The 72089-nt window shown below is 40.4% G+C and overlaps 1 pseudogene; it reads left to right on the top strand.

Annotated features, from left to right (window-relative positions):
- The first annotated feature begins 54349 nt into the window (after positions 1-54349).
- On the top strand, positions 54350-63449 carry LOC104215614 (stachyose synthase-like; annotated as a pseudogene).
- The last annotated feature ends 8640 nt before the right edge of the window (positions 63450-72089 follow it).

Below are 72089 nucleotides of genomic sequence, written 5' to 3'. Positions count from 1 at the left end.
TACCTCAATCACAACTCCCTTAGTGCTAGGGAGTTTCCTCTTCTTCCTCGGCCTCTGCTCCTCCTTCTATACCTGTGCTACTGCTGGCTCTACAGCCGGATCCCCAAATAGTAGGTTAAGTGGAAACTGATCTGCTATGAGCTTGTCCACCTCCACTCTCAACTGTGTCACTGACTCCTTGGAAGCCTTCTGCTTCCTCAGCTTCTTGTGCTCCCGAGCCAATTTCTCCAACGCTTTGCCATGTGTACCAACCACCTTAGTCAAGGCATCCTGCGTCGCCATCATCTTTTCCTAGTTGGCCAGGATCTTATTCAGTGCATCCTCAATGGAGGAAGGAATCTCAACAGTAACTGGTGCTCCCTGTGCCTGTACAACAGTGGTCAAAGTAGACAACTTGGATGTCGTAGCTGACATCCAGTTGTTCAAACTGGCAAGGGAGTGGGTGAGCTGGTTTGCGGTGAACCGGTAAGTCTTTGATGAAGGGACTACCGGGTCATCTGCAATAGAAGGACCAGCTGCTGACAACGGACCTGAAGGCAATGCCTCATCAGTAGCAGGAATGGTGGAAGGCTCACTGGGCTGCTCAATGACCGCTGGCTCCTCAGACTGGCCAGGTGCAGTGGAAGTGGATGCCACATTCTTTTTGCCCCTTTTCGGGTTGTCTAGACCCAACAGACTATACCATGAGTACGGGGCCACCAGAGGTACCTTGACATCATATTTCTTTTTCTTCACTTTCAATTCTCTGAAGTACAAAGAGAGTGTGTTTGGGAAGGGGTAGTTTGTTTGGGTCTCATTACCAACTGTAGAAATCACTCTCGACATAATATTACCCACATTCAGAGGGAAACCCGCCATGATAGATGCTACCAAGATAGCACTAGGAAGGGGAATGAAGTGATCATGTGTAGACGGGTCAAGTCGACTACACACGAAAGTCAACCACCCTTTGGCTTCAAAGTTCAGGGTGTTCCTAAAGATCTTTTCTTGTGCTTTCAACCAGACTGGGACTGTACCCGGGGTTGCCAAGTGCTCGGCCAACCAAGGACGAACCTCCTCTTTCATTGCTAGCTTTTCTAAATATTGTGATTCATCATCTTCTTCGAACCCCAGGAATTCATTCAACGATTTGCCATCAAACACAACTGTCTTGTCCCTCACTTTAGTTGCCTTTGAGTCCCGAACTACATGGTGAACATTGCTGTAGAAATCCTTCACCATATTCTCATTCGCCATCTCAACACATTCTTTGAAGAAGCCCCAACCCTCTCTAGTGCGGAATTGTGCTTGTACATGAGGGTTGAGAGGGACAAGATCGACATTTATGAACTTTCTCTCCAGAATCAGTTTCCTTTTGGGCCATCACTTCCGGAATCTGTGGAAAGCAATCTCACTAACAAACCTGTCTGCCCATGCCTCCAGTTTTCTAGTACGCTCTATCCCCCCGACCTGTGGCTCACCTCCCTTAGCATACCCTCCACTCTCCCTTGATAATGAAGCTGTGGGAGATGTGGAGTATTGCACTTCTTCTCTTGCTATGGACTCATCAGACGAGTCCGAGATGACATTAACCGGCTTCTTGGAGGAGGCTACATTACCATGATCCGGGGAAAGGGAATCATGGAGTTGAAATGAAGTGGACATGTGGGTGGGGGCAGACTCCGAGGTAATGCTCTGTGAAGGTGCATACTCACTCTCCGTGGAATGAGATGCAGCTCTATCAGCTTCCCGGATTATCTTCCGGGTTTTCTTTATCAATTCCCTGGTTTTTGGAGTGAGTTTCACAATCCGCTTGCTTTTCCCCCCTCGGGAGGAACCACCTCTCCCGGGTTGTTTTTCTTTGCCCGCTCGTTTTTGAACCATTGTCTGCAAGGAATACATGTCTAACATTGTTAGTAGAAGCACATAAGGTGGAGTAGACAGTTCAGTTGAATGCAAAGAGTGCAGACACAGTGACACAGACAGAGGGGCGCGGACCGCACCAAAAGGCACGCGGTCCGCATAGTATACTGACACCCACACATACCTTTCTGAATAAACCGATGCGGTCCACACTTAATTGGACCGTGGCCGCGTTGGTTCAGCGCGGACCGCACAGAAATGGTATGCGGTCCGCGCAGGTGAAATACCCAAATATTGACCTCTCTGAACTCTTCACACGCGATCCGCACTTTTTTGGACCGTGACCGCGCTGGGCTCACGCGAACCGCACATAAATGGCACGCGGACCGCGCAGAGAGGTTCATCATCTCTTAACCAGAGTCACACGGACCGCGCACAAATGCTGCGCGGCCGCGTAGGGCTAATTTAACTGAGCCGGGTGTTTGTTCAATTAAATCCAATTTTTGTTCACCTTTTTGGGGTCCTAAGTGTCCCTACTCAGTTATTTAACAAGATTCCATGCCCATGATTAAACAAAAACACACAAAAATCGAATCTAATAGTTAAACTAAGAAGAAAAAGACGAAAGTAAGAAGTTACACTAGTAGAAAGCAATTAAACGAAACAAAAATTAGACTATTATTGAAATAAATGAGAGTTGTTACCAGGGATTAATGAGATTTCAACTATGTGCACAATTAGTCTTGATGAACAGTGAAAACTATAGCTCAGGTGCAAATTTGGCGAAAAGGTTAAAATGAGGCCCAAGGCCTCTATTTATAGAAAAATCCTGGGACCCAGCACCTACCTACCAGCGCGGCCGCACAAAAAGGGATGCGGACCGCGCTGGATTTTGCATCCTACACATTAGCTGTTCAATCCACGCGGACCGCACTGTTTTGGTGCGCGGCCGCGTGGGACTTTGTCAGAGACTTGGTACTTTCAGCCATCCCAGCGCGGACCGCACTGCTTTGGTGCACGGCCGCGTGGGACTTTGTCAGAGAGCATGTAATTCTGGGTCCTACAGCGCGGACCGCACAGAAATGTCACACGGCCGCGCTGGGTCTTCTGGGCCTTAACCCTTCAGCAGCTTAGACCTACGCGAACCGCACTATTTTGCTGCGGCCGCGTAGGCAATATTCATAGACTGACCATTTTGCACTTTTGCCCTGCACTGGTTCAACATTATCCCTACAACACTTCACAAACTATCAGCTCAAAAATCCTACTCTACAACAGAAAAACAAAGAAAAAGAAAAAGACATGGGTTGCCTCCCAAGAAGCGGCTGATTTAACGTCGCGGCACGACGCATGTTACCATCACCGTCATTTCAAATGAATGAGTGCCACCACGTGGCTGTCATCAATCTTGCCCAAATAATGCTTGACACGATGCTCATTGACCCGGAAAACTTCACCATTCTTATTTTTGAGATCAATGGCACCAAAAGGAGTTACACCAACCACTTCAAATGGGCCGCTCCACTTAGACTTCAGCTTGCCCGGAAATAACCTCAACCGGGAGTTGAAAAGAAGAACCATGTCACCAACTTTGAATTCCTTCCCTCGGGCATACTTGTCGTGAAGGTACTTCATCTTGTCCTTATACAAGGACGAGCTGGAGTAAGCATGAAACCTAAACTCATCAAGTTCATTCAATTGCTCAACCCGAAGATTTGCAGCGACATCCCATTCTAAGTTCAACTTTTTCAGGGCCCACATAGCCTTATGTTCCAATTCTACCGGAAGATGACAAGCCTTCCCAAACACCAACCAATACGGCGACATACCAATTGGAGTCTTGAAAGCTGTACGATAAGCCCAAAGAGCATCATCCAATTTCTTCGACTAGTCGGTCCTATTTGCATTGACAGTCTTGGACAAAATACTCTTGATCTCACGGTTGGACACCTCAACTTGGACACTCGCTTGAGGATGATAAGGAGTGGTCACCTTGTGATTTACCCCATACTTGGCTATCAAAGAGTCAAAAGCCCGGTTGCAAAAATGAGAACCCCCGTCACTGATGATAGCACGTGGAGTGCCAAACCTCGTGAAGATACTCTTTTTCAAGAACGCCACCACAGTTCGAGCTTCATTATTTGGCAAAGCTATGGCCTCAACCCATTTCGACACATAATCAACCGCTACCAAGATGTAGGTGTTGCCACAAGAACTTACAAATGGTCCCATAAAGTCTATCCCTCAAACATAAAAAATGTCAACCTCTAGAATCGTGTTAAGGGGCATCTCATCTTTCTTCGAAATCCCTCCGGCACGTTGGCATTCATCACATCTTTTCACGAAGTCACCGGAATCCTTGAATAAAGAAGGCCAATAGAAACCACAACTCAACACTTTAGACGCTGTCCTCGCCCAACCATGATGGCCACTATAGGGCGAAGAGTGACAAGCTTCCACAATACTCAATTGCTCTTCTTCGGGAACACACCGGCGAATTAAACCATCGGTGAAAATTTTGAAAATATACGGCTCATCCCAATAGTAGTCCAAACAATCCCGCTTGAGCTTCTTCCTTTGGTTAGAAGAGAGCTCATACGGAACCACACCGGTAACAAGATAATTGGCAATGTCGGCAAACCATGGCATGTCTAGCATTGAAACCAAGAGGAGTTGTTCATCCAAAAAAGCATCATTTATCTCAAGGCCGTCCAAAGGCCTCCCTTCCTCCTCTAATCGAGACAAGTGGTCCGCCACTTGATTTTCACTACCCTTTCTATCAACAATCTCCAAATCAAATTCTTGAAGAAGAAGCACCCATCTCATTAACCTCGCTTTTGAATCTTTCTTCGTCATCAAGTACCTAAGGGCGGCGTGATCAATATGAATAATCACTTTGGCCCCCATAAGGTATGGGCGAAACTTCTCCATGGCAAAAACAATGGCAAGCAATTCCTTCTCGGTGACCGTGTAGTTCCTTTGAGCTTCATTCATTGTCTTACTTGAGTAGTACACCGGATGGAACATTTTGTTGATTCTTTGGCCCAAGACCGCCCCCACCGCAACATCACTAGCATCGCACATGAGCTCAAAGGGCAAGCTCCAATTTGGTGCGGTAATGATGGGGGTAGTCGTCAAATTTTGCTTTAGAAGCTCGAAAGCCTCCATACATCTCTCATCGAACACATATTTGGCATCTTTCTCTAGCAATTTACATAACGGGTTAACTACCTTAGAAAAGTCTTTGATGAATCTTCGGTAAAAACCCGCGTGTCCAAGAAAACTCCTCACCCCTTTGACAGAAGTAGGAGGAGGGAGCCTTGAGATTACCTCAATTTTCGCCTTATAAATCTCAATCCCTCTTTTTGAAATTTTGTGACCCAACACAATTCCTTCTTCTACCATAAAATGACATTTCTCCCAATTGAGAACCAAGTTTGTGTCTTCGCATCGGGCCAACACACGATCCAAGTTTTGCAAGCATTCACCAAATGAGTCCCCAACCATACTAAAATCATCCATGAAGACCTTTAATATGTCCTCCACCATGTCGGTGAAGATTGCCATCATAAATCGTTGGAAGGTCGCCTGTGCATTACATAATCCAAATGGCATTCGAGAGAAGGCGAATGTTCCATAAGGACAAGTGAAGGTTGTCTTTTCTTGGTCTTCTGGGGCAATGAGAATTTGGTTATAGCCTGAATACCCATCCAGAAAACAATAGAAAGCCCGGCCCGCAAGACGATCGAGCATTTGGTCCAAGAACGACAATGGGAAATGATCATTTCTAGTCACCTTGTTCAACTTCCGGTAGTCCATGCATACCCTCCAACCCGTCACAGTACGAGTCGAAATTAGTTCATTGTTGTCATTGGTCACCACCGTCATTCCTCCTTTCTTTGGCACACATTGTACCGGAGAAGTCCACGAACTCTCAGAAATTGGATACACCACACCGGCGTCAAGCCACTTGATGACTTCCTTTTTGACCACCTCTTACATGACCTCATTGAGTCTCCTCTGATGTTCAAGAGGCGGCCTAGCATCCTCCTTCAATATTATCTTGTGCATGCAAAACGCGGGGCTAATACCTCGAATATCCGCCAAGGTCCATCCAATCGCCCGCTTGCGCTTTTGAAGAACCGCCAAAGTGGCGTCAACCTGCACGTTAGTCAAGCAAGAAGAAAGAATAACCGGCAAAGTGAAATTAGGACCAAGAAATTCATACCTGAGGTGAGGAGGAAGTGGTTTCAACTCCAACACCGGTGGCTCCTCAATAGATGGCTTGGTGGGTGGAGTTTTGCGATTTTCAAGATCAAGAGATAACTTCCTCGGTTCATAAGAATATGAGCCCATGCCATGTAATGCGTTCACACACTCCACCCTTCTAGCATCATCATCAACATCCATGTTCAATAGCACGGCCTCAAGTGGGTCCTCAACATTTGCCATTGCGCTTGTGTCATCCACTATCACCGTCGTGACAATGTCAACAAACGAACATACCTCGGTGCTATCCGGTTGCCTCATTGATTTGCACACGTGGAACACCACCTTTTCATCTCCAACATGGAAGGTCAATTCTCCCGCTTCCACATCAACCAAGGCCTTCCCCGTAGCTAGGAAGGGCCTTCCAAGAATGATAGGCACCTCGAAATCCACTTCGCAATCCAAGATCACGAAATCGGCCGGCAATATGAACTTATCAACACAAACAAGGACATCATCAATAATCCCTAAAGGCCGCTTCATTGACCGGTCCACCATTTGAAGCCTCATAGAAGTTGGACGAGGTTGTCCGATACCCAAGGTCTTGAAGACCGAATATGGCATGAGATTGATACTTGCCCCCAAGTCACATAGGGCTTTTGCGAAATCGGCACTTCCAATGGTACATGGTGTAAGCACGTGATTTTTGACCCTCCCCGAGAATTTTCACATTTTTATCGTGAATATGTGAAATTGGGTCTAGTATAGCTATTTTAACTATTTTTACTTTATTTCGTTGCAAAAAGAAAAAATTTCAAAAAATATATATATAAATTTTAGTTTATGTATCTCTCATAAACTTGAAAAATACAAAAATTGCACTTTATTTTTGTACTTTATATAATTTCGAAAATTACAAAAAAAAATAGTTTTATTAATACAAAAAAATAAATAAAATATAGTTCTATTAAGGTTTTATAGTCATTTTAACTTTGAAAAATACAAAAATATTACCTCATATTTTATCTTAATATTTAAAACGAAAATTACAAAAAATAGTTTCATTAATATTTTGTAGCTATTTTAAATCTTGAAAAAATATTTAAAAAGATATAGTTTTGTTTAAATACTAGTCTTATTTTTGGTAGTTATTTTGCTTACATAGGACTAGTTAAGCAACGTGTTCCTATTTCTCGGGTCCGGGCAAAAGAATAATATTCGGGTTCAAACTACCCGGTTTTAGGCCTAATTTTCGGACCTAGCCCATAATAAACCGTGTCCAGGACACGTGGGGAACCCCACCACGCGTGGGGGACATATGCCTTGAACCCCACCACGCGTGGGCTCATTTTTCTGGGCAAACCCATGCTAAATACACGGACAAAAACATTTTGAAGGAGGACTTTGGAATTTTTTTGGGAGGATGCACTGTTCACGTTCTTCTTCCTAAAGAAGAAGAACAAAAACCCTAGAAAGAGCTCCCCCCATCCTCACGTCCAAACCCTACTGTCAAGCCCAAACTCCACCTCCATCAACAAACCTTCAACTCCCTCACCTTCCCCGACGCCGGAAACCGACCCCAAGTCACCTTCCCCATCACCCACCCGGCCATAACCATGTCCGAAAACCACCCTCAACCCTAACCCAAAACCACCGTGAAACCTACCATTACTGTCGCGTCCCCAACAGTGAATCAAACCACCTCCCTCCGTCGACCTCTGCCCAACACCACCACCCAAACACCAGCCACCCGTCGTCCAGTCCTCGACCCTACTGTCCAAACCACCTACTGCCTGCATATCCAGCCATGGACGACCACTCCTCCTCCTCCTAGCTCCAACAAACCAGTCCGTCAGCTTCCTCCACCGTGTCCAGCCTCCGTCGAGCAGCGACTGCTGTTACTTTTCCCGGTGTCGCGCTGCCCAGTCGACCCACTGCCACCAACCGGCAGCCATCCTCACGTCCAAACGATCCCTTCTGCCCATCTCCTCGTGTCAGTCGAACTCGTCGAAAAATACAGCAACAACCAACAATCTCTGGTCGTTGATAGCTTTGGGTCCGAGCTTTCTGTTCGTCGAGGTCCGGTACGTCGAGGTCCGGTACGTCGAGGTGTTTGTCCGAGGTTTCGTCGTTGTTCCTCGTCCAGTGAGGTCCGTCTTGAGTTCCGTCGGGGTCGTGTTTGTCGTCCTGAGTTTGCTGAGGTTCAAAGGTTAGTAAACCTCAAGTATTAGATAAGGAAATGTTACGTTAAATGTTCGAAGATGCAATATAGAAATTGGTATGATAATTTTCTGCTTATGTTTTCATCGTATGCATTTTTGCTCATTTTGCGTTATGTGATTCTTGTTTATTTGATGTCATTTAATTAGGTTTGACTAGTTGTTCTATGACACAAGTTTGACGTTAATTTGTTCGTCCTTTCCTTCGCTTAGTTCATTCAAAAAAAAAATTATTATTAGTACATGTTATTACTACTCCCGAAATACTCATTCGCTAAAACTCTTTTTATTAAACTTCTAACAAGTTATGAGATTTTAGTTGTAAAGAAGCTGTAAGGTTTAGTATGGTTAAAAGCGTAAAAATGGCATCCCTTTAAAAATATAAAAAAAATAAATAATAAATAATAATAATAAAAAATAAAATGAGACGAGCCTCGCCAAATAAAAGGGACAAATTGCGGGGCCCTCACAAAATATATGTATTAAATACTTAGATTCCGGGATGGGTCGTTTAGCAAATTTCACGGCCCTACCCAAAATAATAATGCGCTAGTTGCTTTAGGCGCGCCTTTAATAATGTTATCTCCCTAAACTCGGGTGCACATTTATGTGACCCAAATCCAAATCTCAACGGAGTCGAAATATGTCTCTAGTCACGGGCGCATTGATTGTGGCGTGGCCCGAGATGCATTTCCATGACGTTGCAAATTCTTTAAAAAATAAGAATGAGATGAGCCTCGCCAAACAAAAATGTAGAAGCTGCGGGGCCCTCTAAATATATATATATTAAAAATACTTAGAATTCGGGACATGCCGTTTAGCAAATTTTGCGGTCTTCTCCAAAATAACAATACGTTAGTTGCTTTAGGTGCGTCTTAATAACGTATTTTTCTTAATTCGGGTGCACATTTATGTGACCCAAATCCAAATCTCAACCGAGTCGAGATATGTCAATAACCACGGGTGCATTGATGTAACGTGGTTTGAGATATATTTTCACGACGTTGCAATTCTCGTAAAAAATAATAATAATAAAAGCGGTCAAGAGTTTAAAACTCGCACATAGGTTTTAACATGTATAAAATCAGATAATCAAGCCAAATATAACAGTTGAGCGACCGTGCTAGAACCACGGAACTCGGGAATGCCTAACACCTTCTCCCGGGTTAACAGAATTCCTTATCCGGATTTTTGGTACGCAGACCATAATATAAAGTCATTCTTTTCCTCGATTCGGGATTAAAATTGGTGACTTGGGACACCCTAAATCTCCCAAGTGGCGACTCTAAAATAAATAAACCAATCCCGTCTCGACTGTCCTTTAATTGGAAAAAACTCCCTTGCGCCCCCTCGGGTGCGGAAAAAGGAGGTGTGACAGCTCTGGCGACTCTGCTGGGGATTTAACCCAGAACCACTGGTTCAGGGTTAAGAATTCGAGCTTGAAATAATTGTTATTATTTGGCTTTATTTATTATTTGATTTTTTACGTGTTTTAGCCTAATGTGCTAAATGCTGCTTTTACTGCTTTGATATTATTTGAACTGTACATATAAACTGTGCCGAAACCCCTCTCTTCTCTCTATTGAGGAGTGCAAGCTGGTCGTGGCTTCTTTCTGTTAGTGTCATATACCAAAATAGAACGAGGATTCGGAGGAGTTGCAAAATCGGATGGCCCTTTGGTTACCGGTACACAGCTCCCATCCTTGGCTCGAGTTGTCCGCTCGGGTAAGCCAGGTCTAGAACAAATACCCAGGTTATGAACTTAGAATAACTCAGCTTCATGCCGGATCCCTAGTAGGAGCGTTTATTTGCATCATGTGCATTTGACTTAGGGGACTCAACACAGGGGTTGGGTCCGTCTAGGACAAGCAACCCGAAAATAATAGACCATCTTTGGCATCCTATGTGCTACATGTTGTATTTATTCAAGGGTGAATGGGTCATTTGGCGGACCAATGATATTTGCGGACAAATGACACTCCTTATCATGCTGATCACGTTAAATAAGAAAGTTGCACTATTTTTGATAAGCATGCTAGTAGGTTAATTGAGCACATGGGGAACATTGTGGAATTCAAGAAGCCTTGGTATTCCACATGTCCCCCACGCTTCATTTTTGGGAAAAAGCACATAGGGAACATTTGTGGAATCCAAGAAGTCTTGGAATTCCCTATGTCCCCCACGCTTTCAGTTTTGGGGAAAAGCACAAAGGGAACATCTGTGGAATCCAAGAAGTCTTGGAATTCTCTATGTCCCCCATGCTTCATATTTTGAAAAAAGCGCATGAGGAACATTCGCGATTTCCAAGATGTCTTGGAAATCCTTATGTCTCCCATGCCACATTTTTGAAAATAATAATAAATTAAATATATATATATATATATATATATATATATATATATATATATATATATATATATATACATATAAAATGAAAAAATGAAAATTCAAAAGATTTGGTATGTTGTCATATTAGTTTGTTATATTAAAAATAAATGTCTTATTAGTTTGTTATGTTAAAAGCAAAGGAAAAATAGAGGAAAAATCATCATTGTTCTGTCTTGTTTTTTTTCAAAAAATATAGAAAAGAAAATAGTTTGTTTTGCCATTAAATGAAAATGAAAAAGAATCTGGTTTTTAAAAAATATTTTTTTTCTGTCTTATTTTGTTTGTCTATGAAAATGCCAAAAAAAAATAAAAAGAATCGGGCATTGAGCGTGATTTTATTATCTGTTCCAAAATAAATATATATATAATCCAAAAAAAAAAGTTCAAAAGAAAATTCAAAAATATTTTGATTCTTCTTTAAAAATTCAAAATTCAAAAAATATTTTTTAAGCATTTCTCTTATTAAAGGTAAAAATTCCAAAAAAAAAAAATGTTTTCTTTAGAATAAGAAAACAAATGAAAAAAAGGAATGTTTTATGTTTTACGTTAGTTAGTTTGTTTGTTATGAATGAAAAATAATAGTTTGTTTGTTTGCTATATAAAAAAAAGAATAGAAAATGGAAAAGGGTCTTCTCAAAAATAGTTGATCACCCGAACTACGCGGGTTTGATTCTCACCGGATGTGAGATACGTAGGCAACCCTCATCGGGTCCAACCCCACCTTTTACTAAGAAAGCCAAACAAATAATAATAAAAAAAAATATGTCAAATTTTAATTTTTGTCATAAAAAAGTTAGGTGATGTTGTTTTGTCATAAATAGCCGAATGTTCCCGAAAGGGACGCCGGAAGGCTGACTTTGCATAAACAGCCACCTTTGGGTTATTTTTTTTAAGGTTTGGTCCAGTTGACCCACACAGCCTTAAAAATCTTCGTCCTCGAGACGTTGAAAGGCCGTGTTTGCAATATTGAGTTTTTTTTTTTAATTTGAAAATGATAAAAAGAGTCGTAAATAAGTCAGGTGATGCTGTTTTGTCATAAATTGCCGAATGTTCCTGAAAGGGACGCCGGAAGGTTGACTTTGCAAAAACAGCCACCTTTTGGGTCATTGTTTTAGATTTGGTCCAGTTGACCCACACAACCTTAAAAATCTTCGTCCCCGAGGCACTGAAGGGCCGTGTTTGCAACACCAGATTTTTTTGTAATTTGAAAAGAAAAAAAAAACAAAGAGTCAGCGGTCAAGTGAATACTGTTTGAATTTTAGTCAAAAGAAGCCGAGCCAGCTTCGGCCGCGTCTTAAAACCGTTCTTGCCGAAATAGCCTTAGAGTATCTTTCAGTTGTCGAAAGGTTATTTTCGTAAAAGAACGGACAAGTTTGTAAAAGTGTCATAAAATAATCCTCCTCGGCCTCAAATTCATGTGGAATTTGGAAGGGGCCACGTTTGCAAAAATAACCGTTCGGTTGCATTTGTCAAACGGAGAAATGAAGCTGGTCATTTGCTTTGGAGTTTGTAAATCTTTTTATTAGAATATGTGAGTTGTTTGATTTTCGAGTTCGTAGGTCATCTTCAAACCTTTGAAACCCAATTTGTTTTAATATGGAAATTGTAAAAAAAAAATGTTTATTATTGTTTATCTTTTATTGGCAGAACTACGCCTGGTCTGATTCACGCGGGGACGTGATACGTAGGCAATCCCCATAAGATTCGACCGCTTTTAATAAATAAAGAAAAGAAAATACAAATAAAATAAAACACAGGGTTTCCCAAAATACTTTAAAGGGACGAATGAGCAAACCGAGATGACGCATGTTGTTTGAAGCAAAGCATGTAGAAACGGTTAACTGCCCAGGTGCATTGCATCCTCTATGTGTTATGATCAAATCTGTTAAACTCTAACGCTAACAAAGTTTGTTGTTGTCTGATCCAGACAGTTAGTTGTTAGAGAATTCTGGCAACACACCCTTACCAAACTAGATCCAAAGGACCGATAACAACAAGCAAGACTACTTCAGAGAATAGTACCGAGGAAGAAAGGCCGATGAGCCAGTTGTTAAAGGAAGCGATGGGAAAGATAGAAAGGATGAGACTAGAGATGAATGCAATGCAGCTAGCTCTAGCCAAAGCACAAAAGAGCCCTGAGCCATTGGGGCACGTGCCGGAATACCCTCACTCCGGCCCTTCAACAAGCCTCCCAAATCCCCGTTACCATCAAGAAAGAAGCCCTCATGATTCCCAGGCTCCACCACCCCATCAACCTCTCCCCACACCCGATATTCCCACTTTTGTGGGACCCACACCAGCCCCCTTGCACAGAACGACCAGTGAGCCATTGTTTCAGGCTCACGATACGCAATACTATCCCCCTGAGCCTACATTCCATGCCCTCGAACCACATGCTTACAATCCACACTTGGAGGTACCGGCAGAGATCGAAAAGCCGGTTAAAGCCCCTGAACAGGATGAGGTGTTGAGAAAGTTCAAAAGCCTGGAGCAGTCCTTCAGGAACCTGCACGGTTTGGGCAACCAGGTCAGCGTAGCATACAAAGATCTATGCCCTTTCCCAGACGTCCAACTCCCGGCTGGGTTCAAGATGCCTAAGTTTGATTTATATGAAGGGCACGGTGATCCCATGGCACATTTGCGGGGATTCTGTAGCAAAATGAGAGGGGCAGGCGGCAAGGATGAGCTGCTAATAGCTTATTTCGGCCAGAGTCTGAGCGGATCTGCACTAGAATGGTATACCAGGCAGGATTCCAGTAGGTGGTATACTTGGGATGATCTGGCGCAGGCTTTCGCAGGTCATTTCCAGTACAATCTCGAGATAGTCCCTGACCGTCTCACATTGCTGAGGACTGGAAAGAAGCCTGGGGAAAGTTTTCGTGAGTTTGGTTTCCGCTGGAGAGAACAAGCGGCCAGAGTTGATCCTCCCATGAAAGAGGGAGAAATGGTGGACTACTTCTTGCAAACACTTGATCCAACTTACTTTGGTCACTTGGTGACAACGGTTGGGAAATCCTTCAATGAAGTGGTAAAGATAGGGGTCATGATAGAGGAAGGCCTAAGGTCTGACAAAATCCTAAATTACTCAGCGCTCAAGGCGACGACCCAGGCTATTCAGAGCGGCGCGGGAGGTGCGCTCGAGGTCGCATCAGTCGAAGCAGGTACTGGGTCCAAATTCAGAGGTCCTTCCCCTCACTACCAGCTCAGGCCCAGTCATCCAAATTATCCACACACTCCATACAACCTTCCACAACCCTACTACCCACCATCGGATCCACTCTTTTCAGACCATCATGCCCAAGCCTGCCCCCGAGCTCCATATAATCCACCTCAGTATTATCCTTCGAACAAGGTCCGGTCGCAGGGTCAACCATCAGATCACCCCCGCTGGCGAGAGCCAACACCACGTAATGCATTCTTGCCTTCAAATCATTTCCAAGCACCCAACGACCCTGGAAAACAGGGGCATGGGGGAAAACAAAGGCAAGGAAACAATTTCACGCCAATTAGGGAGTCCTACGCAAGTTTGTTTGGAAAGCTAAAGCTTTCAGGACTGATTGAGCCGCTCCTTGGCTATACTCCAGATCCATATGCAAAAGGGTTCAATCCTGTTGTACGATGCATGTACCACTCTAATGTCCAAGGACATAGCATTGAAGATTGTCGTTCTTTGAAAAAGGAAATCGAAAGAATGATTCAGGAAGGGGCAATTGTGATCGACGACAGTGACAGGGAGCAGGCGAATCATCTTGAGAACTTGTTGATTGATGTTGATAATACTGAAGTTGGGGATGGTCTTGGCAATGTTGATATAGAGCTCAATGGCTAAAATGTCATGCTTTGCAGTTGGAAGATACTCCATTTTGGGTCAGCCGGAGATGCCGTGCTTGGATAGTTGGAAAGACACTCCATTTTGGGTCAACCGGAGAGGATCTTTGATGGTCTATTTTGTTGTCATTTCCGTTGTTCGGATTATTAGGATTGTAATTCGGATTTGTTTTGTGTCAATATCTTTCCGCTTATCTTTCCGTTTTGTCATAGCGGTTTGTTTAAGTTTTGTCCAAGTTGTTTAGGATTTTATTCCGGTTTGCTTTGTTTTTAAAACCATTTGTTCAGTCCAATGCAAAAAATTCAGTCTTTGATTATTCCCAGTCATCTTTCTGTTTAGTCATTATGTCATTTTTATTCAGCACCGATTCTAGTGACATGACATGCGCACACACTTTGGGCCTAGTCTTTAAAGTTAATCATAAAACCCTGTAAAGGCGATCCGACCATTTAAAGAAAATAAGGACGGTTTGAGGTTATTCAGAGCCCGAGTCATGTGGAACTAGGGGCAAGTGAAACACAAAGAAAAACCGTTAAAAGCAAGATTCGCCAAATTGGCGTGAGGGCCGTTCAATATAATGAGGGTGTCGCCCAACGGTGCTTTAGAAATGACAAAGGAAAAATAAAAGGTTTAACATAATTGTCAAGTCCAGCATCATCGGAAGAGACTATAAATCTATGTTCAATTGTGTTGTTTGCACTTGGCATGTTTTGAAGACTGGAATGACGAAGGCATTTTGTTCTGCTACCCAAACACTTTATCCTTCGTTAACCCCTTTTGAGCCTTATTTATTTTCTTTCATACCCCTCGTTCGGAATCAGTAGCAACGAAAAAAAAAAGAAAAAAAAAGAAAAAGAGAAAGAAAGAAAACAACAAAACGAAAAAGAGAAAAAAGAATGAAAAAAAAGGAAAGTCAAATGAAAAAGAGGAATTGGGAACTACGTTTGACATGATTCCTCAAAGAGGATATGTAGGCGCTTCACGGCTCGGTCATAGTTTTGAAAAATGAAAAAAAATCAATTAAAATATCCCCAAGCAAGAAACTGGGGCAAAGGTTGCATTTGTTGTAAATAAATCTAATTCCGAAGGTTGTAACTAATAACCCAAAATTAATGTATTCTTTGAGCCTTTTATACCCTTTCTTTCTAGCCTATCCAAAACCCACATTACGGTCCCAAGAAAGACCTTCTGATCAGTCTCCAAAAGATGCCAAGTCAGACAAATGAAGAGTCTTACCGGCGAACATAACATTCTGTTCCACAGTAGAAAGGACTCTAATCTCCAACAGAAAGAGTCATACCGGCAACACTCCAAATCCCCAGCTGGAAAGTGATACAAATGAGAGAGTCTTATCGGTGAAAACCTTCACAGGCACCATAAGGCGATGAAAGCTGAGAGAAGAACCAAAAATGAGAGAGACTTGCTAGTGAAAACCCTGCGGGCACTACAAGTTGAATAAGATTGAGAATCAGATGGGGAATTGCCAATTGAAGATCTGGAAAGACGATTAACGGCGGAGGATAGGCCACATATGCATGTCATGACCATTAGAGTCGGTATCTGCGTTTGATAGATTTTTATTTATAGTTTCTTTTGCAAAAGAGTCATCGTTTCCTTTGTCTTTTATTTTGTCCCTTTTATCTTTTTCCTTTCATAGAAAATCCCCAATAGAGTCTGTCTGGTCAGAACAAGTGTGAATTGACTTCAGAATATGCCATCAGCTTTTCAACTATGCAAGATAAGATCTGACTATTGCATCCAAGTGGTATAGTCAGCAAGGAACGAGCGCGAGGCCAGTATCAATAAAGATATCCCCAGCAAAATTGACAAAAAGATTGACAAATGTCAAGAGGGATACCCTTGCCAAAGTCAAGGGTTATAAATCCCGAGGCCAAGGCCCATAAACAAAGCAAGGAGAGCAGTGAGCATATTTGGGAAATTCATGCTAGACTAAAAGGTCGGGGAAATACCAGTTTCCGAGCTATGTCACAAAAGAAGAGGGATATCCCCAGCAGGAAGGGATTATCCCCAGCAAATAATATCATCCCCAACAAGTTGTGGAGCGCAGAGCAAGGAAGGAGAAAGGGAAAGCCCTCCCAGTAGGAGTATCACAACCAACCACCATGTTTTAAACTAACAAATTTTGTTTGATTTGAAACAGGTAAAGGAAATGGCATTGATGCAGAAACGCATGCCACAAGGGATATTATCAAACTGGGGCAGAAAATTTTCCTTCCATTTAGAAAATTTTCTGGAAGTCGGGTACCCCCAGCTGATAACATTTTACCCCCCAACAGGTAAGTAAATAATCCCCACCAAGTTTTCCAGATAAGACATTTTCAAGTCTTAAGGATATGTCGGGTTCATCCGCCCTCAAATAGGATATGTCGGGTTCATCCGCCCTCAAATAGGATATGTCGGGTTCATCCGCCCTCAAATAGGATATGTTGGGTTCATCCGCCCTCAAATAGGATATGTCGGGTTCATCCGCCCTCAAATAGGATATGTTGGGTTCATCCGCCCTCAAATAGGATATGTCGGGTTCATCCGCCCTCAAATAGGATATGTTGGGTTCATCCGCCCTCAAATAGGATATGTTGGGTTCATCCGCCCTCAAATAGGATATGTTGGGTTCATCCGCCCTCAAATAGGATATGTCGGGTTCATCCGCCCTCAAATAGGATATGTCGGGTTCATCCGCCCTCAAATAGGATATGTTGGGTTCATCCGCCCTCAAATAGGATATGTTGGGTTCATCCGCCCTCAAATAGGATATGTCGGGTTCATCCGCCCTCAAATAGGATATGTTGGGTTCATCCGCCCTCAAATAGGATATGTCGGGTTCATCCGCCCTCAAATAGGATATGTTGGGTTAATCCGCCCTCAAATAGGATATGTTGGGTTAATCCGCCCTCAAATAGGATATGTTGGGTTAATCCGCCCTCAAATAGGATATGTTGGGTTCAGTCTTTAATTTCAAGTGTTGAAATTGGGAGCCCGCCCAGATAACAGAGGCATACATTCAGTCTTTTTATTTCAAGTGTTGAAACCAGGCGCCCACCTGAATAACGAGAGGAATACTTTTATGTTTTAGTTTGGACAGGCGCCCACCTGAATAACGAGAGGAATACATTTCAGTCTTTATATTTCCAGAGTTGAAGTTGGGAGCCCGCCCAGATAATAGAGGCATACATTCAGTCTTTACTTTCAAGTGTTGAAGTTGGGAGCCCGCCCATAATAACAGAGGAATACATTCAGTCTTTACTTTTAAGTGTTGAAATTGGGAGCCCGCCCAGATAACAGAGGCATATATTCAGTTTTTACGTTTCAAGTATTGAAGTTGGGAACCCGCCCAGATAACAGAGGCATACATTCCACGTCTTTACCCATAGGAGATGCATTTCCTCCTAAGTTTATTGCACCCAATAGGAGACGCACTTCCTAAGCAAGTTTTTACCAGTAGGAAACGCACTTCCTAAGAATAGTTCACCAATAGGAGACGCACTTCCTAAAATTCAGTTTTACCATAGGAGACGCACTTCCTAAGTTCAGTTCTACCGATAGGAGACGCACTTCCTAAGTTTAGTTTCACCAGTAGGAGACGCACTTCCTAAGTTTATTGCACCCAATAGGAGACGCACTTCCTAAGCAAGTTTTTACTAGTAGGAGACGCACTTCCTAAGAATAGTTCACCAATAGGAGACACACTTCCTAAAATTCAGTTTTACCATAGGAGACACACTTCCTAAGTTCAGTTCTACCGATAGGAGACGCACTTCCTAAGTTTAGTTTCACTAGTAGGAGACGCACTTCCTAAGTTTATTGCACCCAATAGGAGACGCACTTCCTAAGCAAGTTTTACCAGTAGGAGACGCACTTCCTAAGAATAGTTCACCAATAGGATACGCACTTCCTAAAGTTTAGTTTCACCAGTAGGAGACGCACTTCCTAAGTCAGTTTCACCAACAGGAGACGCACTTCCTAAGGAGACGCACATCCTAAGATAAGATTCACCAAGAGGAGACGCACATCCTAAGTTTAGTTTCACCAATAGGAGACGCACTTCCTAAGGAGACGCACATCCTAAGTTAAATTTCACCAATAGGAGACGCACTTCCTAAGTAAGTTTTACCGATAGGAGACGCACTTCCTAAGTTGATTTCACCAATAGGAGACGCACTTCCTAAGCTAAGTTTTACCAATAGGAGACGCACTTCCTAGATCCATTGTACCAATAGGAGACGCACTTCCTAAGAATAGTTTCACCCAGTAGGAGACGCACTTCCTAAGAACAGTTATCCCCAATAGGAGACGCACTTCCTAAGTTTATTGTACCCATAGGAAACGCACTTCCTAAGTTTATTGTACCCATAGGAGACGCACTTCCTAAGTTTATTGTACCCATAGGAGACGCATTTCCTAAGTTTATTGTACCCACAGGAGACACACTTCCTCAAAGTTTAGTTTTGCCCATAGGAGACACACTTCCTAAGTTTACTTTTACCCCCATAGGAGACGCACTTCCTAAAATATTTTCATTCATAGGAGACGCACTTCCTAGTTCAAAATCATTAAGGTTTCACCCATAGGAGACGCACTTCCTAAGACTATTTTATTTTAGGAGACACACTTCCTAGTCTGGTTCACTCAGGTTATACTTTTGCTTTAGGGGACGCACTCCCGAGTTTGGCTTTTTAGATTATATTTTATTTCAGGAGACGCACTTCCGGAATTGAGATTTCACCCCTAGGAGATGCACTTCCTAGTTTGATTCATTTTAAGTTCGACCATAGGAGACACAATTCCTAGTCCAGTTTTTTGAAGTTTACCCGTAGGAGACGCACTTCCTAATCGAGATTTTATTCATAGGAGACGCACTTCCTAGTTCTAGTCACTGAAGTTTTCACCCTTAGGAGACGCACTTCCTAGTTTAGCTCATTCCGATTCAACCATAGAAGACACACTTTCTAGTTTGAGTCATTGAGGTTTTTATTTTAGCAGACACATTTGCTAGCAAGAGTTTTGGTTTTACTCATAGGAGATGCACATCCTAGCCTAGTCTTTAGTTTACTCTCATCATTGCATCAGTAGTGTAAGTGAGTTACGATTTTGCTAACGACTCACAAATCTTCCCAGTACAAACTGGGTTAGGAAATTTTGTTTGTTTTGTTTGTTTTGATTGTCAGGGACCCGCCTGTAGAACGGATGTTGTTGCGTGTCGAAGATAGAAGAAGTCAGGAGTCCGCCCGTTGAACGGAGAAACATTTTTCAAGATCAAGCAGTGACCCACTGGAAAGCAGAAGGTTACAACAAAAATCCCCAGCACTCAATCCAAGATAGAAGCAACAAGAAGCTCGCCCCAAGAATGCAAGTCAACAGTCTGGGGTGATCAACAGAAGCTGGTCACCAAAAAACAAAAAAAAAAGAAGAAAAAAAAAGAGAGAAAAAAAAAGAAAAAGAACCCAAATTATGGAAGTGGAGAACAAATGTGGTCTGCTCAAGAACTAGCACCTATAACTAGCAAGTATCAAGGTTCAGATCCAAAGTCTGTATGAAGCACCATTCAAGACTCAAGACCAAGTTTCAGAAGACTTAAGAGATAGGAATCCTTGTAACTAGTAGCTGATAGGCTTAGTTAGTCTTTTTCAGTTTTCATATTTTTGTTGTAATGACAGGACCGCGGACCGGAACCTCAACGGAACGGCACCTCGATCGGCTCTTCACCTCGGTACACTTCACTATCTCTCTCATCCCGAACTACACGTGGCCTGATTCCTGTATAACCAAGGATATGTAGGCAGCTCAGATACCAGGGCTCGGTCACATTCCCTCCCTTTCCTTAAGTGTAGTCCGTCCAAGTAATGGTCGGGTCAAAAACACGTCTAGTCGTTCTTTGTCGGAAAACTCTTCGTGTTTCCAGTCAAAGAGGGGCAGCTGTAAGCACGTGATTTTTGACCCTCCCCGAGAATTTTCACATTTTTAGCGTGAATATGTGAAATTGGGTCTAGTATAGCTATTTTAACTATTTTTACTTTATTTCGTTGCAAAAAGAAAAATTTCAAAAAATATATATATAAATTTTAGTTTATGTATCTCTCATAAACTTGAAAAATACAAAAATTGCACTTTATTTTTGTACTTTATATAATTTCGAAAATTACAAAAAAATAAATAAAATATAGTTCTATTAAGGTTTTATAGTCATTTTAACTTTGAAAAATACAAAAATATTACCTCATATTTTATCTTAATATTTAAAACGAAAATTACAAAAAATAGTTTCATTAATATTTTGTAGCTATTTTAAATCTTGAAAAAATATTTAAAAAGATATAGTTTTGTTTAAATACTAGTCTTATTTTTGGTAGTTATTTTGCTTACATAGGACTAGTTAAGCAACGTGTTCCTATTTCTCGGGTCCGGGCAAAAGAATAATATTCGGGTTCAAACTACCCGGTTTTAGGCCTAATTTTCGGACCTAGCCCATAATAAACCGTGTCCAGGACACGTGGGGAACCCCACCACGCGTGGGGGACATATGCCTTGAACCCCACCACGCGTGGGCTCATTTTTCTGGGCAAACCCATGCTAAATACACGGACAAAAACATTTTGAAGGAGGACTTTGGAATTTTTTTGGGAGGATGCACTGTTCACGTTCTTCTTCCTAAAGAAGAAGAACAAAAACCCTAGAAAGAGCTCCCCCCATCCTCACGTCCAAACCCTACTGTCAAGCCCAAACTCCACCTCCATCAACAAACCTTCAACTCCCTCACCTTCCCCGACGCCGGAAACCGACCCCAAGTCACCTTCCCCATCACCCACCCGACCATAACCATGTCCGAAAACCACCCTCAACCCTAACCCAAAACCACCGTGAAACCTACCATTACTGTCGCGTCCCCAGTAGTGAATCAAACCACCTCTCTCCGTCGACCTCTTCCCAACACCACCACCCAAACACCAGCCCCCCGTCGTCCAGTCCTCGACCCTACTGTCCAAACCACCTACTGCCTGCATATCCAGGCATGGACGACCACTCCTCCTCCTCCTAGCTCCAACAAACCAGTTCGTCAGCTTCCTCCACCGTGTCCAGCCTCCGTCGAGCAGCGACTGCTGTTACTTTTCCCGGCGTCGCGCTGCCCAGTCGACCCACTGCCACCAACCGGCAGCCATCCTCACGTCCAAACGATCCCTTCTGCCCATCTCCTCGTGTCAGTCGAACTCGTCGAAAAATACAGCAACAACCAACAATCTCTGGTCGTTGATAGCTTTGGGTCCGAGCTTTCTGTTCGTCGAGGTGTTTGTCCGAGGTTTCGTCGTTGTTCCTCGTCCAGTGAGGTCCGGCTTGAGTTCCGTCGGGGTCGTGTTTGTCGTCCTGAGTTTGCCGAGGTTCAAAGGTTAGTAAACCTCAAGTATTAGATAAGGAAATGTTACGTTAAATGTTCGAAGATGCAATATAGAAATTGGTATGATAATTTTCTGCTTATGTTTTCATCGTATGCATTTTTGCTCATTTTGCGTTATGTGATTCTTGTTTATTTGATGTCATGTAATTAAGTTTGACTAGTTGTTCTATGACACAAGTTTGACGTTAATTTGTTCGTCCTTTCCTTCGCTTAGTTCATTCAAAAAAAAATATTATTAGTACATGTTATTACTACTCCCGAAATACTCATTCGCTAAAACTCTTTTTATTAAACTTCTAACAAGTTATGAGATTTTAGTTGTAAAGAAGCTGTAAGGTTTAGTATGGTTAAAAGCGTAAAAATGGCATCCCTTTAAAAATATAAAAAAATAAATAATAAATAATAATAATAAAAAATAAAATGAGACGAGCCTCGCCAAATAAAAGGGACAAATTGCGGGGCCCTCACAAAATATATGTATTAAATACTTAGATTCCGGGATGGGTCGTTTAGCAAATTTCACGGCCCTACCCAAAATAATAATGCGCTAGTTGCTTTAGGCGCGCCTTTAATAATGTTATCTCCCTTAACTCGGGTGCACATTTATGTGACCCAAATCCAAGTCTCAACGGAGTCGAAATATGTCTCTAATCACGGGTATATTGATTATGGCGTGGCCCGAGATGCATTTCCATGACGTTGCAAATTCTTTTAAAAATAATGAATGAGACGAGCCTCGACAAACAAAAATGTAGAAGCTGCGGGGCCCTCTAAATATATATATATTAAAAATACTTAGAATTCGGGACATGCCGTGTAGCAAATTTTGCGGTCTTCTCCAAAATAACAATACGTTAGTTGCTTTAGGTGCGTCTTAATAACGTATTTTTCTTAATTCGGGTGCACATTTATGTGACCCAAATCCAAATCTCAACCGAGTCGAGATATGTCAATAACCACGGGTGCATTGATGTAACGTGGTTTGAGATATATTTTCACGACGTTGCAATTCTCGTAAAAAATAATAATAAAAGCGGTCAAGAGTTTAAAACTTGCACATAGGTTTTAACATGTATAAAATCAGATAATCAAGCCAAATATAACAGTTGAGCGACCGTGCTAGAACCACGGAACTCGGGAATGCCTAACACCTTCTCCCGGGTTAACAGAATTCCTTATCCGGATTTTTGGTACGCAGACCATAATATAGAGTCATTCTTTTCCTCGATTCGGGATTAAAATTGGTGACTTGGGACACCCTAAATCTCCCAAGTGGCGACTCTGAAATAAATAAACCAATCCCGTCTCGACTGTCCTTTAATTGGAAAAAACTCCCTTGCGCCCCCTCGGGTGCGGAAAAAGGAGGTGTGACACATGGTATTGTGAATGCTCTGGGATCCTCAAGTTCGAAGCCATAGAATGCACAATTCCGTTGGCTCTTGCTTGAAAGCTAGAATTTCATCCCGAAGAGCTGCCATATGACTTGGAGAGAAGAACTTGGCAATAAATTTGTCCGCCAGTTCATCCCATGTTGTAATAGAATGATTGGGGAGCCTTTCTAACCAATCCAATGCTTTACCCCGAAGAGAAAACGAGAAAAGCCTCAATCTCAACGCATCCTCGGACACGTTTGTCTGCTTGCTACCCCAACATGTATCCACGAACCCCTTCAAGTGCTTGTAGGCATTTTGATCGGAGGCACCCGTGAAATAACCTCTTTGCTCGAGCAAGGTCAGCATAACATTTGTGATTTGAAAGTTCCCCGCCCGGATTCGGGGAGGAACAATAGCACTGGAGTATCCTTGATTTGGTAGAACTCTGGGAGCCACTCTCGGCGGTGCCAGAGGAGGGTCTGGAATGTTGTTGTTCTCATTTGCATTTATATTGACATGTCGGCCTCTCCGTGAAAGTTGAGGTAAGACCTCATCTTGTTCTAGATCCTCTACCTCATCCCCTGCTATCACATTGCTGAGAAGGTATTTGCATTAAGAGCCATTGTACCTGATTGATCGACACAAACAAAGTTAGTAAATAAGAAGTTAAGAGAAGCAAAACACAATACTAGCTACACAAATAGTCAACACCGTAAAGCTCCCCGGCAACGGCGCCAAAAAGTGATCGCAGCGGACTCAACCTAAGGAAGAGTGGGCGCTAATACTTTTACCCAATAGTGGTATCGGGGTCAATTTTCCACAGGGAGCTTCAATTTGGAGTTGAGTGTTTGTATGGTCTAGGACTATGTTTTAGCTCCTAATTGATCTTCTAACATTTTCGGTTTTCTTTTGACTATCAACTACAATTTATCAACTACAAGTTTAAAGCTAAGTTAGGCTAAGATATTGACTCTAAGTTGTATGCAATATAGAGAAAGATACTAGGGTCATGGCATGTACCTAGGTGGTCAACTAACGGGTAGAGATTCCTAATGCAAGAATGATGAATATGGGACTTATGCTATAACCATTGCACTTTTGCACCCACTCTCACACCTCTCGGTAGAGAGAGTGATTTTGCCCAATTGACTCTCTCGAGACCAATTGGGTAGGCCAATTTGCCCAAGCAACTTATGGTTCAAGTTGGGTAATTACTCTCTCGAGGTTTAACCCGTTAATTGGGACTACCATTCTCATGGGTCCATCCCAATTCCTTGTTGGAATTAATCTTGGGGTCATAGACTCTCTTTCTCAAGAAGAGTCAAGACTCACTAAGCTAGACTTAGTGTTTGCAACCACCAAATCTTAATGAAAACATAAGATTAATCCAAATAACAAATACCCAACATCATTCATGCACTAAACAATCACACCCATTAATTACCCACACTAGGGTTGAGCCACAACCCTAGCTAATGGGTTTAGCTAGCCATAATAGAAACAGAAATTGAAGAAATAGTAGATGAAATTGACATAATAATTAACTACAATGTTAATCTACTCAAATCCACGTAATACTAGAAGAAATTGTTCAAAATAGGCTAAAACTATGAAATCTCGAGTTCAGCTGCTATCTGATAAAAACCAAAAATTGAAAACTACACCTAAAAAGTAAAATGTTCTATTTATACTACACAGGAAAAACCGGACAAAAATACCCCTGAGGGTATGGCGCGGACCGCGCACAAATGACGCGTGGTCGCGTAGGGGTTTGGGTCTTCATATCTTGCTTCTGACACTGGGGATGCGGACCACACAAATGTGACGCGCGACCGCGTAGGGTGTTTCCACACGGACCACACTGATTAGGTGTGCGGCCGCGTGGGCTTTTGTCTTGAATGACTGAGTCTCTGACACTCTTGGGCGCGGACCGCGCGTCTTGACTTAGAAATTGCATGGTCTCTGAACTATCCTGTGCGACCGCATGGCAAAATAGTGCGGACCGCGCAGGTTGACCTTGAAATAGCCCAGCCTCTGAGCTCTCCTGTGCGGCCGCGTGACACATCAGTGCGGACCGCACAGGTCATTTTGTTCCCCACTTTAGTAGTCTTTTGATACTAGGCAGATTTCACTCCTTTTTGAGCCGATCTTTGGTATTTCTCATCTTGTCGCTCAAACCTGCAATCAAGTGCAACTTGTAAGCATTTTGGGACTAATTTATGACAGTTAATGCACAAAGCTTAGGTAAGAATGGGTATAAAACATGTAGAAATCACAGTTATCAGAGATGTCTGGAGGTAAAAGGTGTGTCGATAGCTTATGTTAGAGCGATCAAGGATATGTATGATGGAGCTAAGACTAAGATAAGGACTGTGGGAGGCGACTCAGAGCATTTTCTGGTTGTTATGGGGTTACACCAAGGATCAACGCTTAACCCGTTCTTATTTGCCTTAGTAATGGATGCACTAACACACCATATTCAAGGAGAAGTGCCATGGTGTATGTTATTTGCTGATGATATAGTCCTGATGGAGCCGAGAGTCTCCTGGAAACAGCCTCTTTGCCCTTTTTGGGGTAGGGGTAAGGTCTTTGTACACTCTACTCTCCCCAGACTCCACTAGAGGGATTTTACTGGGTATGTTGTTGTTGTTGACATAGTCCTGATTGATGAGACGCGGGACGGTGTTAACGAGAGGTTGGAGGTTTGGAGACAGACTCTCGAGTCTAAGGGTTTCAAACTGAGCAAGACTAAGACAGAGTACCTGGAGTGCAAGTTCAATGCCGATTCGAGGGAAGTAGGCATGGATGTGAGGCTTGGATCACTGGTCATCCCCAAGAGAGGTAGTTTCAAGTACCATGGGTCGTTTATTCAAGGGGATGGAGAGATCGACGAGGACGTCACTCACCGCATATGAGTGGGGTGGACGAAATGGAGGCTAACATCTAGAGTTTTATGTGACAAGAGAGTGCTACCGATACTCAAAAGTAAGTTTTATAGGGCGGTGGTTAGACCGGCCATGTTGTATGGGGCAGAGTGTTGGTCAGTTAAGAACTCTCATATCCAGAAGATGAAGGTAGCTGAGATGAGGATGTTAAGGTGGATATGCAGGCACACTACGATAGATAAGATTAGGAATGAAGATACTCGAGAGAAGGTGTGTGTGGCCTCTGTGGATGACAAGATGCGGGAAGCGAGGCTCAGATGGTTCGGGCACGTGCGAAGGAGAAGCCTGGATGTTCCGGTGAGGAGGTGTGAGCTGTGGCTTTAGTGGGTACGAGAAGAGGTAGAAGACGGCCTAAGAAGTATTGGGGAGAGGTGATCAGGCAGGACATGACACGATTGCAGATTTCCGAGGACATGGCCCTTGATAAGAAGGTCTGGAGGTCGAGCATTAGGGTTGTAGGATAGAGAGGCAGTCGAGCTTCTCCTTTTCCATTCTCGGGGTGAAACGAGTTTGAGTAGGTTGGTCCTAGACGGCTTGTGGTTGATGTAGAGTTCATACCAACCTTACTGTTTTCCATAGCTCTGGACCTTAGTTGCGAGTTATTGTTATTGCATGTCATCTATTTTATGGTTTTTAAGATGCTGTCATTATTTCTATGGTTATGTTGACGATACTAATGAATTGTCTTTTTTTTTTTCTTGTTTTATTTCCATTTTCCTGAGCCGAGTGTCTATCGGAAATAGCCTCTTTGCCCTATAGGGGTAGGGGTAAGGTCTATGTACACACTACCCTCCCCAGACCCCACTTAGTGAGACTTTACTGGGTCGTCGTTATTGTTGTTGTTGTTGTTTAGAGTAAATTCAAAGTTGAATAAACGCTCAACTTTATTATTAGTAGTTTATTACAACAACAAAAACAAGAGCATTCAGTATCCTCGTTTCTCAAACCGTCTCTTGTTTACCCACTAAACAGAACCTTCTCTTTTTCTCCTTTCCTAAATGTCTAATATTTATCCACCTTCCAATGTTTTATTGTAGTTTTCATTACTTCAGTTAAATAGTTTAATGCCGTCTACTGGATCACTTTCATCTTTAAAATGTACTCTTTATGTTCCAAATCAATAGTCTTATTTCCTATAGTATTTTCCATGTATTATCTTCTATTCTAGTTCTAGATTAAAATTGTGTCCACCTTGAATTTAAAATGGTTAGTCCCCCGTTTTATATTAAAAACAAATTTGAAATTCTTCAAGATATTTACTACCTCTCTGCTAATGGACATAAGAAAAATTTGAACTTTTATTTGAAGTAAATAAGGACACATTAATTGCGGAGCAATTCCAGGTAAGGTCCCAATGAACTAAACTGTCTCTTTTTCCTTTTCGTTTTCGAAGAGATAGAAACGTAACAGTTCAATAAATCTTGGAAAATGATTTGGGGTTGAAGTAATCAATGATAAAGGTAAACACATGATTTTTCTTCTTCTTAATTTACTAAAATAGACAAGTAAAAATAAAAATATTTGTTTAGTATAATGAACAATTAAAATCGATTGGAGTAAGTAATAATAAGCAACCTCATTACTAATTTCTGGATTATGTTCTCATCCTTTTTGCTGGCAATTAGCTCAGGAATTTAAGTCGGTGAATACAAGTGCTACTTCATCAACTACTGTTTCATTTTAATAGACACAAACCAAATACGCTATTTATGCACAAGTTATGTTTATACAAAATTAAATGATTTTTTATATTAGTATTTAAAAATAAAATATTAAATATATGTATAAAAGGCATAAATTCCAAACCAATGAAATTAGGAAGGATGATAAATTAAAGGTGGAGCAAAAGTCCTTTCTAAATAACCGCCCCAACCTCTTCTCTTGTCTTTATTCATTCAAACAATCTAATATTTTATCATTTTCATTGCTCAACACACATGAATTACCCCTCTATATATATCCCCGCTCTCTGCTTCCTATTCATTCAACTCTCAACTCCTTATGTACATTCTCTTCTCTGCTTTTACATTCATTCACCTCCTTTCTTTCTTTCTTTTGTCACAAACAACTGTTGCTTCTCCATATAGTCTAGCAAATCTAGCTACACTTAGGCCAATGTACACCCTTTTTTTAACACAAACCATAGAAGAATTTGTCCCTTAATTCTGATTCCTTTGCTGTACGTGTCTCTTCTTCATTCTAAAAGCTAGTAATAACGGAGTTTGTCCAGTTATTCTTACCAACTAGCACAACGTCTCTTCTCATTTGTGTCCTCTGTTTATTTATTTATTTATAAGTTATTTCCCCTGTTTTTCCCCAGTCATGGATGATCCAGTTCACTCAATTTTCGGCTTCTTGACAACCCGTAAAAAATACCACTTTTTTGAACTATCAGATGGCAAACTCTTTGTGCAAAACTTTCTGCTGCTCTTTGAAGTTCCCAACAATGTCATTTTTTCATCCTTTTCTTCAGTTTGCCAAACATCCAGTGCTCCACTTGCCCTGTTCCAGCGTGCGCTCTCAACATATTTGAATGGCGGATTCTTAGGATTCAGCAAAGTGGAGCCACTCACCGTTTGATGAATTCATTGGGAAAATTCAGTGACAGAAATTTCCTCAGCATTTTCAGGTTCAAGACTTGGTGGTCGACTCAGTGGGTGGGAAATTCTGGTTCAGATTTACAAATGGAAACCCAATGGCTCCTATTAGATGTCCCTGAAATAAAATCCTATGTCATTATTATACCAATAATTGAAGGGAAATTCAGGTCTGCACTTCATCCTGGCGCAAACGGTCATGTCCGTATTTGTGCTGAAAGTGGTTCTAGCCAAGTAAAAGAATCATCCTTTGGCGCGATCGCATATATTCATGTATCTGATAATCCTTACAACTTGACGAATTGAAAGAAGCTTATACTGCACTTAAGAGTTTATTTAAATACATTTAAGCTCTTAGAAGAAAAATCAGTTCTACCAATTGTTAATAAATTTGGTTGGTGCACTTGGGTTGCTTTTTATTTAACTGTAGATCCAGCAGGGGTTTGGTATGGAGAGAATGAATTTTCCCAAGGTGGAATTTCTCCTAGGTAGTATTGATGATGGTTGGCAAAGTATCAATTTTGATGATCAAGATTCAAATGAAGATGCAAATAATTTGGTTCTTGGTGGGACCCAAATGACTGCTAGGCTCCACAGGTTAGATGAGGATGAGAAATTCAGAAAGTACAAGGCTGGATCTTTGTTGGGGCCTAATTATCCACTTTTTGACCCCAAGAATGTGGGGTCTATCCCATAAATCAAGTTCCGCAGCTGCCCACATTTCTTTCTTTTGTATTTGTCAAATTCGGCAGGCGTGCAGAAGACATTTTTAAATGTAGTAGGTGAGGCTCTGCCTATAAAAGGAGAGTTTCAGCTTTCATTTTATACATCAATCTCAGAGGAAAAATATATATGAGAGTTAGAAAGAAAGAGTGAAGTTTCACAGATAGGGTATAAGAAAATAATCTGTGAGAAAAATAGAGAGTGAGTGATATTGTAGTAAGGTGGGAATATCAAAAGAGGGTTATTTCTTTTGAATATTGTAGTGATCTTTTGAGTATTTTACTCGGACTTACAAAATATAAAATTCCTTGCTATAGTGATATTAGTTGTTCTTCTCAGGGCCGTGGTTTTTTCCCTTATTCAAAAGAGTTTTCCACGTAAAAATTTTGGTGTCGTTGTTACTCTTTTATTCTTGTTAATTATCGAATCTCGGTGCTACGTTCTTATTCCGCTTTTATTACCGTGAATATTATTTTTGTAAGGGGTTTATTCCCAACAACTGGTATCAGAGCACATGTTCGTCTCGTTCACTGAAATACTATTCACTGTCGGTAGTACTATACTCAGTGAAAAATAAAAATGTCCATAGTAAAGTAAGTACGAGGTAGCAAAATTCAACGAAGATAACGGTTTCTCAACATGGCAAAGAAGGATGAGGGATCTGCTTATCCAACAAGGATTATACAAGGTACTAGATGTTGATTCCAAAAAGCCTGATACCATGAAAGCTGAGGATTGGGCTGACTTGGATGAAAGAGCTGCTAGTGCAATCATGTTGCACTTATCAGATGATGTGGTAAATAACATCATTGATGAAGACACTGCACGTGGAATTTGGACAAGGTTGGAAAGCCTATACATGTCCAAAATATTGACAAATAAATTGTACCTGAAGAAGCACATGGGTGAAGGTACGAATTTTTTGTCGCATTTAAATGCGTTTAACGGACTAATCACACAGCTTGCCAACCTCGGAGTGAAAATCGAGGAAGAAGATAAAGCCATCTTGCTATTGAACTCGTTGCCATCTTCGTACGATAATTTGGCAACAACCATCCTGCACGGTAAGACTACTATTGAGTTGAAAGATGTCACATCGGCTCTTCTACTCAATGAGAAGATGAGAAAGAAGCCTGAAAATCAAGGACAGGCTCTCATCACAGAAGGTAGAGGCAGGAGTTATCAAAGGAGTTCGAACAACTATGGTAGATCCGGAGCTCGTGGGAAGTCAAAGAACCGATCCAAATCAAGAGTCAGAAATTGCTACAACTGTAATCAACCAGGTCACTTCAAAAGAGATTGCCCAAATCCAAGGAAGGGCAAAGGTGAAACCAGTGGCCAGAAGAATGACGACAACACAGCCGCCATGGTGCAAAATAATGATAATGTTGTCCTCTTTATAAATGAGGAAGAGGAATGCATGCACCTGTCAGGTCCAGAGTCGGAATGGGTGGTTGACACAGCGGCATCTCACCATGCCACACCGGTAAGAGATCTTTTTTGCAGATATGTAGCAGGTGATTTCGGCACAGTGAAAATGGGTAACACAAGTTACTCAAAGATTGCGGGGATTGGTGACATTTGTATCAAGACAAATGTCGGATGCACATTGGTTCTAAAGGATGTGCGGCATGTACCTGATTTGCGGATGAACTTGATCTCGGGAATTGCTTTAGACCGAGATGGATACGAGAGTTATTTTGCAAATCAAAAGTGGAGACTCACTAAGGGATCATTGGTGATTGCAAAGGGAGTTGCTCGTGGCACGTTGTACAGGACAAATGCAGAAATATGCCAAGGTGAATTGAACGCGGCACAAGATGAGATTTCTGTAGATTTATGGCACAAAAGAATGGGTCATATGAGCGAGAAGGGATTGCAGATTCTTGCCAAGAAATCACTCATTTCTTATGCCAAAGGTACAACTGTAAAACCTTGTGACTACTGTTTATTTGGTAAGCAGCATAGAGTCTCATTTCAGACATCGTCTGAAAGAAAATTGAATATACTTGATTTAGTATATTCTGATGTTTGCGGCCCAATGGAAATTGAATCAATGGGCGGTAACAAATATTTTGTTACTTTTATTGATGATGCTTCACGAAAATTATGGGTTTATATTTTGAAAACCAAAGATCAGGTGTTTCAAGTTTTCCAGAAGTTTCATGCTCTAGTAGAAAGGGAGACGGGTCGAAAGCTAAAGCGTCTCCGAAGTGACAATGGAGGTGAGTACACTTCAAGGGAATTTGAAGAGTATTGTTCAAGTCATGGGATCAGACATGAAAAGACAGTTCCTGGAACCCCACAGCACAATGGCGTAGCCGAGAGGATGAACCGCACCATTGTGGAGAAGGTGAGAAGCATGCTCAGAATGGCTAAACTGCCTAAGTCATTCTGGGGTGAAGCAGTTCAGACAGCCTGTTACCTGATCAATAGGAGTCCATCAGTTCCGTTGGCGTTTGAAATCCCAGAGAGAGTTTGGACCAACAAGGAGGTGTCCTACTCGCATCTGAAGGTGTTCGGTTGCAGAGCTTTTGCACATGTACCAAAAGAGCAGAGAACAAAGCTGGATGATAAATCTGTTCCCTGCATATTTATCGGATATGGAGATGAAGAGTTCGGGTACAGACTGTGGGATCCTGTAAAGAAGAAGGTCATCAGAAGCAGAGATGTAGTCTTCCGAGAAAGTGAAGTTGGAACTGCTGCTGATATGTCAGAAAAGGCGAAGAATGGTATAATTCCTAACTTTGTTACTATTCCTTCTACTTCTAACAATCCCACAAGTGCAGAAAGTACGACCGACGAGGTTGCCGAGCAGGGGGAGCAACCTGGTGAGGTTATTGAGCAGGGGGAGCAACTTGATGAAGGTGTCGAGGAAGTGGAGCACCCCACTCAGGGAGAAGAACAACCTCAACCTCTGAGGAGATCAGAGAGGCCAAGGGTAGAGTCACGCAGGTACCCTTCCACAGAGTATGTCCTCATCAGTGATGAGGGGGAGCCAGAAAGTCTTAAGGAGGTGTTGTCCCATCCAGAAAAGAACCAGTGGATGAAAGCTATGCAAGAAGAGATGGAATCTCTCCAGAAAAATGGCACATACAAGCTGGTTGAACTTCCAAAGGGTAAAAGACCACTCAAATGCAAATGGGTCTTTAAACTCAAGAAAGATGGAGATGGCAAGCTGGTCAGATACAAAGCTCGATTTAATCCTGAATCGAGGAAACGAATGACTCTGTATTACAGTCCGCGAACCAGAAATCCGGATAAGGAATTCTGTTAACCCGGGAGAAGGTGTTAGGCATTCCCAAGTTCCGTGGTTCTAGCACGGTCGCTCAACCTGTCATATTCGGCTTAATTATCTGATTTTTATACAATTATGAACCTATGTGCAAATTTTAACTTTTAACCGCTTTTATTATTATCATTATTATTTTAACAGAGAATTGCAACGTTGTGAAAACGTATCTCGAACCACGTCACATCAATGTACCCGTGGTTATCGACACATTTCGACTCCGTTGAGATTTGGATTTGGGTCACATAAATGTGCATCCGAGTTTAAGAAAGTAAATTATTAAAGTCGCGCCTAAAGCGACTAGCGTATTATCATTTTGGGGAAGGCCGTGAACTTTAGCTAAACGGCCCATCCCGAAGTCTAAGGAATTATAATATATACAATTATCGAGGGCCCCGCAGTTTGCAAGTTATTAGGCGAGGCACGCCTCGTTTATTTTTTAGGATATCCTAAAGCGACTATGGTTCTCTATTTACCTTTGTCTCTAAAGATAGAAAAAAGGCCTAATTAATTACAAGCGTGCAATGTTCCAGCGTTTGTTGTTCGAACCAACAACTTAACGATGACGCACCTCAACGATAATGCATACCTTCATTTTAATTGACAGACATGAACTCCCAAAATTCCTAAACCAATTTATCATACCCATTAACTATTACGAACTATGGGTTTTAATGAACTGATTTAGTATAAATGAACCTTTCTTTTCCTGACTTTTAACTGTTTTCAGCACTAATCTACCAACAACAATTCAGGTTTTACTTACTATTGAATTCAGAAACTGTTATTCAATGAAGATATCCTAATACACTAGCATGATTAATGATAAAATTACTAGCGAGTAGGGTGAATATTACTAGATCAGCTCATGAATTGGAATCCTATTACAAGTTCATTACTCTTTTAACCTGACATTAATGTAGACCTGCCTATTACTGATGACAATCGAGTTCCTCCCAACTGATTCAACAATCACATTTCATGAACCTATTGAGCTGACTACACTTCATGCCATTCCAAGGATTCAATTTAACAGTTCAATGTTATACAATGCTTAACAGATAACCCACCTTAAGAAACAATTTTGATTATACATATAATTACCATCTATATAATAGGAAAACATCTAAACTAACATCAATTAAAATGCAGGCAGTCCTCAGTTGAAAAATAAATGTGTTCGAACATTTCCTTTCAAACTTCAACGAGCTTACATCAATGTGGTTCAGGGTAGTGTACCTGGTATTGGAATACAAGAAGAAGAAGATCAGCAGAGTAGTATGTAACCCAACAACAACAACAATAACCAGCAACAACCAGTAGAAATAAACCAGTAACAGATTTAAAAGGAACCAGCAGAATTCCAGCAATACCAACAGCAATACAAACACCCAGTAACTGACCCCAAAACAGCTTGATAGCAACCAAATACCAATCAAAACACAAGCAGAAACACCCCTTAGAATTCAGTAATCAAGAGAAAACTCGAAAATACAACTCCACAGTTAAGCTGAAGCTCTTTTCAGTCTCAATGGAATAGTACTAGTTGAACTAGGCTCACTCTTAAGACTCTTCTAGTTTTTCAGAATGTCCTCCTCTTAAGGTCTGCCCAAAAGAAAAGCCAGCCCCTAAACTGTCTTCCTCTCTTTTAACTCTCTCTTTTCTACCTTCCAGTTCTGACCCAGAAGAAGAACCAAGCCCAGACTCGACTAAAAGAAGATTAAGAGAAACTGATTTTTTTTGCTCCAAAAACCAGCCCCTTTTCTGGTCTTGAGTGACCCTATTTATCACCAAAACAGACCCCCCCAACTCTCAAAAGCACTTTAGGCAGAATTTTTAAACTAATTCTGCCCATCATCTCCTCTTCAATTCCACTAGTATATGTTTTGTTCTCTTTTTAATTCCCTTATTCCCCACTACCCTTGTCTTTTCTTTATTTAAATTCAAATAGGTATGAGCACCTATTTCTTAATCCATTCCCTTTAAAGCCTTTCATACCATTATGTTTTGTTCCCCATTAGCACTAACAAATGCATTAGTTTAATGTTACTTAAGTGCTTTACTGACAACCCACTTAAACTAGCCATTTTTAAACTTTTCAATTCCCAAATTACCCTCATAAAGCCCCTGAAATTACTATCCTACCTAACCCCTTTCACTCTACATTGAACCTTTCAACTCTAACCTATTCAAATCTACCAACTAACTAAGCCGAATCTAACAAACTACAACAACTATAACCTATTCAAGTCAGTTAGTAATTCAAGATATTAAATCAAATGGCATTAAAATGAAGACTAAGGGTTCAGGGCAGCACATATTGAACTAACTATGTTGGGGAACCAATCATATTTAGCTCAGCAACAGATGAACTGAAATCAATTAGACGAGCATATGCCTTAGTCAGATTGGAATACAAAAGAGAAAACAGCCAGAAGAGCCTTAAGGGGATTGACAGATTCAGGATAAAAAATGGCCAATAAATTCAGTTCAATGAACTGAATATACCAACAGGCTCAGTTCTAAGTTCAAATATACCAACAAGCTCATTTTAATACAAACTTTAGAACACAAACAAGGCAGGAGGGAAACAGACAAGAATGAACCACAAATTAAACTATTATCATGCTAATCTAACATTCAAGCATACCAGACTAATCGACGACACTTATTCAATTGATTACACAAATTATAACATATAACAATCGACAACAAACAGAAGCAATGATAAAATTGGACCAAATAAAAGGTCTGATGGAGAAGAAGAAAGAACAATGAACAAGACTGGATTATAACTAACTAAACACAATTAACCATAACCAAATAGAACAAGAAAGGAGAAAAAAGGTACCTTAACAAAACAGAAACTGGACGAACCCAGGTCGAACCCTTGACTCAAACTTTTTTTGAGATCGAACGGACCTTAATCTAGTGTTCTTAACTGAGAACACTTCGACTAAGGTCCATTGGACACCCAAATTCCTCCAATTCGAACCAACTCCAGCCTTTGGTTTTCTAGGGTTCTTGTGGTTTGATTTGGGGCTCGAATGGTTCCAGTCTGATTCGAACCAAACCAACGGTGGTTTGGTGACTAGGGAGGTCCGAGGGTGCCTTGGTGTGAGTTTGGGACCGCTTGGGGTAGATTTAGGTTCTTCTCGAATCTTCGATTGAAGATTCGAGAAGCTACAGGCTAATTCGAGGCAAACGGTTAACAAATCCGTAACGAGGGTGGTCAGGGGGTGCCTTGGTGTGAATTTGGGACTGGTTGGGGTGGGTTTCAGGTTTTGCTCGAACCATTGATTGAAGATTCGAGAAGCTACAGGCTGATTCGAGCAAAATGGTTAAGAGATTCATGGAGAGAGTGGTTAGGTGCTCTAGGGGTATTAGTTTCATGGTCATTGGCGTTGTTGCCGCCGGCTTTCAGGCTTAAGAGTTTCAAGGCGGCTAGGGTTTCGAGGGTCGTTTGGTTTGTCTCTGAAAGAGACGATGAACAAAGGGTATGTCTTGGGGGGGTGCGAGGAGAGGGGTTGGATTTATATACGAAGGGGGTGGTTTAATCCTGGCCGTTGGATCAAGCACGATCAATGGCCTGGATTATTTTGCTAATAGGCACGGTATCGTTTGGAGTAGTACCGGTGCGGTCCGGGTTTGGTCAAAAACGGGTAAGGGAGGAGTGGTCTGGACCGTTCGATCAAAACAAATCACCGGTCCAGATTGAACGTGACAGAAACGATGCCGTTTGGGCGGTCGTTTTGCCAGATTGACTGGACCGGGTACAGGGGTAAAATTTGGGCCTGGTTTTGGTCAAAATCAAGACGTCCCAGTTCCGATCTGGTCCAATTTTCACTCCTTTCTAAAAACCAATTTCCACTCCTTTCTTTTAATTCCTAAAAACCAAAATTCCTAAATTAAATTGTAAAACCAAGCTTATTTTAAAAGATATTAATTAACCCTTAACAATAATTAACACACAAGATCAAACAAAAATAAAATCACACAATTAAACAATAAAAATGACAAAGCTACCAAAATTCCTATTGTTGTGATTTTCATTCTTAAAATAGGACATGGTTTAATTAATTCAAAAATGCACAATTAAATCCTAAATATGCATGCAACATGTATTTTATATTTTTCTTAATTAAAGTAGAAATAAACATGCACAGACAAAGTATAAATAAATCACAAACAACACAAAACCATTTTATTTTGAATTTTTGGGAGTAGTTCTCACAGGACAAAAATCACGTGCTCACAGCTGCCCCTCTTTGTCCGAAAACACAAAGAATTTTCGTGCAAAGATAAAGTGATCGGATACGAGCGATTTTTGCCTGTTGGAATACTCCGTGTGAAACATTTTTGAAAAGATTTAACCGAACCTTTGCTTCAAAGGTTTCCTACATATCCCTGGCTAGAAGGGAATCAGGTTAATGTAGTTCGGAAAGTTTTGGTAGCTGGGACTACCATGGGACTGTGATGTTGCTGTTACTGCTGTTGCATGCTGTTACTACTACTTTCCGACCTCCTTATTACACCATTGCTAGAAAGAAAACAAAAGGCTAGACTTAAACTAGGAATTACAAAATCTTATCTATCTCCGACTTGCTCTTGTAGTCTTCTTTCTGATTTCTGAAATGGGATTCATGTTGGGGGTATTTTTGTTGTAACCCTCCGCATTACTGACCTCTAATTTGATCTTGAAATGTATTCCTCTGTTATGCAGGCGGGCTCCTGACTTTAACAACTTAAAAGTAACGCCTCCGTTCTACGGGTGGGCTCCTGACTCCAACTTGACTTTAAAAGATAATACGGCCTCTATTCTCCAGGCGAGCTCTTGACTTCAATGATTTCTTAAAAATATAACACCTCCATTCTCCAGGCGGGCTCCTGATTTCGTCTACAACTTGCAATGATAACAACCTCCATTTTACATGCGGGCTCCTGACCTCTCTGACTTAAAATTATAACAACCTCCGTTCTACAGGCGGGCTCTTGACTTCAACAACAACTTGAAATTTAACGACCTCCATTCTACAGACGGGCTCCTGACTTCTTCAACTTAAAATATAACAACTTCCGTTCTACAGGTGGGCTCCTGACTCCTTTAACTTAAAATATAACAACCTCCGTTCTACAGACGGGCTCCTGACTTCGACTTGAAATTGTAACAACCTCCGTTCTACAGGCGGGCTCCTGACTTCAACAACAACTTGAAATTTAACGACCTCCATTCTATAGGCGGGCTCCTGACTTTAACTACTTAAAATATAACAACCTCCGTTCTACAGGCGGGCTCCTAACTCCTTTGACTTAAAATCATAACAATCTCCGTTCTACAGGCGGGCTCCTGACTTCTTTGACTTAAAATTATAACAACCTCCGTTTTACAAGCGGGCTCCTGACTTTGACTTGATATTGTAACAACCTTCGTTCTACAGGCGGGCTCCTTACTTCATCAACTTAAGATTTAACAACCTCCATTCTACAAGCGGGCTCCTGACTTCTTCAACTTAAAATATAACAACCTCCGTTTTACAGGCGGGCTCCTGACTTCGACTTGAAATTGTAACAACCTTCATTCTACAGGCGGGCTCCTGACTTCATTAACTTAAGATTTAACAACCTCCATTCTACAGGCGGGCTCCTGACTTCTTCAACTTAAAATATAACAACCTCCGTTCTACAGGCGGGCTCCTGACTTCGACTTGAAATTGTAACAACCTCCGTTTTACAGGCGGGCTCCTGACTTCAGCTACTTCTTAAAAATATAATACCTCCATTCTCCAGGCGGGCTCCTGATTTCAACAGTAGCTAAAAATGTAATACCTCCATTTTTCAGGCGGGCTCCTGACTTCGACTATTTCTTAAAGACATAACACCTCCATTCTCCAGGCGGGCTCCTGACTTCAACAACTTCTTAAAAAAAATATAATACCTCCCTTCTCCAGGCAGGCTCCTGAATTCAATAAACAATTTAGAGATAATACCTCCATTTTCCAGGCGGGCTCCTGACTTCGACAATTTCTTAAAAACATAACACCTCCATTCTCCAGGCGGGCTCCTGACTTCAACCTTCTCAAGAAATATAACACCTCCATTTTTCAGGCGGGCTCCTGACTTCAATAAACAATTTAGAGATAATACCTCCATTTTCCAGGCGGGCTCCTGACTTCGACAATTTCTTAAAAATGCGTTTTATTGTTGTTGCTCCTTCCTGCCTTCTGAACCATTTTCCTTCTAACTTGAAATTATCTTTTTTAGAACTACTTCCCTCTAAACTGGTGTTTCATTCCTCTGAAAACTGTTGGGGATAACACCGGTGTTTTATTCAAATATATGTTATTTTTCTTCTTCAAAGACTACTTCCTTTAAAGCTGGTGCTTTCCTTCCACTGGAACTACTTCCCTCAAACTGGTGTTTTCACTTCTGCCGGGGATAACACTGCTGGGAAATTATCTTCCTTCTTTAAGACTAGTTACTTTCCTCCTTTTAACAATGGTAGGGATGACACTGATTCAGAAACCACTACCCTTAAAACTCGGGTTATCTTGCTTCTTCCAAGATTGCTTTCTTTAAAACTTGTATTGCCTTCTCCCGTAAACTGCTGGGGATTCCACTTCCTTCAAAACTTGTGTTATCTTCCATCTTCCCCAAGTGGCTATCTGATTTCAAGAAAATTTTCGCAATGAGAGAAAATTTTCTGCCCCAGTTTGATAATCTTCTTTGTGGCCATGTCTTCCCGCTGTCAATAACATTTCCTTTCCCTGCTTCAAATCAAAGAAAAATTTGTTAGTTTAAAACGTGGTGAGTGGTCGTGCCACTCCTGCTGGGGATGGTTTTTCCCTTTTTCCTTTCCCTGCTTTGCGCTTTATTACAAAACTTGTTGGGGATGATATTATTTGCTGGGGATGATATTCCTGCCGGGGATGGTTTTTCTTTTCTCTTCCTTCCCCGCTCTGTGTTGCCCGACCATCGCGGAACTTGGTCGATAATCTGTCAGAGTTGTTCCTACATCTCGCAAATCTGCTGGGGATCCTCCTGGAATTTGATCCATAACTTTTCAACTGTTGTTTTTTCTGTTTTTCTCCAACTTCCCCTGGAAATTCGGTCCTCTTGGAATCTAGACTCATTCATCATTTGATCTTACGACAAACTTCTTTTCGCTTTGTCGCCTTATCTTTGGCCCATCCTATCCACATTGTGTTTTTGCACCATCTTGGCAACTGGTAATAAAAATCCTTTTCAAAAACAAACTGCTGGGGAGATAAAGTCTTTAGACCAAGAAATGAAAAAGTGATGATTTCAAAAGATAGAAAAAGAAGAAATCTTTCCGAACAAATGCTGGGGAAAAGAAAAGAAAAGAACTTATATGAATGATATAACCGATCCCAACGATCATGTCGTGCATTCTGGATTAATCCACCTAGTCTACTTGTATCAATCAATCTTTCGGACGGCTTCAACTTGCTGGGTATAAACAGGCACTCAACTCTTTGCCAAATGCGGATCCTTTCCGCCAATCTTGTCTTGTCGCCTCATAGTGCCCTTCAAGGGGTTTTCACTAATAAGACTCTCTCGTTTCTCTCAACTCCCGTCGCCTTATGGTGCCTGTGAAGGTTTTCACCGATAAGACTCTCTCGTTTTATTTCTCTCAACTTACGTCGCCTTATGGTTCTTGTGGAGGTTTTCACCGATAAGACTCTCTCATTTTATTTTATTTTTTCCAGCTGGGGATCGGAGTGTTACTGATATGACTCTCTCTGCTGGGGATTCTTTCGGCTACCAATTCATTTTCAGCTTATGATCCTCTTCTCTGCTGGTGATCAAAGTGTTATTCCCGACTTCCGTTTGCATGACTTGACACTTCTCGGATACTGATCGGGAGGTCTTTTTGGACATCAATATGGGTTTTTGTGTATGGCTAAAAGAAAAAGGGTAAAAGGTTCAAAATAATTTTGATGGGTAAAACAGTACAACTCTTGGAATCAAACTTCCTTTACAACTTCTGCCCCAGTTTCTTGCTTGGGGATTTTTATTATTATTTTTTCTTTTTACACTATGACCGAGCCGTGAGGCGTTTACGTATCCTTTTTGAGGAATCAGGTCAAACGTAGTTCCCAATTCCTTTGTTTTTCTTGTGACTTTTCTTTTTATCTTTATTATCATTATTTTTCTCTTCGCTTTTTCTTTCATTTTCATTACTGATTCCAAAAGAGGGGTATGAAAGAATAAATAAGGCTCAAAGGGGGAAGTAAAGGTTGAAGTGTTTGGATGGAAGAACAAATTGCCTCCATCATTTCATTCTCTGAAACCATGCCAATTGCAAACAAACAACAATTACAATCAAAAGAAATCATACATAATATCTCTTAACTGCGTCCGAATTGATAGCCATGTCGACGCATTTCCCTTCGATATCTGTTAAACACAGAGCGCCATTGGACAACACTTTGGTTACAATGAATGGCCCTTGCCAATTCGGGGCGAACTTGCCTTTTGCTTCGGCCTGATGTGGCAGGATTCGTTTCAACACATGCTGCCCCATTTCAAATTTTCTGGGGCGCACCTTCTTGTTGTAGGTTCTTGCCATTCTCCTTTGATACAATTGGCCATGGCATACTGCTGCCAATCTCTTTTTATCAATCAAGTTCAACTGCTCCAATCGGACTTTGACCCACTCGTCATCATCAATCTCAGCTTCAGCGACAATCCGAAGGGATGGAATTTCAACTTCCGCCGGTATTACTGCTTCAGTTCCGTATACCAATAAATAAGGAGTTGCACCTACTGATGTGCAGACAGTAGTGCGATATCCCAACAATACAAATGGTAACTTTTCGTGCCATTGCCTGGACCCTTCTACCATCTTTCTCAATATCTTCTTTATGTTCTTATTGGCTGCCTCAACCGCTCCATTCGCCTTGGGACGATATGGGGTGGAATTGCGGTGTGTAATCTTGAACTTTTGACATACTTCTTTCATCAAACCGCTGTTAAGATTAGCACCATTGTCTGTGATGATCACTTTTGGGATCCCAAATCTACAGATGATATGGGAATGAACAAAATCTACCACTGCCTTCTTGGTTACCGACTTGAAAGTTTTAGCTTCAACCCATTTAGTGAAATAATCGATGGTCACCAGAATGAACCTATGACCGTTGATAGCTGCCGGCTCAATAGGTCCAATGACATTCATGCCCCAGGCGACAAATGGCCATGGTGCTGACATTGTATGCAATTCTGTCGGTGGAGAATGAATCAGATCTCCGTGTATCTGACACTAATGGCATTTCCGCACGAAACTGATACAATCACGCTCCATAGTGAGCCAATAGTACCCTGCTCGAAGAATCTTCTTCGCCAATACATATCCACTCATATGTGGCCCACAAACTCCAGCATGTACCTCTGTCATAACTGTCACGGCTTGACCAGCATCTATACATCTCAGCAATCCCAAATCTGGTGTCCTTTTGTACAACACTCCTCCACTAAGGAAAAATTCATTTGCCAATCGCCGAATGGCTCTCTTTTGATCTCCGGTGGCCTGCTCCGGGTATATCCCCATCCTGAGGTATTCCTTGACATCATAAAACCATGGCTCGCCATCCATTTCTTCCTCTATCATGTTGCAATAAGCATGCTGATCACGAACCTGGATATGCAACGGGTCAACATGAATTTTGTATGGGTGGTGCAACATCGATGCTAAGGTGGCCAAAGCATCGGCAACCTCATTATGAACTCTTGGTATGTGTCTGAACTCTACTGATCAAAATCGCTTGCTCAGATCGTGCAAACATTGTCGATATGGTATGAGCTTCAAATCCCTTGTTTCCCATTCACCCTGAATCTGATGCACCAGGAGGTCTGAGTCTCCCAAGACCAAGACGTCCTGGACATCCATGTCTGCAGCTAGCCGTAGACCCAAAATGCATGCCTCATACTCAGCCATGTTGTTGGTACAATAGAAACGCAACTGAGCCGTAACAGGATAATGATGTCCTGTTTCAGAAATAAGTACCGCTCCTATTCCAACTCCCTTCGCATTTGCGGCTCCATCGAAAAAAGCTTCCATCCTGGTTCCTTGGTTATTTCCAACTCATCTATATGCATCACTTCTTCATCAGGAAAATACGTCCTCAAGGGCTCGTATTCTTCATCAACAGGATTCTCAGCCAAGTGATCAGCCAATGCTTGGGCCTTCATGGCCGTCCTCATCACATAGACTATGTCGAATTCTGTGAGTAATATCTGCCATTTCGCCAATCTCCCTGTGGGCATAGGCTTCTGGAAAATATACTTCAGTGGATCCAAGCGTGAAATGAGATAAGTAGTATATGATGACAGATAATGCTTCAATTTCTGGTCCACCCAAGTTAGGGCGCAACATCTCTTCTCGAGTTGAGTGTACTTAACCTCATAGCCTGTAAATTTCTTGCTGAGATAATAGATGGCTTGCTCCTTCCTTCCCGTAATGTCGTGCTGCCCCAGTACGCAACCAAACGAATTCACCAGGACCGTTAGATAAAGAATTAACGGTCTCTCCAACTCAGGTGGAACCAACACAGGTGGATTTGACAAATATCCTTTGATTTGGTCAAATGCTTCCTAACATTCTGCCGTCCATTCTACCGCATCATCTTTCTTCAGTAGCCGAAAAATGGGTTCACAAGTTGCTGTGAGTTGAGAAATAAACATGCTGATATAATTCAACCTTCCCAACAGACTCATTACTTCTGTCTTGTTCTTCGACGGTGGCAAATCTTGGATGGATTTGATCTTCGACAGGTCCAACTCAATGCCCCGCTGACTGACGATGAATTCCAACAGCTTTCCAGATGGAACACCAAATGCACATTTGGCCAGGTTGAGCTTAATATCGTACCTTCGAAGTCTTTGAAAAAACTTCCTTAGGTCTGCTACGTGCTCCTCTTGATGCTTGGATTTTATGATCATATCGTCCACGTATACCTCAATCTCTTTGTGTATCATGTCATGAAACACAGTAGTCATTGCTCTCATGTACGTTGCCCCAGCATTCTTCAAACCAAATGGCATTACCCGGTAGCAATAAGTCCCCCACGGCGTAATGAAGGCCGTCTTTTCCACATCTTCTTCATCCATCAGAATCTGATGATACCCAGCATAGCAATCCACAAAAGACCAGAACTCACGTCCGGCACAATTATCGATCAAGATATGGATGTTGGGTAATGGAAAGTTGTCCTTGGGGCTTTCCCTGATCAAATTGCGGTAATCGACACACACTCTGATCTTCCCATCTTTCTTCGGCACTGGCACCACATTAGCCAACCAATCAGGATATTGAGTGACCCGAATAACCTTTGCTTGCAACTGCTTGGTTACTTCCTCTTTAATCTTCACACTCATGTCTGTTTTAAATTTCCTCAATTTCTGCTTGACGGGAGGGCATGCCGGGTTAATGAGCAATTTGTGAACCACTAAATCCATGCTTAACCCCGGCATGTCATCATACGACCATGCAAAAACGTCTTTGAACTCAATAAGTGCTTTGATTAGTTCTTCCCTGATATTTGGTGCAATGTGGATGCTTATTTTAGTTTCCCTGATATCATCCTGCATCCCCTAAATTGATGGCTTCTGTGTCATTTAAGTTGGGTTTGGATTTCTCCTCAAACTGGCTTAACTCTCTGTTTATCTCTTCGAAGGCTTCATCCTCATCGTATTCCGATTCATCATCATAATCGACCTCTTGTACAATTAGTCCGGAATCAGATTGATTTCTTAGACTGGGTTGAAGATCCGTTGTACATGCCATGTCATTAGAACCAATATAAAGAGAACTGCATTGTCTTCCCCATGTACTACGATCTCTTGCCTATCCCACTCGAATTTGACTATCTGATGTAGTGTAGAAGGCACTGCTTTGGCGGCATGGATCCAGGGTCGCCCCAACAGAAGATTATGTGACACTGCCATGTCTAACACTTGAAACTCCATGGTGAACTCGACTGGACCAATTGTTAATTCAAGTATGATGTCACCCACTGTGTCTGTACCACCACCATCAAACCCTCGAACATAGATGTTGTTCTTGTGAATCCTGTCACCATCGACCTTCAGTTTGTTCAATGTGGCCAAAGGACAAATATTGGCACTGGACCCATTATCAATCATTACACGAGTGACTACCGAGTCTTCACACTTCACAGTCAAATAAAGGGCTCTATTATGTTCTGTACCCTCTACGGGAAATTCATCGTCTGAAAAAGTGACCCCTTTGACCTCGAAAATCTTGTCTGCTATTTTCTCCAGATGGTTCACAGAGATCTTATCCAGAACATGGGCTTCATTCAGAATTTTCATCAATACCTGGCGATGCTCATCTGAATGGATCAACAACGACAACAATGAGATCTGTGCCGGGGTCTTCCTCAACTGCTCCACAATGGAGTAATCTTGCGCCTTCATTTTCTTTAAAAATTCTTCTGCCTCTTCCTCGGTAACTGGATTCTTTGTCGCTACGGGATTGGCCCTTCTTAACTCTGCGGGAGCAAAACACCTTCCCGAACGAGTTAACCCCTGTGCCTCACATATTTCTTTCACAACTTCCTTCCCTTTATGCATTACCATTACCTGACTGTAGCTCCATGGCACAGCTTTTTCGCTGATTATTGGCAACTGCATTACTGGCCTGATAACAACTGGTCCTATGCATGCCCCCTTCACGGCTACTGGCTTGTTTGATATCCCTTGCACCGTTACTTTGACCGGCTCTGGATTTTTGGCAACATCAGACGAACTTTTCCCTATCACCACCACTGGCTTGCCTTCTACCCTTTCCGACTGTACTACCACTTTTCCACTGATCAACTTTTCTTTTGGACTGGTACAGATCATCATTACCGTTTGTGAGGGCTTCTTGAGCTTCCCTCCTTCGTGCACTAGTTCGATCATGTGGGCTTCATGGTATGCCGACAACAGGTTCTGATTGATATTTCCACAGCTTCATTGTTTTATTTCTTTCTTTTCCTTTCTTTTATTCACTTTGCCTTTTCTCTTTTTCTTTTTAGTGGTGGTCGAATCTTATGTGGATTGCCTACGTATCATGTCCCCGCATGAATTAGACCGGGCGTAGTTATGCTCTATAAGTGCGAAAAGTAAAAAGATAATTTTTGGAAATTTTTGATTTTTCACTAATAAACATTCTATTACAAACCAGACGCTTTTTTGGAAAGGAAAATAACAGACTCGAAACCCAACCAAGTACGAACTCAATAACTATTGACAGACTCTGACGCGAAAGAAAGAAAGACTCTAATAGACAACAGACTCTAGGAATAGGAAAAATGCAGATTCAAACTATGAACACATTAAAGTTTCAAATTTGGGTGCCCGCGAGGCGTCATTCGGCCTCGCCGCGGGTTTAGGTGTAAGGTTCTTTTCCAGCTGCTCCAATTCATACATGATTTGCTTCACAAATATCGTCACCGCCGAGAAGAAGGTAGTACGGGTCATGTTTTCACACTCCCGACATTTCCTGGTAATAGCACGAGCAACAGTCAGAATCTTGTTCCTGGTTTGGTCTTTTTCTAGGAGTAGGCGTTCTATCTAATCCCCTCTAGCCTTCAAAACCCGAGAATCATGCAGATGTTGTTTCCGTAACTGCTGCATTTCATCTTCCATCGAAGCCATCAGATCATAGCAGCGTTTACTCTCGGTTTCAAAAGCCTTGGCTTGTTTAGCCGCCTTGCTCTCAAGGGTGGTCACCTTCCTTTTTAGACTGACAATGGTCTTTTCATAATCTTTCCTTGCCTGCTGTAAGTACTGTGTGCGCTCTTTTGTTCTCTTTGCCCATTGTTCCTGGAGTTGTGCTAAGGTATCCTCAGATTTCTTCAAATCATCTTGACACTCACCGATTTCCTTTTCCAATCCTTTTATTAACCGCTCATCTGACCGACTCTTTTGTTGTTTGTCAACATCTCTCCGCATTTGTCGGATTTGGGCTTTCAACGCCTCATTTTCTTGGGCCAATTTGCTCTTTTCTCCCCGGTCGGCATCAACTTGCAGACTATTTTCAAATCCCAGGTCTCTAATCTGTTGCCTCAGCTTGCCTATTTCTGCCCTGCAACTCTCTTCTTTAGCCAACCAATCCCACTGTTCTTGCGACACCTGGACGAACTCCTGGAAATGGGGCCTTTTGGCCGGTCTCCCAAACTCGATTTCTTTCCTAAACCAAGCAAGGTATCCTGGCGAAACTTCATCCTTGGACCGATCACGTACACATGTATTGGCTGTTAAGTATTGACACTCGCTCCAAATTTGTCGGACCGCTGCTTCAGGAAACTGTCCGTTGGGCCCGATCTCGACTACTTTGCCACTAAGATCTTCATTTTTCGGAACTATTTGGCATCTCCCCAACTGTCTCAAGACTCGATACGGGGCATAGGGCTGAATACTCCGGAGTCCCATCAAAAGGAAATGGGGTCTAGTGGCTGGCATATATATGATTTCATCCACAGGCAACCATCCTAGTGTCCACTGTATTTGGCTGGCGGTGAGGGTCCGAAAGAATAATGTCCATGCGTAACTCCCTCGGGTAGACTGACCCCCTTGATTCTTGTGTAGAACTCTTCTATGCAAGTTTTCTTCGATGAACCATAACTCAAGAGCTGGGAATGGTGGCAGAGATGCTCAGTCATCCATATTTGTAGCAACGAGTTACACCTCTCGAAAAAGTTCCCTCTGGCTTTGCAGGATGTGAGAGCTCGGAAGATATCAAATACTATCATAGGCGCAAGAGTGCTTTTATCTTGAGTGAGCAAGGTACTGACGACCCCGGCTATTTTCAGATCAATGTTTCCATCTTTCCTTGGAAATACCAAAAGGCCCAAAAAGGTTATCATAAAAGCCACTCGTCTATGCTCATCCCATTTTTTACGGTTACTTTTGCTGCATAACTTGTTACCCGGGTTGTTGAATCCTCCGACATGACCGTATATGTCGTATATGAAGCGCGGATTACAAAAACCTGCGGCCAGATCTGAGTTATGGACCGTCCTGGGTATCTTTAACGAATCTAAAAATCGATGCACAGTGACAGCTCTTGGAGCAACCAGGTATTTTTGCCTCAATGGAACTTCAACATTCCGATGTACCCGGCTATTTCCTCTAAAGTCGGAGTGAGTTCAAAATCGGAGAAGTGGAAAACATTGTGTGTCGGGTCCCAGCAGGTGACCAAAGCTCTTATGATATCCCCCTGTGGCTGGATTTCCAATAAACCCGTAAGACCTTTTAGATATCTCTTGACCTCATCTTGCCCTTCACCACCTAAATCATCCCACCATAGCCGCAACTTGAAAGGGATTTTAGTCATTATTGAAAAAGGTTCATTTTGCATCGTGCTCATCCTGCACATTTATTAAGGTGATTAAGAAATAAAATTTATTTGACTCAACAAATTGACTATTTTTAATTTTTCACAGATTAAAAGGAAGATCTGGCTCCGCACACAGCTTTTCAGCACTTCGGGAACGAAGATTTTAAAGCTGGGTGAGTCAACCGGTCAAAAATCCAAAAACAATGACCACAAGTGGCCGTTTATGCAAAGTCAACCTTCCGGCGTCCCTTTTGAGAACATTCAGCTATTTTGACAAAAACGGCATCACCCGACTTATATATGACGAAACTTAAAATTTTTAATATTTTCTGGGTATTTTTTATAAAAGGGGAGGTTGGACCCGATGAGGGTTGCCTACGTATCCCGGACCCTGTGAGAATCAAACCGGCGTAGTTCGGGTAGATAAAACAAACTTCTTTTTGAAAACCAAACTCTTTTCATTGGCAAATAAAACTTATATTTTTTCTTTTTTCTTTTTTTTCCACTTTCTCAAAAAAATTCGGTAGAGTTTCGACACTATTTGGACATTATTTTTTTTCAAAAAAGGCGATTAACTCTCCTTAACCCTCATACTGCTATTTCGCTTTCCTCAAAAGTCGGTCAGCATGCAAGTCCGAAGCAAATAAATGCACAGGTAGCAAGTAAGATGCATCAGGATGGTCATTTCCATTTTTTGGTACACTTGTCCTAGACAAACCCAACCCCTGTGTTGAGCCTCCAAAGTCAAATGCACGTGATGAAAACAAACGTTCCTACTAGGGATCCGGCATGAAGCTGAGTTATTCTAGGTTCATAACTTGGGTATTTGTTCTAGACTGTGTACCCGAGCGGACAACTCGAGTCGAGAAGGGGGCTACGTACCGGGAACCAAAAGGCTATCCGGCTTAGTAACTTGTCCGGCCTCTTTCTTATTTCAGGTATGACACTAACAGAATAGGGAGTCTCAACCATCAAGCACATCCCCGAAGATAAGAATAGAAGGGTTTCGACACAGTTTATATACAGTTCAGATAATATCAAAGCGGTAAAAGCAACATTTAGCACATTAGGCCCAAACATGTAACAAAATCAGATAAAGCCAAATATAACAATTTATCTAAGCTCAAATTCTGAACCCTGAACCAGAGATTCTAGGTTCGATCCCCAACAGAGTTTCCAGAGTTGTCACACCTCCTTTTTCACCCGCGCACACAGGGGCGCAGAGGAGTTTTTCCAATTAAAGGACAATCGAAACGGGATTTATTATTAAAGGATAAGAGTCGCCACTTGGGAGATTTGTGGTGTCCCAAGTCACCGATTTAATCCCGAATCGAGGAAAAGAATGACTCTGTATTACAGTCCACGAACCAGAAATCTGGATAAGGAATTTTGTTAACCCGGGAGAAGGTGTTAGGCATTCCCGAGTTCCGTGGTTCTAGCACGGTCGCTCAACTGTCATATTTGGCTTAATTATCTGATTTTTATACAATTATGAACTTATGTGCAAATTTTAACTTTTAACCGCTTTTATTATTATCATTATTATTTTAACAGAGAATTCCAAAGTTGTGAAAACGTATCTCGAACCACGTCACATCAATGTACTCGTGGTTATCGACACATTTCGACTCCGTTGAGATTTGGATTTGGGTCACATAAATGTGCACCCGAGTTTAAGAAAGTAAATTATTAAAGGCGCGCCTAAAGCGACTAGCGTATTATCATTTTGGGGAAGGCCGTGAACTTTTGCTAAACGGCCCATCCCGAAGTCTAAGGAATTATAATATATACAATTATCGAGGGCCCCGCAGTTTGCAAGTTATTAGGCGAGGCACGCCTCGTTTATTTTTTAGGATATCCTAAAGCGACTATGGTTCTCTATTTACCTTTGTCTCTAAAGATAGAAAAAAGGCCTAATTAATTACAAGCGTGCAATGTTCCAGCTTTTGTTGTTTGAACCAACAACTTAACGATGACGCACCTCAACGACAATGCATACCTTCATTTTAATTGACAGACATGAACTCCCAAAATTCCTAAACCAATTTATCATACCCATTAACTATTACGAACTATGGGTTTTAATGAACCGATTTAGTGTAAATGAACCTTTCTTTTCCTGACTTTTAACTGTTTTCAGCACTAATCTACCAACAACAATTCAGGTTTTACTTACTATTGAATTCAGAAACTGTTATTCAACGAAGACATCCTAATACACTAGCATGATTAATGATAAAATTACTAGCGAGTTGGGTGAATATTACTAGATCAGCTCATGAATTGGAATCCTATTACAAGTTCATTACTCTTTTAACCTGACATTAATCTAGACCTGCCTATTACTGATGACAATCGAGTTCCTCCCAACTGATTCAACAATCACATTTCATGAACCTATTGAGCTGACTACACTTCATGTCATTCCAAGGATTCAATTTAACAGTTCAATGTTATACAATGCTTAACAGATAACCCACCTTAAGAAACAGTTTTGATTATACATATAATTACCATCTATATAATAGGAAAACATCTAAACTAACATCAATTAAAATGCAGGCAGTCCTCAGTTGAACAATAAATGTGTTCGAACATTTCCTTTCAAACTTCAACGAGCTTACATCAATGTGGTTCAGGGTAGTGTACCTGGTATTGGAATACAAGAAGAAGAAGATCAACAGAGTAGTATGTAACCCAACAACAACAACAATAACCAGCAACAACCAGTAGAAATAAACCAATAACAGATTTAAAAGGAACCAGCAGAATTCCAGCAATACCAACAACAACACAAACACCTAGTAACTGACCCCAAAACAGCTTGATAGCAACCAAATACCAATCAAAACACAAGCAGAAACACCCCTCTAGAATTCAGTAATCAAGAGAAAACTCGAAAATACAACTCCACAGTTAAGCTGAAGCTCTTTTCAGTCTCAATGGAATAGTACAAGTTGAACTAGGCTCACTCTTAAGACTATTCTAGTTTTTCAGAATGTCCTCCTCTTAAGGTCTGCCCAAAAGAAAAGCCAGCCCCTAAACTGTCTTCCTCTCTTTTAACTCTCTCTTTTCTACCTTCCAGTTCTGACCCAGAAGAAGAACCAAGCCCAGACTCGACTAAAAGAAGATTAAGAGAAACTGATTTTTTTTGCTCCAAAAACCAGCCCCTTTTCTGGTCTTGAGTGACCCTATTTATCACCAAAACAGACCCCCCAACTCTCAAAAGCACTTTAGGCAGAATTTTTAAACTAATTCTGCCCATCATCTCCTCTTCAATTCCACTAGCATATGTTTTGTTCTCTTTTTAATTCCCTTGTTCCCCACTACTCTTGTCTTTTCTTTATTTAAATTCAAATAGGTATGAGCACCTATTTCTTAATCCATTCCCTTTAAAGCCTTTCATACCATTATGTTTTGTTCCCCATTAGCACTAACAAATGCATTAGTTTAATGTTACTTAAGTGCTTTACTGACAACCCACTTAAACTAGCCTTTTTTAAACTTTTCAATTCCCAAATTACCCTCCTAAAGCCCCTGAAATTACTATCCTACCCAACCCCTTTCACTCTGCATTGCACCTACCTATTCAAACCTACCAACTAACTAAGCTGAATCCAACAAACTACAACAGCTATAACCAATTCAAATCAGTTAGTAATTCAAGATATTAAATCAAATGGCATTAAAATGAAGACTAAGGGTTCAGGGCAGCACATATTGAACTAACTATGTTGGGGAACCAATCATATTTAGCTCAGCAACAGATGAACTAAAATCAATTAGATGAGCATATGCCTTAGTCAGATTGGAATACAAAAGAGAAAACAGCCAGAAGAGCCTTAAGGGGATTGACATATTCAGGATAACAAATGACCAATAAATTCAGTTCAATGAACTGAATATACCAACATGCTCAGTTCTAAGTTCAAATATACCAACGAGCTCATTTTAATACAAACTTTAGAACACAAACGAGGCAGGAGGGAAACAGACAAGAATGAACCACAAATTAGACTATTATCATGCTAATCTAACATTCAAGCATACCAGACTAATCGACGACACTTATTCAATCGATTACACAAATTATAACACATAACAATCGACAACAAACAGAAGCAATGATAAAATTGGACCAAATAAAAGGTTTGATGGAGAAGAAGAAAGAACAATGAACAAGACTGGATTATAACTAACTAAACACAATTAACCATAACCAAATAGAACAAGAAAGGAGAAAAAGGTACCTTAACAAAACAGAAACTGGACGAACCTAGGTCGAACCCTTGACTCGAACTTTTTTTGAGGTCGAACGGACCTTAATCGAGTGTTCTCAACTTAGAACACTTTGACTAAGGTCCATTGGACACCCAAATTCCTCTAATTCGGACCAACTCCAACCTTTGGTTTTCTAGGGTTCTTGGGGTTTGATTTGGGACTCGAACGGTTCCGGTCTGATTCGAACCAAACCAACAGTGGTTTGGTGACTAGGGAGATCAGGGGGTGCCTTGGTGTGAGTTTGGGACCGGTTGGGGTAGATTTAGGTTCTGCTCGAATCTTCGATTGAAGATTCGAGAAACTACAGGCTGATTCGAGGCAAACGGTTAACAGATCCGTAACGAGGGTGGTCAAGGGGTGCCTTGGTGTGAGTTTGGGACTGGTTGGGGTGGGTTTCATGTTTTTCTCAAATCATTGATTGAAGATTCGAGAAGCTACAGGCTGATTCGAGCAAAACGGGTAAGAGATTCGTGGAGAGGGTGGTTAGGTGCTCTAGGGATGTTAGTTTCATGGTCATCGGCGTTGTTGCCGCCGGCTTTCAGGCAAAAGGGTTTCAGGGAGGCTAGGGTTTCGAGGGTCGTTTGGTTTGTCTCTGAAAGAGACGATGAACAGAGGGTATGGCTTAGGGGGGTGCGAGGTGAGGGGTTGGATTTATATACGGAGGGGGTGGTTTAATCCTGGCCGTTGGATCAAGCACGATCAATGGCCTGGATTATTTTGCTAATAGGCATGGTGTCGTTTGGAGTAGTACTGGGGCGGTCCGGGTTGGGTCAAAAACGGGTAAGGGAGGAGTGGTCTGGACCGTTCGATCAAAACAAATCACTGGTCCAGATTGAACGTGACAGAAATGACGCCGTTTGGGCGGTCGTTTTTCCAGATGACTGGACCGGGTACAAGGGTGAAATTTGGGCCTGGTTTTGGTCAAAATCAAGATGGCCCAGTTCCGATCCGGTCCAATTTTCACTCCTTTCTAAAAACCAATTTTCACTCCTTTATTTTAATTCCTAAAAACCAAAATTCCTAAATTAAATTGTAAAACCAAGCTTATTTTAAAAAGATATTAATTAACCCTTAACAATAATTAATACACAAGATCAAACAAAAATAAAATCACACAATTAAATAATAAAAATGACAAAGCTACCAAAATTCCTATTTTTGTGATTTTCATTCTTAAAAATAGGACATGGTTTAATTAATTCAAAAATGCACAATTAAATCCTAAATATGCATGCAACATGTAGTTTGTATTTTTCTTAATTAAAGTAGAAATAAACATGCACAGACAAAATACAAATAAATCACAAACAACACAAAACCATTTTATTTTGAATTTTTGGGAGTAGTTCTCATATGGCAAAAATCACGTGCTCACACGTACAAGTTGGTTGAACTTCCAAAGGGTAAAAGACTACTCAAATGCAAATGGGTCTTTAAACTCAAGAAAGATGGAAATGGCAAGCTGGTCAGATACAAAGCTCGATTGGTGGTTAAAGGCTTTGAACAGAAGAAAGGTATTGATTTTGATGAAATTTTCTCACCTGTTGTCAAAATGACTTCTATTCGAACAATTTTGAGCTTAGCAGCTAGCCTAGATCTTGAAGTGAAGCAGTTGGATGTGAAAACTGCATTTCTTCATGGAGATTTGAAAGAGGAGATTTATATGGAGCAGCCAAAAGGATTTGAAGTACCTGGAAAGAAACACATGGTGTGCAAATTGAATAAGAGTCTTTATGGATTAAAGCAGGCACCAAGGTAGTGGTACATGAAGTTTGACTCATTCATGAAAAGTCAAACATACCTAAAGACCTATTCTGATCCATGTGTATACTTCAAAAGATTTTCTGAGAATAACTTTATTATATTATTGTTGTATATGGATGACATGTTAATTGTAGGAAAAGACAAGGGGCTGATCGCAAAGTTGAAGAGAGATTTGTCCAAGTCATTTGATATGAAGGACTTGGGCGCATCACAACAAATTTTAGGGATGAAGATAGTTCGAGAGAGAACAAGTAGAAAGTTGTGGCTATCTCACGAGAAGTGCATTGAACGTGTACTAGAACGCTTCAACATGAAGAATGCTAAGCCAGTCAGCACACCTCTTGCTAGTCATCTAAAGTTGAGCAAAAAGATGTATCCTACAATAGAGGAAGAGAAAGGGAACATGGCTAGAGTTCCTTATTCTTCAGCAGTCGGAAGCTTGATGTATGCAATGGTATGCACTAGACCTGATATTGCTCACGCAGTTGGTGTTGTCAGTAGGTTTCTTGAAAATCCTGCAAAGGAACATTGGGAAGCAGTCAAGTGGATACTCAGGTACCTAAGAGGTACCACAGGAGATTATCCGTGCTTTGGAGTATCGCATCCAATTTTGAAGGGTTATACAGATGCTGATATGGCAGGTGACATTGATAATAGAAAATCCACTACTGGATATTTGTTTACATTTTTAGGGGGAGCTATATCATGGCAGTCGAGGTTGCAGAAGTGTGTCGCACTCTCTACAACTGAAGCAGAGTATATTACCACTACTGAAACTGGCAAAGAGATGGTATGGCTCAAACAGTTCCTTCAAGAGCTTGGATTGCATCAGAAGGAGTATGTCGTCTATTGTGACAGTCAAAGTGCAATAGACCTGAGCAAAAATACCATGTATCATGCAAGGACGAAGCATATCGACGTGAGATATCATTGGATTCGAGAAAAGGATAGAGGATGGGTCTACGCAGGTAAAGAAGATCCATACAAGTGAGAATCCCTCGGATATGCTGACCAAAGTGGTACCAAGAGACAAGTTTGAGCTATGCAAAGAACTTGTCGGCATACACTCAAACTAGAACCTCCGGTGTTACCTCATTCAGGTGAATGAGACTGGAGGAGGAGGTTTGTAGGGTCCATCCCATAAATGAAGGAAGAAAACTTTCTTCCTTGATTAGCAGTAGCCCACGTTTCTTTCTTTTGCATTTATCAAATTCGGTAGGCGTGCAGAAGGCATTGTCAAATGTAGTAGGCGAGGCTCTGCCTATAAAATGAGAGCTTCGGCTATCATTTTATACACCAATCTTAGAGGAAAAATATATCTGAGAGTTAGAAAGAAAGAGTGAGGTTTCACAAACAGGGTATAAGAAAATAGTCTGTGAGAAAAATAGAGAGTGAGTGATATTGTAGTAAGGTGAGAATATCAAAAGAGGGTTATTTCTTTTGAATGTTGTAGTGGTCTTTTGAGTATTTTACTCGGACCTACAAAGTGTAAAATTCCTTGCTATAGTGATATCAGTTGTTCTTCTCAGGGCCGTGGTTTTTTCCCTTATTCAAAAGGGTTTTTCACGTAAAAATCATGGTGTCGTTGTTACTCTTTTATTCTTGTTAATTACCGTATCTCGGTGCTACATTCTTATTCCACTTTTATTACCGTGAATATTATTTTTGTAGGGGTTTTATTCCCAACAAAGAAACCAAAGATGTTAATTTGTAAGGCAATTGAGATTGAGCATAGTGAAAAGGCTCGTGACATGGCGGCTCAATCAGGAGTTAGTGACTTGTCAGAGTTCGATACAGCGATTGAGAAAGTGAAGAAAGAACTTAATGGCATGTTTGGTGGGGACCAGTTATCAATTGTACGCGGGCAAGGTGGTGATGGATTGCGATTTAACAACCAAGGCTGTGGGAGCAGCTTTTGTAAGTCGGAGGACACGGGGATGAAAGCGTTTACTAAGGATTTGAGAACACATTTCAAAGGCCTAGATGATATTTACGTGTGGCACGCATTGTGTGGTGCTTGGGGCGGTGTAAGGCCTGGAACCGCGCACCTGAATTCCAAGATAATCCCTTGTAAACTTTCTCCAGGGGTTGACGGGACGATGGATGATCTTGCAGTGGTCAAAATAGTGGAAGATGGCATTGGACTAGTTCATCCTGATCAAGCTGATGATTTTTATGATTCAATGCATTCTTACCTTTCTAATGTGGGAATTACAGGCGTTAAAGTCGATGTTATTCATGTATGTTCTTCCAATATTCTGCAGTTACAATTTAGTTTTATAGCAAGTGGTTTATTGCCTTCATTTGATTTTACAAGCAATTTTTAATTGGTACGTTTTCATGCAGACACTTGAATATATCAGTGAGGAATATGGTGGTCGAGTTGAGCTTGCAAAGAAATATTACAATGGGCCATCAAAATCCCTGGCAAAGAATTTCAATGGTACTGGACTAATTTCCAACATGCAACAATGTAATGACTTCTTCCTCTTAGGAACAAAGCAAATCTCAATGGGAAGAGTTGGTAAGATTTTCTTACTATCCTTTTCTTAGTCAGAACATATGTAAGCTAATATTTGTGGTGGTTAATAAAAATTATTACAGGGGATGATTTTTGGTTCCAAGATCCAAATGGTGATCCGAACGGAGTATAATGGTTACAAGGGGTACATATGATTCATTGTGCTTATAACAGTATATGGATGGGTCAGATAATACAACCAGATTGGGCCATGTTTCAGTCTGATCATGTTTGTGCTAAATTTCATGCTGGATCCAGGGCTATAGGTGGAGGACCTGTTTATGTGAGTGATTCCTAAGGAAGCCATGATTTTGATCTTTTAAAGAAGCTAGTTTTTCCTCATGGTACAATTCCAAAGTGCCAATATTTTGCACTCCCCACTAGAGATTGCATCTTCAAGAATCCACTATTTGATGGCAAAACCATACTCAAGATTTGGAATTTCAACAAGGTATGCCAACAAACTATAAATTTCGTTATTATGGTCATTTATGTTAGAAATTTAATATGATAAATCTCGAATTGAACATGATACACAAAAATTAGACCCTATAACCGTTCCAAAGATGGCAGGAGTCAGTTGGACAGCTACCATAGTTCTCCATCATTATGCATTGTGTATAGATAGAAGAATAATGGATTGATATAGGACTAGATCTTCCTCCCTAAAACTATTTTAAAGATTACGGCATTAATTGAACAGTACCACAGTTTTTATCACTATAGTTGTGTATAGATAGAAGAAAACAAAAGATGCGCCTTTTTATATGGGCTAGGTTGAGAATCTAAGCCCTCTCGTTGCGGATTTTATCAGGGTCAGGCTACACTTATCGCCTCACTAAACCACCAAGCATATATTGTGCACGACCTAATAACCATCACACGTATAATTGGGCTTTTGTTCATAGACTACCATCGAACTCTGAACAATTAAAATATAAATGTATTTTAGGTAATTTAAGCCTATTTTTTCCAACAATTTACGCTTTTCTTCTTCTTGGCAATAGTACGGAGGAGTCATTGGTGCATTCAATGCAGAAATTAGAGAAGAATTTTACACTGATTAAGGCACAGCTAAAACTCTCTAAGAGATAAGGATAGATACAAAGGAATAGTCCCACACTTATCAGGATACATAATTCTATCAATAATACAAAGTAACCTTATCATAATATAACTACTATATCTACAGAATCTTTCTCAATCTTTCTCTATGCTTAGCCATTCTCTCTAACACTTCCCCTCAAGCTAGTGAGAGGTGGTTTCACCACTCCTAGCTTGCTGCGAAGAATTGTAAACTGATCCTTTGCCAGAGCTTTAGTATGAATATCTGCGAGTTTATCCCTTGATCGCACAAACTGAGTGACAAGCTGTCCTTGTGCAACTTTCTCTCTCACAAAATGATAATCAAGTTCAACATGCTTAGTTCTAGCATGCATAACTGGATTTGTGGTCATATAAAATGCACTAAGGTTGTCAGAAAACAATATAGGAGCTGTTTTGAGACAAACCCCAATATCACGTTGCACAAAAGTTATCCAAGTAAGTTCAGCAGCTGTGGATGCTAAGGCTCTGTATTCAGCCTCTGCACTTGATCTTGCAACTGTATGTTGTTTCCTTGAGGACCAGGAAATGGAATTTGCTCCTAAGTAAATGTTATACCCAGTGGTTGACCTCCTTGTAGAAGGACATCCTGCCCAATCAGCATCAGAAAAACCATATATCCTCAAAGGAGACCGAGATAAAATGCGTAACCCATAATCTAAAGTACCCTTGACATATCATAAAATTCTCTTAAGAGATTGCAAATGAAATGTGTTGGGCTTTTTCATAAACTGGCTTACAAGATTTACAACATGTGTTATGTCGGGTCTAGTGAGTGTTAAGTACTGTAAACTTCCCACAATACTATACAATGATGGATCAACTAAATCACCAAAAGCTTCTTGCAATCCATGTTTTTGTGCTAATGGAGTCCCAACTGCCTTTGCTTGTGTCATATTCACTTTCTTGACTATATCAATAGCATACCTGCGGTGGCTCAAATGTATTTCTCCTCGAAAGTAAGACACATCAATGCCCAAAAAGAAGCTTAAAGGTCCAAGATCTTTCATGGCAAACTCAACATTAAGTTTCCCAATAATTTCTGAAATATGCTCATGATTGCTTTCTGTTACAATTATGCCATCCACATAGAGAAGAAGCAAAATTGTTCCCTGTTTACCATAAGTATAAACAGAGAAGGGTCTGCTCTACTACATCTAAAACCAAGATGAAGCAAGTAAAGACAAAACCTTTCAAACCAGGCCCTAGGGGCTTGCTTTAATCCATATAATGCCTTTTTCAATAAACAAACATGATCTGGATACTCAGAATTCATGAAACCTGGAGATTGTTCCATATATACTTTTTCATGTAGTAATCCATGTAAGAATGCATTTTTAATATCAAGTTGTCTTATAGGACAATGCAGACTCATAGCTAGTGATAAAACTATCCTTATTGTTGCAGACTTAACCACTGGACCAAACGTTTCTTCATAATCTATACCTTCAAGTTGTGACTAACCTTTAGATACTAATCGTGCTTTATACCTTTCTACGGATCCATCAGATTTTCTTTTTATTTTAAACACCCATTTCGAGCCAACAACATTCATACCTGCTTTCCTGGGAACAAGACTCCATGTTTCATTTTTATCGAGTGCTTCCAACTCCTCTTGCATTGCTGTGTACCAGTGTGGGATAGTTAATGCTTCATTCACTGATTTGGATTCACCATGTGCACCTCCTGTTTTTGCAATCACTGCATTGCAAACATAATCGCCAAGATAACTTGGGGTTTTTGTTTCTCTCTGACTTTTTCTTCGTTGCACCTCTTCGGGTTGTGTGTCTTCAGCCAATTGACTTGGTACAATAGCTTCAGTCAACTGAGTCGGTGTAACAACTTGTGTCTCACTTGGTGCAGCAGCCTCAATCGACTCATCTGGTGCAACGACAACTTTAGTGATTAATTGACTTGGTACAACAACTTCAGTCAACTGATTTGATGTAGCAGCTTCAGTCTCGCTTGGTGCAAAAACCTTGGTCGACTCATCTGGTACAACGACCTAATTTGACTCACTTGGTGCAGCAATAACTTCAGCTGGCTCAATGATGTATTGTTCACCTCCTGTGAACACTTCCCCTGAAGTAATGGGCTCCGCATCTACATTCCTGCATTCAAAATTTGAAGAGCTCACATGGAGTTGTTAGAAGAATTCGAGGTATCATAATCTGACGATGTAGTGAAAAATTCATGAAATGTGGCCAAATGAATGGAACTTGCAACAACCTGATGCTTTTCTTGAGACTTCACATATGGTAAAGTTAGTTCATCAAATACCACATGTCTTGATATAAAAACTCTTCCGACTCACTAGATGAAAACATCTATAACCCTTATACAGATTGCTATAGCCAATGAATACACACGGATAAGTCTTCGGAGAAAACTTGTTCTTTCCTTTCAAGTAGGGATAACATCGACATCCAAACACCTTCAAGCTATTATAATCAGGATGAGTTCCATATAATTTGAAAATAGGAGATTCCATCTTGAGAACCGATGAAGGCATCCTATTTATAAGAAAGGTAGTAGTCAAGAATGCATCAACCCATAAGAAAAGAGGCAACTTAGCATGAAACAATAATGTTAAACCGGTCTCCACAATGTGTCTATGTTTTCTCTCTGCAACTTCATTTTGCTCAGGAGTATTCGGGCACGAAATATGCCTCACAATTCCACAATTTTCTAGATGATTAATAAACTCAACTTTGGAGAATTCACCCCCTCCATCACATTGAAAAACTTTAATCTTCTTTGAAAATTGAGTTTCAACCATTCTTTGGAACTTAAGAAATACCGCAAACACTTCAGATTTCTTTTTCAAAGGATATAACTAGGTGTACCTAGTTTGATCATCAACAAAAATTACATAATATTTCATATGTTGCGATGATTCAATAGGTGCAGGTCCCCATACATCGCAATGAATTTTCAACAAAGGTTCATTTTCAATCTTATTTCTTTGCTCAAAAGCAAACTTACAACTTTTACCCATTTGACAACTAACACATATAGTAGGGGTTTTATTCAAACATGTGATATTGATACACTTATTGTTACTCAAGAAACGTAAAAGCTTCGAATTCAGATGCCCTAATCTTGCATGCTTAATACTAGATGTACTCCTCTGTGTCGCCGTCAAGGCCTTAAGGTTGTTGTTATCCAAAGCATACAATCCTCCTCTTTTAGACCCTATTGCCAATAGTTTCCTTGTTGCCTTGTCCTTTACAACAAAAAATGATTCAGAAAACTCAATCGTGCAAAAATTATCCTTTGCTAACTTACTAACTGAAAGTAAGTTACTTTTAAGTTCTGGAACTACAAGTACTTCTTGCATTTTTAAGCCAGAAACTTCTGCACTTCCAACATGTGTTATGTTAAGTTCTAAACCATTACCAACAACAATTTTATCAGAACCTTTATAAGGCTGAAGATTGGACAAGTTACCTGGAGAATTTATCATATGTGTACTAGCCCCAGAGTCGACATACATTGTGTTGTCCTCATTCTTTGTGTCCTGTAAGTTTACTACAACTAGAGCTTGAGGAAGATCATCAGACGCTTGATAAGAGAAATCCCATCGGTAGAAACATTTAAGAGAAGTATGATTGTTTCTACCACAAATTTGATAGGGCGATGAGATCTCCTTACCTTTTTGGGCATTCATACCTTGAGTAATCTGATTGTTTTGACCAACAGCAGGACGAAATCCTCTACCTCTAGAAGAGAAGCTGCCTCTTCGTTGATTAGATCCACCACGGCCTCGATAAAACCTTTGAGCTTGAAAAGCCATATTGTGATTTAGTTGAGTATCTTCGTCATCCTCTCTTATATCGAATCCTCTTAGTGCATTGATCAATTGATTTAAGGTGAGATATGGAGGCTTTCCTAGCATAACTGTCCTAAATGTTCTATACTTGGGACCTAGCCCTCTAGCAAAGTTGATTACCTTACTATCTTCATCCACAGGCTTGTGTATAGCTGCCAAACCATCGCAAATGCCCTTGAATTCTTTGAGATAATCATCCGTGGATCTGCTGCCCAACCTAATGTTTTGGAGTTGTTGCTTAAGTTGAAACTCCTTATCTTTGGTTGCTTGAAGGTACGTCTCCTCCAGGCAGTCCCACATCTCTTTAGACATCCTACGATAAGGTACATGCTTTCCTCAGACATTGTACCAGCTATCCAGCTTCTTAATAACACATTCTTCTCCTCTAAATCATCACTATCCACGTTCTTCTTGGATGTACTGTCTGAACTTTCAGTTGTATCCTTTCCTGAAGTTTCACCTTTGATAAGATGAGAAAGCTTCATAGCTTGGATCAATTGAAGCATTTGAGTTCTCCATATGAGATAGTTTGTTGGTTTGAGCTTAATAGGACAAGATGAAATGAGATGATGGAGAGAAGCAGTAGATAGAGATGTTGCAGAGGCCATCGTTTTTTTTTTAAATAGAAGGGTTTAGGATTAGACTGTTGAATAAGTACTGCGCAGCAAGAAAGCTTAATGCTCTAATGCCATGTACAAATTAGAGAAGAAAGGGATAATCTTTTGTATTCAGTTCATGAATCAATCGTACAATGGTTGCCTTTTATACTGATTAAGGCACAACTAAGACTCTCTAAGAGATAAGGATAGATACAAAGGAATAGTCCTACACCTATCTTATCAGGATACATAATTCTATCAATAATATAAAGTAACCTTATCATAATATAACTACTATATTTACAGAATCTTTCTCAATCTTTCTCTATGCTTAGCCATTCTCTCCAACATTCAATTGCCAAGGAGCAGGGTGGGATCCAAAGGAGAGAAGAATCAGGGGATACTCGCAGTGCTATAAGTCAATGACAGGTTCAGTCTATGTGAATGACATTGAATGGGACCAACTACAAGAATCATCTGAAATGGGCAAAGCAGAGGAATATGCTGTTTATCTTAACCAAGCTGAGAAATTATTCTTGACAAAGCCAGCCTCAGACACAATTCCAATGACCATAAAACCATCTTCTTTTGAAATATTTAGCTTTGTACCTTTAAAACAGCTCAGTTCCATTGCTAAATTTGCTCCAATTGGAGTTACCAACATGTTCAACAGTGGAGGAGCCATACTAGGACTTCAATACAGTAAATTTGCCGGTGATGGTGAAAATGCAAGTGCAAAAGCTCAAGTTAAAGGTGGTGGGAATTTCTTGGCTTACTCAACTGTATCACCTAGCAAGTGTTACTTGAATGGTGCTGAAATTGAGTTTGAATGGTCTTCTGAAGATGGAAAACTGACCCTCAATCTACTTTGGAATGAAGAGGCCAATGGAATTTCTAATGTAACTTTTCTTTTTTATGTTGCTCAAGTTTGAGAATTATTATAATTATAATAGTAATAGCCAAGTAATTGTAATGGGACAGGTGCGCAGATAGCCATTCTCGGGGATGCTATTTAGAGATTAGCCAATACTTAGTAATTTTAATTTCAGGACATGTCCTGAAAATTGAATTGAAAAACTAACATTCAGGACGTACTGACTAATTCCTAAATAACAATTTTTTAGAGTGGTTACCTGGTATCATTTCTATAATTGTAATGCTATCTTATTAATGATATTAAAGTATGTATTATGTGAATTACACCCCAAAAAAAATGCCAAAAGTGACTATTGGGATTTTGGAATTAGAAGTTTTCACAATTTTTTCTTCCTTTTCACTCTCTTCGGGTTATTTTTCTCCTTTTGTTACATAATCCTTTTTCAATTTCTTTTAAGTTGTATTGTGATACGCAAGCGGCAAGCATGTAAACTGTCAACTGTGATTATTTACAGGGTGATTTACTCTAATAATCCTAGGTAAGGAGAGTGTCCTTATATTGGGGTATGATTGTAAAACTTATCACAGGCCGATTTATGTTTTAAACTTAGTTAATATAGGAGTAAACATTAAATAAATGGCAAACTATTTTTTTGAGATGATTTAACGTTCATTTGCCTTTTCTTTTCCATGTATGCCAACATGTTAAATGGGACTAAATGACAAAGAATAATTGTATTGCTCATTTATTAGTTTAGTATAAACAGGAAAGGTGAATTTTTTCGGCTTTGAGAATACTAAGTAATCTAAATTACATTCCACCATAAGAGTGAATAAAAATAGAACGCTGTGATCTTTATATGCGTCCAATAAGCACCTGAAAAGTTGTTTGCTCTACAGACCACAGGGATCATACTAGAAAATTCGGTCCAACTAGTATTTGCCAATGAGCTATAATAATGCCGAATCAAAGTAAAATTATCATGCTACTGAGGGTGTAGTGGGATAAGATTATTTCATTCTTAAGCTGAAATTTGGAGTCAAATCCTGAGAATGAAAAATTGCTAACAAAAAGTGCTTTCTAATGTTATGCGACGCGAATTCAAATTAGTCAAATAAAAATAACCAAAAAGTAACATTGTTACGAAATAAGCAAGTTTAGACCCATGTTGGGTATGGATTCCATTAATACCAGCCGACAGCTAAGGCGTCGCTATGGAGTATTACAGAGGAAAAAACACGATAGAAGGATGTCTAATGTTCCCGAATGTACCATCTCCATCCATTGTTGCCTACCTATTCAACAACATTAGTAAATCAAAAGCTATCGTCAAGGGTTCGGTTGGACAAAAAAGAATTCATCCATCCTTAATCAGAGGTCTCAAATTTAAATAATGGATATGAAATTCTTTTAGTAGAATCACGTCCTATTCTTTAGTGGGCTCGCGAATTCAAATTAGTCAACCTCTCAAAGCGGGTACAAGACACCTAGTAGGATATAAAAAAAAATCAAAAACTTAAATATTATGCTTTTCTTAGAGATTAATTTTCCGTTACCTTTTCATCATTTGCTTTTGGTAAAGTGAGTGTGTATAGCTTCTTTGATCCTTGAATCCTACATGAACTGTCAATCTCAATTATATTTATTAAAAAAAAAAAAACGTTTGATAACCTTTGAGAATGTTCAAGTAGGCTTGTTTTTGTCAACTAATGTAACTTCCCAAGGAAGAGTTTGTGACGACAAAAACAGAAGTTAATTCCAACTACTTTAATTTAAAATGTTACACTTTAGAATAATATTTTAATAATGCACTCACCTTGCCGACAATATCAGTACTTTGTGTCACATTCTTAGTCTTGAACTAAGTGCACGTGCGGTACTTGGCAACTCGCTCACAGTTTGCTCATGTTTTTGCTATGCCAAGTCAATCTTACTACACTCAAGATTACCAAGGAATGTTAGAACACAGAAAAATTGCTAAATGAAACTTTGTATTATAGAGAACTTGAATTGTTTTGCTTGATGAATTACAAATGAATAACCCCCTTTATCTACTAGTCTCCTAGGGGCTAGTATATAAATATTTATTGTTGCATAAGTCCCCTATTATTTACAAGTAAGTCCATTCTCTAGAATTCTCTACATAATTAGAATCTTCCAGGGACTTTCCTAGAAAATCCATAGATTTCTAGAGTCTTCCTAGGAAAACCTCTATATTCCTCTAGAACCTTCTCACAAGTGCTACTCTATTTCATATGTAAGCTTTCACATGACATTAATATATGCCAAATGATACCTATGTGGTATATGATGTGGCGGGTCATGACATTTGTCTCTATTTATTCTTGTGGGTTCACAGATAGAATAAAATAAAATGAAAAACCAAAAGAGCTAGAATAAATTGACTAAATTTAAATGCTACACTTTAGACGAAAGATGGCAAGAAGGGGTTTTGTTTGGTCTCCAACTTCAACATTGTCAATCAAAAAAAGGAAATGAGGAATAGAGATCTTCACTATATATAGTTTGAAAAATAGATATAGCTCGAAGAAGAAAAAGAACTAAAAGGACTATAGGAGTACGAATAGTAAATAATGTAAGCTGGTCTTGAATACATAAATAAATATGAATTTCACTCTTTGACAATGAACATGATAAAAGAACAATCTGTTAGTACTATTATCATTTCTTTTTTGACAAGTTCAAGTTTTACTACCTCATCATCAACAAAAATATATTAGAACAGATCGATTAACTCGTACCCTTTGCTTAACTCTAGCTTACTTCTGGTGACGTAACGCAATCTAAGTGAAATGGGAAAATAATATAATCTAGTGAAGTTTGAGAAGCCGTTGTTAAATCATCGAAAGCTAGAGACTTGGATAGACGTATGTCGGGACGTTCTTATCATTATCCAAAACCTGCCGACCAATTTCTAACGAAGACAAACTTCCTTAAGCACGAAAAGTTTTGTCCTTTGCATGACCAACTGTCTCGCAGTCCGCAGCTTATTAACTGACTAAACCGCTCCTTTTGAACATCCTTTCCAAACGGTGAGGTAAAACAGGTCACTCTCACCACTGATTTATCCCAACTCCCATGTAATTACACGAGTCTTCCATTATACTAACAAACAACAAAAATGTCAAAGTCCAAAAAGGAATAGTGATGTTTATGTTTAACCAAAAAGCGTTAAATTCTTTTTGTTAAACTAATTAAATAAATGATAATGAATAAATTCTAGATCCAATACTGATGGATGTCAGTAATATGAAAACCGTATTCAAGGCTATTTAATACTAAGGAGGTGTTTAATAATATTGTTGTAAATAAACGAGGGAATAATGACAAGCAATAAATATGATAAATGACAATGAATGTAAATAGGGAGAATGATTCACCCAAATGTTCAATGAGGTGGATGATTCTCTTTCTCATAATGATGTAAGGCAATCAAACGTGGGAATATAGGAAACTTTCTCGGATCTGATGTGAGAAAGTTTGGGACCAACAACAAATCGAATCTTTTATAAAGACAATGTTTGTAATTACTTGGGAGTCAACGTTTCTAGAGAGAGCTTATCATATAGAATATTACATACCTCCCTCTTCTCTCTCTATTCCTACTTATATGGGACATTTTTCCCCACCTAACTAAATGTATAAATACAGAGAATATTCTCTGGAATATTTCTTTAAAATATCATATCACTAAACTAGCCGTTTGGGCCAATCTGAGTGCTCGACCTCTTCTTTAACTGCTCAGCTCACCAATACGTTATTCCTTAAACATTTGACCTCGACCTAGTCAGTCTTTAGCTATCTCTTAAACAAGATTACTCCAATCGGATTTTGGCCCATACAGTTAGTCCCTTTGCCCGTCGGGGTTGTCTTTGGACGAGCTCGATGGGTGGACTTCGTCAATTGCAATTTTGAGAAATCTGAGCATGTTGGCCGAGGAGTGACCCTTTTACGGCGAGGTGATGACATGGAACTTCAAGAGCCACATCTGACCGTTACGTCAATTTGAAATGATGGCATTTCATCATGCGTCATTATGGCGCATGTTCCCTATATGTTACGTCGTTTCCCGCGCCTCTTCCATTTCAAACTTAATGAGGCGGCGTTTGGGCTTTCTCGATCAGGGTGCCAATATTCTTATAAATAGGGATGGGCATTTCTTACCTGCGTTGTTGCATTATTTAAGCTTTTAAAATCCCAAACTTTTCCTTCTTCTTTAAATTTCTTGCACCTGTATTTTCTTCCTCCTTTTAGCGTTTTCTGCCATTGTCATCTTTTTCACCTTGCATTTTTTTTGCATACATATATTCAGAAAAATGGCTAGTGCACTGTCACGGCCCAAACCGAAGGGCTGCGACGGGCACCCGATGCCTTACTCAACCGAGTACCAACGTAACATATCTTTCTTAACATGTTATCATGAGTAAATGAGCCAGAAAACCCGTCATGAGATAACAAGAATAAAACATAAGGGAATACTCAACATATGAAAACCCAACATGATATACAAACTAATATATGTGACATACGGGCCTATAAGGCCGACATGACCATTAGTAAACTCGAAACATAGGCCGAAAAGGCCATATGATTATCCATACACCTGACATCTGTCTACAAGCCTCTAAGAGTACATAAAATCATAAAGGTCGGGACAGGGCCCCGCCATACCAATCAATATATATCCAAAGCATACTGACCAAATAGGCAACTCCAGAGCAAGTGGAGTGCACCAACACCTTCGCTGAGCTAATAGCCTACTAGGAGGACTGTCAAGCTATAAATCGGGACCTGCGGGAATGAAACGCAGCGTCCCTAGGCAAAAGGGACGTCAGTACGAATAAAGTACCGAGTATGTTAGGCAGGAAAGCATAAACAAGAACATTAATGTAAAGAGAGAGATAGAGGAGATACAACCTGTAACATTTGAGTGCCTCTAGGGGCTATGATATGAAATGCATAATACATATATATACATAAACTTTTTAAAACATTCGCCTCTGTGGGCATCATCATCATCATATCGTACCCGGCCTCAAAGAGGACTCGGTAAAAGCGTACCCGACCATCATAAGGTTCGGTAGAATCGTACCCGGCCACGTGGAGCTCGGTAAACCCAACTGATCAGTGGTTGCACAATAGGTGCCGTACCCGGCCGACTATAGCGCGGCTCGGTAGAGTAAAATAGATACTATATATAATGCATGCTAGACTCATGGAATCATCTTCTAAACCTTTTGGAGTGACTTAAGAACATTATGGACATCCCTACCATCAATATGAACCTTAGTAGGATTTAAGGATCATACACACTTGTTTAGAATAATTTTATAAGGAAAGAACAACATGGACAACCTTAGTTGCTAGGAGTAGAGTCATTATGAAATAGCGTATCGTTTATGTTCATTTCATTTTAGATCATGCCAAAAGAAAGAAGAAAGTGCCTTAACATACCTTAAACCCGTTGAGTCCTTAATCACTTCCAAGCAACTCTTCAAACAAGTCAACTCAATCTATCATAGTATAAGGAGATTCAAAATCAGTGCTGAGCAAAGGCTAAGTCTATAACTTAAGCTAGTAGCTCGTTTACGTAAATTTTGGCAGCATCTCCCTTGTAACAAGGGCTCCTACAATACCATATACAAACAAAAATGACCAAAGCAATCCATCAATACATAATTATCAATATCGAGACACCATATAACAACAACAAGTCACAACTACATTACGACGAGCGGCAAGCTCCGATTGGAATCCATATACACCTTATCAATCCTTATAGACTTCTTACTTCAATATAAAAGTATCATTAAATTGATAATGAAGTCATTAATCAATGATCCCAGCCTTAAACCATATATTTATAACAACGAAAATAATCCACAACTACAACTATCCTCAATTAGCAACTTTATTCACTAGTTCATGTCTAGCCCATCCATTTCACTTTATAAACATCAAGATAACCTTAGGCACAAGCAAGATCACAATATACATACCTTATACAGTAACTTTAAGTCAAAATCCAAGTTATATTTAGTTTACAACAACCCTTAATAGCAATACAACACCATAGAAGTGACTTAAGCTAATCCAAGTATTATCTTGTAGTTTATCATCCTAACAACTTAACCAACATACAAAGCAAGCTTAAGCACAATTAGTAGGCTGTTATACTCACCTTAGACAGCAGCAACAACTTGGAATTTCATCCAAATACAGCCCACAACAATCCTCAATGACAACACAACCTCAAAGAGGTGTTGTTCTTCACTAGAACTAAGTTTTGATGTTGAAATATGGTGTAATCACTTTGGAATCACTTCAAACCCTTGTGATATATGTTTAGGAGGGTTAGGAGAAGTTTGGAGACGAACTTTAGTTGAAAAATGAGCAAAAATAGGCGTCCAAATCGTTTATAAATTGAAGTAGGTCAACCACCGCCTAAGTGGGTCCCATTGGGAGCTGCTTGCGCGGTCTCGCGAAAACACGAATATCTCTCTACTCCGATGTTGTAGTGATGAACGGTTTATTGCGTTAGAAACTAAACTCGTAGATCTTCAATTTAGTAGGTAGAACACTCCATTATTCCAAGTATATTTGGAGAAATTCTCAGATACATTTGACCTAAATTTCAGCAAATTTATGAATGTAACTTGTGATGACCTTTGCCAACTCTTGTTCCACAACTTGCTTGCCTTCAAAATGTAGAAAATGAATATCATACGACTAAAATAACTCATAGAATAACCTCCTTATCATGTTAATAACCCTAGTCTCACCCCAAAGTACATGTTATAACATTCGAAACTTGTCGACTTTCGACGAAACTTATTTTCTTCAATTGGTTTAGCTTCTAAGATTTCCAACCCTCTTGGTACTCGTTATTCATGATCTTAAATATTTGTAACCTCCAAGGTAACATGATTAACTTACTTTATTTTCTTCCAAATATAATCTCATTTCCGAGCTTACATCAATGACTTACGACGTACTCTCACGTATGAAAACTTGGGGTGTAACATCATTCCCCCCTTTGGAACATTCGTCCTCGAATGTTGACTGATGCGCTTATCAGTTTCATAAACTATGGCTCTTACGAATACTTTAATGCTCATCTTTCCATCTAAGCAACTGTTTTGTGAATAAATCCAAATGCTTGGGCATTCCCCCCTTTTAGGCCTCTTTGTCATACCATGACATATGGTTGGAATTCTTCCAACATCTTAACATTTGATACCTTATGTCATGCAGTATGTATGACTGTGTCCTTGTATGAGCTCCTAGCGACTTGTCTTCTTTTTTTCCTCCATCTTTTAGCCAATCTCTAAGTTTCACTTTATGAACATATACAAAATTATGACAAGCTGTCCCTCTAGGCATCTATAGGTGTACTGATGTCTTTCGCTTGGTACTTTATCAAACTTAAGACTATTTCTATCTCTTGTTTCATAGCCTTGTATATCTATCCTTATGGATTTACTACATCTAAGTAGGTTATACTATACCATAAAACTTACTTCGATTTATTATTACCAAGGTTTGCTACCCAACTCCAGGTTACTCTCTCGCTGCTTATCCTATATGTATAAATCTAAGTCCTTTAGTGCTTCCTCATTATTATTCATCTAAGAATAACAAACAAATCTCATCTAAGAACTTTGGAACTTGTACCCATCTATTGTTTATTCACCTTAATGTTGATCTATAATCTATCACTAATAACTTGCAACCTCTCACGTAATACACTGTCACTATGGCTCAAATCTTATCGGGGAACATATGAAGTGATTTTCCTGATCCACCTAGGGATAATACTATACTTCAATAACTGTATTTCATTGCATCCCAACGCGATTCATCTTATGGGGGTATTCTAATCCCGTGCAATTAATGAAATCCCTTTCTCGTTAAATCATTACTCAATCAAAGGCCTAAGAATCATCCTCTTATCTATCACAATTACACCCTTATTCTACCGCCAGGGCAGCATTCCATCTCTTCTAAATGCACCTAGTCTCAGACTCCTCTGTGTTCATTCAGGCTGTACCGAGCTTTTTATTACATATGGAAATCATCAGCTCCCTTGTTTTGATGGGTTTAATCCCGAGGACATACATATTCTCGTCACCTTCTCACTCACCTTTTCATATCCTTACTCCTATCTACCTAAAACCTTGTTGCTCTACAATACTTTACCTTAGGACCTACACCGATCTATTTATACTACTCGCAACCTTCCTTTAACTTGCTAGCACCATAAATTTCCTTTCGTGCCTTCTCAGTTGTCCTTAAATGTAAGCAATTACTTTTGCTGGTCGTTCTATCACTTGCTGCATGAATACTTGGCTTGTCTTTTTGCCCACGAATACTATAATTTCCTGTACCTTATATGATCTCAAACATCACCTTTGATGTCTTTTTTTTTACCATTCATTAGACATGATAGGTGCCACTTTCTTATGGAGTGTATACAATATTGTAGTGAGACTGTTGTTACATGATAATTTACTCTTTAGCTCACTATGCTTTGGTGGAAACCTTTTTCCTCAGCTAGTCGTTCATTGTAGTAATTAGGGAGACCTTATGTCTCTTGTATAGTTGCGAGCTTGATATATCGTACACCCGAAGGTAATTTTCGTTATTCTTACTCGCCTATAATAATCCTTAGTTACATAAATTTATGCCTTTGTGCTCGTAGGGTTATTTCTAAGCTCAAATTTTAATTGTCTCCTTAGTGGCACTCTCTCTTATTTTTATAAACCTTAAAAATGGTACCTTTAATTGCCTCAACTCCTATCTGAAATTATTTCAAATGATTGCGATCTCGTATCTGCGAGACTGAATTCACTATGCCGTGGTTCACTACATTTATCTTGCATGATCTATTGATTTATT

This window comes from Nicotiana sylvestris, chromosome 9, assembly GCF_000393655.2.
Source record: "Nicotiana sylvestris chromosome 9, ASM39365v2, whole genome shotgun sequence".
In the NCBI taxonomy this organism is placed as follows: domain Eukaryota; kingdom Viridiplantae; phylum Streptophyta; class Magnoliopsida; order Solanales; family Solanaceae; genus Nicotiana; species Nicotiana sylvestris.
This window is presented reverse-complemented; position numbering and strand designations above follow the sequence as displayed.